Source organism: Taurulus bubalis, assembly GCF_910589615.1.
Source record: "Taurulus bubalis genome assembly, chromosome: 6".
In the NCBI taxonomy this organism is placed as follows: Eukaryota; Metazoa; Chordata; class Actinopteri; order Perciformes; family Cottidae; genus Taurulus; species Taurulus bubalis.
In genome coordinates, this window is record NC_136594.1 from 12,044,829 (window position 1) to 12,116,865 (window position 72,037).

At 39.2% G+C, this 72,037-nt stretch overlaps 3 protein-coding genes across 3 annotated transcripts; all 3 read left to right on the plus strand.

Annotated features, from left to right (window-relative positions):
• Window positions 1-11,321: 11,321 nt before the first annotated feature.
• On the plus strand, window positions 11,322-15,946 carry scpp5 (secretory calcium-binding phosphoprotein 5; the record flags this gene model as incomplete). Its single annotated transcript, XM_079219999.1, has 11 exons — window positions 11,322-11,362; window positions 12,791-12,905; window positions 13,012-13,085; window positions 13,198-13,257; window positions 13,436-13,507; window positions 13,633-13,683; window positions 13,798-13,857; window positions 14,012-14,041; window positions 14,128-14,175; window positions 14,391-14,474; window positions 15,839-15,946. Exons 2-11 carry the CDS (start codon window positions 12,833-12,835, stop codon window positions 15,944-15,946), a joined length of 660 nt encoding a protein of 219 aa, XP_079076125.1. The 5' UTR covers window positions 11,322-11,362; window positions 12,791-12,832.
• An 8,741-nt stretch (window positions 15,947-24,687) lies between these two features.
• Window positions 24,688-28,310, plus strand: cnga1a (cyclic nucleotide gated channel subunit alpha 1a; the record flags this gene model as incomplete). Its single annotated transcript, XM_079220000.1, has 6 exons — window positions 24,688-24,725; window positions 24,991-25,152; window positions 25,240-25,344; window positions 25,631-25,737; window positions 26,678-27,288; window positions 27,390-28,310. The coding sequence occupies exons 1-6, from the start codon at window positions 24,700-24,702 to the stop codon at window positions 28,308-28,310; spliced, it is 1,932 nt and encodes a 643-aa protein (XP_079076126.1). The 5' UTR covers window positions 24,688-24,699.
• An 8,024-nt stretch (window positions 28,311-36,334) lies between these two features.
• On the plus strand, window positions 36,335-58,173 carry tacr3a (tachykinin receptor 3a; the record flags this gene model as incomplete). The annotated part of the gene is made up of 5 exons (XM_079220400.1): window positions 36,335-36,702; window positions 43,146-43,334; window positions 43,929-44,079; window positions 56,947-57,143; window positions 57,852-58,173. The coding sequence occupies 5 exons, from the start codon at window positions 36,335-36,337 to the stop codon at window positions 58,171-58,173; spliced, it is 1,227 nt and encodes a 408-aa protein (XP_079076526.1).
• Window positions 58,174-72,037: the final 13,864 nt, after the last annotated feature.

Here is a 72,037-nt window from a genome sequence, read left to right on the forward strand (position 1 = left end):
TAACAAAGACTAGAATATCTTTACCAAATTATATTGTAACACTCAATAATATTTAATCACACCAAATGGAAAATTCACGATGTCTTGTGCACATATAATTTATACAAATTGCCCAGTTATTTAATGGGATTGAACATACCTTTGTAATCTTTGGGATTTCCACAAAAAAATATTTTAATTCTAGTTCAGTTAGTTTGTGCAAAGCATGGTTCCACATAATTACCTTAAAGGTAATAAAACTCCCAGATGTATCATCACATGCTCGCATGTGACTCCTGCATTGCTAATCATGTAGCGTTTCAGGAATCTACATCATAAAACTAATTGTACTTGATTCCTTTAGCTCTTGTCCCAGAGGGCAAATGTCTCTGTTTTACGATATTATGTATGTTACATTCTGAAGTCGATATCAGAGTATACATCTTAGTTGTGAATTTCCCAATAGAAAATAAATAAATAAATATATACATTATGTTATCTTGAATTTACAACATTGCTTTTTAGTTTCTTCGCTACCTTTCTGCTATCTACTGGTAACAATATTCAGTTTAAATTCTATAGGTCTTTGAAAAAGTTATTTCCCCATGTAGCCTAATAAGAACAGCTCAAAGAGTATATACAACCTATGCTAATTTTAGTGGTATGTGAAGCATGATATTTTAATAGCAGCGTTGGTCTTCACACTTTTTCCCCTAGTTGGGAAATAAAACTGTTTTTTAAATGTCTAGATAGTCAGAGATATAATCTCTGGATGACACTTGCAGCAAGTCATAACATTTCATGACTTTAATGAAAAGGTCCACCATGAGTAAACAAGATGATTACAGTATTTGGAAAAGGATTGAGCAAGTATTGGTTTGCAGGTGGAAATATAGCTCTAGGCAACAGATAGCACTGTTTCGCAAGTGCAGAACTTTTCAACAACATATCAATCTTCTTCGACTTCTTCGACTTTTCCAAATATAACAGGAATGTTTTAGAGCATGTTCATATCCTGCATTTTAGTTGGAATTTAAAGTTGTCTTTAAACAAAACAAGGTGAAGTGTGTGTGTGTGTGTGTGTGTGTGTGTGTGTGTGTGTGTGTGTGTGTGTGTGTGTGTGTGTGTGTGTGTGTGTGTGTGTGTGTAATCAGCTGTACAAATTGAGCTTTGTGGTTAATTTGGTTCAGCATGTGTCAGAAAATACTTTAAGTCTATGAGGATTAAAAACAGGACGTGGACCTTTAATGTTACAAAAACACAGTCTAGTTGGGTAATGAAATTGTGTTCACGCCTATTTTTGGTTTTGTCTCGGAAGGCTGCCATGAGACTGACCACATCTGACATGAAGTAACACCTTTAAAGTGCGAGAGCCTTGTGAACACATCGAGGCTGTTTAAAAGCTAATGGGGTTTCCTGAAGGAACCAGCTTGAAGGAAGCAAACAGAGGCTTAATATTGTATTCATTGTTTAGCTCTTTACCGTGGCGCACTGGCAGCTCCAACTACCAAGGGATTTGAATTACGGTTTGCGAGATGAAGTTTTTTCGCCTGATGATTTTCTCCTTGATCAATTGCACTGTCGCTGTAAGTACCAACACTTGATACATATTGTTTTCGTGCCACAGTCTTCATGGTTTTCAGCTAATACAGAAAACAAACCAGTTTTAAATGTAATGTTTTTTGCAGAATTGTCATCACAGCAGCAGTGATTCAGACAGTGATGAGGTCAGACATTCTCATGACAGCAGCAGTGAGTCTGACAGTGATGAGGTGAGAATCATATTAATCCTAACATGTATCAATTATAGTGAAATTATAACAAAACAACCATTTTAGATATTTTATTGTGATTATATTTTCTTGCTGCAGAGGGGTCTGCCGTTTCCTCACTGGCCTTTGTGGCCATTTCCCGGTCTGTGGCCGCCACCTCCTCCTCCACCCCCACCCCCAACTCCAGCACCAACACTTAAACCAACTACAACACCAAAACCAACCACAACTCTAAAACCAACCACAACCCAAGATCCGCAGACAACAGTTGTTACTACCACCGAGAAACCGCGAGGAGACAACGATTGAATTGTAGTGACCTGAGCGCAGGAATACCAGACTGAGTTACTCGGTTAAATGAAAATGTTTGCTGTGTGTGTTTATATTTTATATATGTTGGTTGTATTTGATCATGTTGCCATGTTGGAACCAGACTTTTAGAAACATGTAAACGTATTTGTCATTGTATTTCAGTATTGGTTCAGCAACTTTTCCACATTCTCATGTATTTTTCTGTTGACTACTTTCATGCACTTTTCATATAATTTCTGTCAGCATAATGTGCCACAGCCCATATAGCAACCTAAAGAATGTTTTGATATGTTGGGATTTAAAAGATGTAAACGTGAGACTTTTTTGTAACTATGAGTTTAGTTGGAGGTTGGTCTCATGACGGCTGTGGAGACACATGTGGGAGGTTGCTGACGACACACTGGTGTATCATCCAGTCAGTGGGCACACACATCACCATCCCTGGATCAACACAGCTTAAGAAAGGGATGAGAATTGAACCTTTAATACCTGACTCTTTGCTTCATCAGGGAAGTCTGTCGTACAGTACTTTTATCATGACTCAGCCCATTCATCGCACTGCACTGACAACTCTTTGATGCATTTATTCACAGTAACATTATTGTACAACTTCAATAACATTCTCACAAGTATACACCTGTTGTCCAATTTAATAACAGATCTATTATGTATTTTTACGTTTTGTGCCAAGACAGTGGGGGTTTTGCACAGCTACTCATTAAGAATGTAACCTTTTTTTCCAAGTTTGTTGTTTGTCAATGTCAATTTAACTTGCAATGTAAACCAGCTAAACAACAGGCAGGGGTTGGTGTGACTCACTACTTTTTTATCATGCACTGAATAATGACTTTTGAGTGTTTTATGATTTGTATTTGATGTGGAAAGGTTTTGAAAATTGTATAAATGTTTTGAATATTAAGGGTCGCATTTTTGTGGTAAAACTCTTAATCTAGTGTCTTCTGTCTGTCTGTCCCTTTTTTACATTGTCACTCAATATGACTAAAACATGGACATCCTTCCTGTGTTGAGCTCCTCACCATCAAAAGAACTATGATCTGGAGTAAAATATTGATGCTGTGTAGATGTTGCACTCAATAAACAAATAACTCTGGTAATCTTCCAATAAAGCCTTTGTTGTTTCACTAAGTGGTGTTTTATATGTTAACAGTCTGAAAAGGTAGGAAACCGATACAATTGAGTAAATTAAATGAAAAACACGTTATAGATCATGTGTGTGGCATGACTTGAGCATTGTGTAGGAAGCAAATGTGGATAAGTAAAGACTATTCATACTCTAATTATATACTGTACAATATCAAATAACAGTGCTTCAGATCTCCTCCATTTGCATGACAAAATTGTTGGGTTTTATACTAATTAAAGCCTCACAGCTATGAATAAGATGGAGAGTCCATCTGTAATATAATGGTTAGCTGTCCATGGTTTCCCCTCGCTTCACGGTACATGCTGGGATGGAATCCAGAAATAAGGTGTCCCATTCTGCCCACATCACTGAAAGCTCTAGTTGTCACAGCACATGTGCACAGCTATTATTGGATGAAATGTAGATCTTTGACTGACAGGAAAAGCTTTTAGCTGCTCCCCATGCACTTGTGAATACATGCAATGCCTGACTGTGTCCAGCTGAGAAAACATACAGTAAATGTTCAAACACTTCACTTAGTGACACGACCGACTTGGTCTACCAGTATACCATTATACCAGTTTGCATGAGTAAGAGTATACACCACAGAATTGGAGGAGAATGGAAAATCCTTTGATGATTATATGTAAACTCCAGGGCATGCTTGATTTCTTTGTGTGCTGCTGTCATGTCACTCTCTGCTATGTTTGGTTTGTTTCTTTTCATTCAATCGTGTTTATTGTTTACTGTTTTATCTTGTTACTTCCTGCCTTTGTGTGTTTCCCCACAAGTTTTGATTGTCTGCCCCGCCCCAATTAGTTTCACCTGTTCCTCGTTAGCTCTGCACTCACCAGACCTCCTGCTAGCCTGCTCTCCTCTCACTTCCCCGATCACTCTTCACTACACATACCAGCCTTTTTTCTCTGTCAGTTTGTCGTTGTTGCTTTGTTGCTGTGTGGAGTTTAGGTTTGCCTATCTCGTGAAAGCTGCTTTTGTCACTTTGAGCCTGTGAGATTGTTTTCATTAAAGTATCTTCAATGTATGAGCCTGTCTCTGAGTCTGCTTTGGGATCCCTCCTGTCTGTGCTGCTTCATTAGCCACAACAGCAGCATTTATATATTCACCCTTTTTTGCAGTGTTTGTATCTTAACCTCAAGGAAATTAGGCTTTAACCATAATAATAGCTTAATAATGTCTACCTTAAGTACTTTTTGAATTGCTAATTAAGGGCTTTAGCAATATTTCAAATGACAAAACTAAATAATAGTTGTCTCATTCCCATCTGGTAGATGTGCTTGAATAATTATGTGAAAATACATTTGAATTCCTTCACGGTGAGCATTAGAGTTTATTAGAGAAACAACATTTCGGTCTTGGCCCTTTCGTCAGGCATCAAATTCACGATATGAAACAACATCCTGATACTTCATACAGCCAATGACTTTCTTTTTTTTGATTGGTTGTTTCAACTTGTGGCTCTAGGATAAAGATGTTTCATATTCTACCTCCCTTTTTTTTGTGCACATTTCACATTTTGTTTGACCATAATTACATCAGCAAAACACTGACTCATCAGCCGCACCCACAGGTGCTCTGTAACAGGAAAAGCACAAGTCCTGGGTTCTTATGTGTTTGTTTATTCATTTCTTTAGACATTACTGCATCATAATAGAAGGAAAACAGGCAGTTTGGGACATTAAATGGATTTTCTTTAGCTTCCACTTCATTGCTTCATTCACACCCGAAGATGAGGTTTTTTTCTGTCATGTGATTGGTTCTTTCACTTTGTGAGCCGAGCATAAATCAATGCCTGCTCTCATCGTGCCTTGTTGAGTCTACTCTGATGTGCTGTTAGTGAACATTCCCTGAAGACTTTTATTGATCTTGTGGGCATAATTGTCTTTGTGGAAATGATTATTTTTATCCTGCCATGTTTTACCATTATGGTGTGTGTAGTACCAGTAAGTAGGCTCATTTATTGACTATATTAAAACGTTTTCTGAGTTTGGCTATTATGTGAAATCTGCTGTGACAGCGATTAAATAGACATTTTTCTTTCATATTTTTAGGTCCGTTCGCATGTCCTTCCTCCCCTGCTTTCACAAGGAGGAGCCACTCAAACCCAAAGAGTTGTTGAAGCCACAAACCAGCTACTTGACGCTCAGGCGCCAGCCCCTCTTTCTCCTATTGTGGAGCAACCACAGCCCGGGGTCCCCCAGCAGCCAGGTCCCATGGGTGGCCCCCAATTCCTGCCTCCCATGCACCACTACACATGGCCTTCACTAGGGGGCACTCCAATAATCCTCCCTCTGCAGCCGAGCATTTACGGATCCCAGCCTGCTAACCAGCCAATACTCCCACAGCAGCCTCTGGTAAGGCATATATATATATATATATATATGTGTGTGTGTGTGTATAGATCGATAGGCAACTAATTTAAAGGTTGTTTTTTTTCTTCCAGATTTTCCCTCCTTATAGATACATCCCACTTTTCTCATCTCCCTATAGGAATCAACTGGTAAGATACTACATTTGTATCATAGAAATGCGCAGTGTTTTCTTGGGCTGATCTTCCCATGAACTGCAAACAGTACTGCATGTACTGCTCTGGACTGAACTCTATAACTGCAGAGGCAAGCTTCAAATCACAAGCTTGAAAGATTTCACCTGGGGGGGTCTTTAACATGTTTCTACAGTTGAGTTTTGTGCTGTCAACATGTACAGAATATATAGGAAACCTGAAACTGGAAACTGAAAAGACATCTGTCACTTGATTTATGTCTGAGATGAAAACGTGGATGCTGTTTCTCATTTCAACATGTTTTTCTGCCACAAGTGATATTGCATTGTATCTAATTGTCCCATTTTGAGGATTTGTTGAGGGTTGGAATTGCAGTTTTGCATTGTCTTCGGGCAGAAACTGTTGACACATATCAAAATATAAATGTATTTTTGTTCTGTCTTGCAGTTCTCCCCAAATGGATTCCCAATGATTCTTGAATCGACTCTTCCACAAACACCAGCCAATCAACCACCGAACAGTCCGGTGTTACCTGCAGAAACACCTTCTGGAGCTGCTCCTTCTGGAGACGCACCTCAGCAAGTGCAGCAACAACAGGTGTCTCTACCTTTTTTGTAAATTGAGTCGGACAGTGTTCATATAAATAAATAAAACATATTCTACTTCAATATGTGGAAGAGTATAGCAAAGTAAAACTCTGCATTATATCAGACTAATTGTCCTCCACAGAATCCCCAAATTGTATACATGCTCCAGCAACCCAAGGTAAATGCAAAATACACTCTATAAACTTAAATATAATCATGATTTATGCTCAGACTGTTTTTGTAACATTCTTTCTGCCTATGTTTTATTTGACATCTGCTGTCGTTCTCCAGAGCGCTCCACTTGGTAGTCTTAGCTCAGAGGAGCTCCAGGTAACACAGCCAAGATTGTTATCTGTCTCTCAGCTTGTTCAAACAATCTGCTCTGTGAACCCAGTGATCCCACTGATGATTCCCCCACCCCCATGGCCTCTTACTCTCTCTACCTTTCCTCTCTTCTTTGTTTCAGATGGCAGCTAAACTGGGCCAGCTAGGTGTTTACCTGTCCACTGTGCTCACAAACTCGCCTGCAGGAGCAGTTCAGCCTGTGAGCCAGGGTGCTGGCCTCGTAAACCCAGAGCAGCAAAGTGTTGTGCCAACGTTGGGGACCTCCTTGGCTGGAGTGCAACAGACACAGGGGCCAGCAAGCTCTGGACCACAGCCGAACACTAACCCTACACTAACTATCCCTTCAGGTTTGGAGAGACAGGCGCAAGAGGTAGCGACTGTGAAAGCCCCTGTTCAAGAAAAGCGTGTCTGTGACTGCAGCAACAGGCAGAGATAACTTATAACACATTGAGAAAAAGCTTTTTTTTGTGGCCTTTTTAAGGATTATAATAAAGATTCATCCTGAATTGTTTCAACTTTTTCAAATGTGTTTTTCTTCACAATTTCAGTTTAAATGTATCATCTTAAACCTTTGCTTGTGACAACAGGCTGTGAACACAACATTGACATATTATCAGCTTTTAAGTTGATATGGTGAACATGTCACACGTCACGCAGACATAGTAATGATTACATTCATATGGAACACCTTTCCCTGATCAGTAAAATGACAATATTCACTCTCTCCTTATAGCCAGCTGTCTTGATTTCCTTCCACACTTGAGGGAAATATCTGTCTCATCTTTATGACCGACAAATATGAATTATAGCAGCTTTAATATATTCAGTTTCATGAACATTTAATTAAATTGCAACTGTGACTTTCTTTGTTATAACTGATTTTCTGAGCAACGTGATCATGTTCCTACAGTAATGCACATCACAAACTGCCCTGCAGCAGTTTTTGCTATAAAAATAAGACACGTTTGTCAAGAAAAAGCAGCACTGCATGTGTGAAACAGTATTAACTTCTATGTAAGAATTGCAATGAATCTTGAATGCCTTGAATGGTACTTCCAGGTTTCTGCATAGTAACACCATAATGAAAGAGGCCGTCTAATACCCATGCTGAAACCTTTTATTTAAAATTACTGGATTTGACCAAAGTGCAGCATTAAAGTATCCCCACAGGCTCACACACAGGTAACCGAGTATACCATTTAACGGAAGCCCCTTAATCAGTCTGTATTTAACAAACGGGAAATAAGTTTCAAAATAACAGTCAAAATAGCCCTCAAACATTTGATTGTGATGAAGGATTTGAGAAATGGTACAACTGCAATGTAATCATAATATTCATAATCAAATCAAATCACAATCAGCTATAAAACAGTATATTACCTATTATAGCAGGAATGGTCTATGATAAGATGGTTTAGAATAAACACCTAAATGAAAAAAATCTAATAAAGTTACATTATGTAATGTTAGTTTCAAAAGCTCCACTTTACAAACTCTGCATACATGTTTCTCTCACATGCAACTGATGGCCTTTTGTGCCGCAAGGATTCACCTGATACAACACATCAGTGGGGGATGACATGTGATTAATGTGCGTTTCAAGCCAGACATGTCTTACGAGGTTTCACACAAAGATATCGCTGCCAATTATGTGATCATGAAAATGAAAATCCTTGGCTTTTTACCAATAGCTGTCATAGGTTTGCTCGTCCTTTGTTTTGTCAGCAAATAAATAGGAGTAAATCTCTCTGCAGTGATCATACCCCTCCTCAACAATCCATCAGTACTTGTGTGTTGCCAGAAATAAAAGGTAATGTAGACAGTTAATATCATATAACATGACATTTTAACTTTGAACAATGTGTTTATCAATCATTATTTGACTAATAACCAAAAAAGAAAATCTCTTTTACAGCGTCATTCAAAATGAAATTCATCCTGCTTGCTGCCTGCACCATTTGGGTGGCTGTTTGTGCTCCTGTAAGGAAAACGCCTTGTGCATAATGGTTATTGACAATGTGGTCATTGAATAATACTGCATTTAAAGGTTTGTCTGAATTATTGATTTTACACTGATCTGCATTCCATTGATTCTATGGTATTTTCTTTACTCCTTCGCAGTCACAGATGTTCATGGAGTTTGACATCCGTCACGCTCCAGCTGAGGTACAGTAAATCATGACACACACACAAAAGCCCAGAGTAATAGACACAGTTTCAAACATCAGAAAATAAGCTCTGGACACAGAGCTGCTATAATGTGTTCACCACTGATGGTAATGTCTCGATAGCTGAGCCTGTTGCTGGCTCTGTTGCTAGCAGTTTGCTGCTTTTCTACACTCAAGGTTAACATGATATTCTTCTTCTTCTTCTTCTTCTTCTTCTTCTTCTTCTTCTTCTTCTTCTTCTTCTTCTTCTTCTTCTTCTTCAAAGGCAGCCCATGCTATTCCTGCTGGAGCCTCAATTGGAACTCTGGAAGTTGTAAGAGCTCATTTGTATTGTTTTAATACATTTTATCAAAAGCAAAAACTTTCTTGTGTGATAATCTGGACTGTTTTTATTTCCAGCTGCTCCCTGTTGATGCCCAGAGGCGGCTTGTTGGCGGACCTGTGAGTGACACAGTGTAGCTTTATCTATGTGTGTGCTTATGCTTAAGCCAATTAATTTAAGATGCATTAAAACCTACTTCCATTTGAATAAAAGTCAAACCCAGTCAAACCATGCATTGTTTTAACCTGTTTTAAATGTATATATTTTCCTTGTTATATATATTCATGTGTATGAGTCTGCCTGTGTGTGTTGTCATTGAAAGGTCCGTGGCTTCATCAAGCATGAGGTTCTTGAGCCAAACGGTATAGACACAACGGATGTGGTAAGTGACTGCAGATTGTTATTCCTCTGACAGAAGTTGTGTGCAATTTTATTGAGCTAATGATCTCTTGTCTTTCTCATCTACTGCAGTACTACTCCTTCGGTTTCGACCTGCATGCAGCTGCAGCTGCCCCTGCAACTCCTGCTGCCCATGCTGCCCCTGCAGCTCCTGCTGCTCCTGCTGCCCCTGCTGCCCCTGCAGCCCCTGCAGCTCCTGCAGCTCCTGCAGCTCTTGCTCCTGTTGTTCCTGTTGCTCCTGTTGTACCAATCATTGCTGCTAGTGCCCCTGTAAGAAAGATTACAGATTTTCCTTTAGAGACATGTACGTTTTTGACGCTTTGATTGATTTGACTGTAATAGCTGCAATGACCGCATCAGGTAGGAAACTGGATTGAATCGAAGTGGTGACGAGGGCAACAGGTTCATTTTGATGAATACGTTTTGCATCAGAGAGAAACAGTTTTCCAACTCTTCTGGCGGCATGTTGAGAAACATTGACTCATCAGCACATGATCCTCCCTCCTGATTGGCTCATCAGAGGCCTCTGTCATTTCAGGCTGCCAAACCCCGCAGAGATGATGATGATGAGGAGGAGGAGGAGGAGGAGGATTAAATAACCAGAGTCAGCAGGATAGGAGTGGGTGGAGCAGGACAGGTACATATGCATCCAAAATAAACATTTCCATATTTACAAGGCACATAGACTGTGCTGTGTTAATGCATAATTTCGATTTTTAGGTTTTAACGTTATAGCCCTTTAAGCCCTAACCCTAACCCTAACCCCTAATCCTATTTATTGTTTGAGTTGTGTTTAAAGGTTGTACATCGGTATTGATATAAAAGGGCTCAACAGGTTAAAGTTTGAAACACAATTTTACAATCATATATTCTCTTTGTGTGATTTGAATACATAAACAAAAAAATCATCACAAGAACAGTCAAGATGTGTTTGCTTCCCTTCTCACTTTAGTTGACCATTGCAATAAGTCTGCAGTCAAACCCCGGTGAAAGATGACAAGATGACAAGATGGTCAAAGATGACAAGCAACACTGCTGTTTAGTATGAAAAATATGATGCAATAATGTTGAAAAGAAAGCAGTGCTATATAGATGCTGCAAAACAAGTGTTATTTCTCATAATAAAACTTGGTGACATGAAAATAAATATGAGTGTGTTTTTTATCCCAGGTTTGAGCCACTGCATGTTGTTTCCTTAGTTAGGTTTAAAAACTACTGTTATACTACATATAAATTACTCATCTGTTCTACTGGTTATTGCTTTTATATATTTGTAGCACTTTATAATAACTACACACTATTTAGCATTAGTTAAGTATGAGTAAACGCTTAATTATTCATTTATAAAGCATTGTTCCAACATTAACACTCATTAGTATACAATACAATTCATAAGCACTGTTTTATTCTTGATGAAGTCGACCAAGTCGATCAATCTAGGTGATATCAAGATACTCAGAATAAATCATTTGTAGCAGCAAATTGAGAAATATGTCACCACTGGTGCCACTGACAGGTATTGCCTCACATCACCTGGCCGGCAGTATTTCTGGCGCGGGCCACGGTGGTGACATGTCATCAACGCGGGACACACGTTTACGCCAGGACCCGATGTGTCCCAGGGTGCCTGGTCAGAAAGCCTCAGTCCCATCACCTGGCCGGAGTTATTTCTGACCAGGCACTGTGGGACACACCGGGTCCTAGAGCGTAAACGTGTGTCCCACGGTGATGACCAATAACCACCGTGGTCCGGATCAGAAATAACACCGGCCAGATGATGTGACGCGATGCCCGTCAGTGGCACGAATGTTAAGTATGTTTTATAGTTTTTTGGCACATACATATTATTGATTATGAGTATCTAGCCATCACCTGGATTGGTCTACTTACAACTGAGGTGGCACATGCTGCCTCAGGACCTCTAGTTATTGACTGCTAGCTGACGAGGTTGCTAGCTGGCTAGCTAGCAAACAAGAGCTAGCAAACAAGTCACAGCTAGCTAGCTAAATACTCATAATCAATCATATGTATGTGCCAGCAAACTATGAAACACCCGTGCCACTGACGGGCATCGCCCCCCATCACCATCATATTAATGTTCTTTATCACTTTGTGTTGTGTCTATTTCCCTTCTCTGTTGAGACTTGTGTTAGCTTTGAGGCATTGCTGGCCTTTCAATGTCATTTATAAAAGGCATAGATAGTCCTCACTTTAGATGGGGTCACACAAAATACGTAACTAATACGTAACTAACAACTAGTAACTACCTGAATCATGAATTGCAGTAGTGAAACACATTTATAAAGCACATGTTAACCATTAGTGTATCATCTATAAGTCCTTCATAATTGGTTTGCAATATACATTATGTTATTTACAAATGGGGAATCCATCATTTATAAAGTATGAAAACCCAAGCTTATTAATCAAGAATAAAACATTTAAACTGTGTTTATGAATTGCATACAAATGAGTTACAAATGAGTGTTCATGATGGAACAATGCTTTATAAATGATGAATTAAGGGTTTACTCATGCTTTACTAAAGCTAAATAGTGTGTAGTTATTATAAAGTGCTATCAACATATGTGTTCATTACACAGAACTGACATTTTGTAATATGATAATTATAAAATGATTTAATGTTAGTTGGTAAATCAGCGTTTGAACTAATTGAATACATTTATAAACACAGGCACACACTAACATATGACGTTTATGCAAGCTAATTTAGGAGGGAACTTTTTTTAGCTTGTTGAAATACACTAAAGCAAAAGATTAATACATATACGTTCAGTAAATTCACCATCAGTTGCCCGGACTTGCGTCTCTGAAACTGCTCTTGTCATGATTTGGAAACACAATTAACATGCGAGCAGCTGGAAAACAAACAGAATACATTCATTATTATATTCAGTTATATTATTATTATATTATTATTATGTCAGTAGAATAGAATTGGATATATCTTTGTAAACCTTTATTGTCAAAGAAACATACATAATATTGCAGATTCTGATGTTTATGCCACAACGCTACAGTTGCGCAGAAGTAATGAAACTGTCATGACGGCAGAATGAGGCGCAAGGTGTGCACTGCTCCAGACAGTGTAATCAAACAGTCTGCTATTACACAGAAAGTGGATTTGACCACTGGTCATTTAGTAAAGCTGATGACTAGACACCTGCACTGCACCTACTCATTGGGTAACATCACGCCCACTACTGTGATTGGCTCTCAGGTGAGCTGGCACCCTATAAAAGACAAAGTAACTCTGGAGAGAATGCAATCAACTGGCATCATCTTCCACATCAACATTCATCATCCTCCCCAGTGGTGTTCTTTTATTGCAGAAGGTGAGTTGTGAAAATCTTCAACATGAGTTTGTTGCTTGTTTTCCTATTAAGATGCCAACCGTGCAGTAGGACTTTATGTTGATGTAATGATACATGTTGCCCGTAGGACTCGGACAATCAGCAAAAATGAAATTGATCTTCTTATGCCTCTGCCTGGCGAGCACGGCCTGTGCTGCACCTGTAAGTTTTAAAAACAAATAATGGTTGCTCTTGTGACTTCATTTTCTCAATCTAGGCAGAGTTCTGATGTTTCTTTTTATCTAACTATTTCTGTTTTTCTCTTCGTTCTCAGTCCATTTTTCATTACCTGCCTCATTACGCAGGTTCCAGGCAACAGGCACCACCCCCACAGGTAACCATGCATTGTTGTGTGTGTTGTTTAACTTCTTTGTTTTAATGTTGTTACTATGCCAACATGAACAATATACAGTATATTACTTTACGAAGGCTGCTTGTGATACATTTATAAAGCACAGCAGAAATATTGCTATGTGGAGTTCACTGTCTCACACAATTTCACATTCATTCAGGTGAGAAATCCCTTCACAGCTGGTCAGTCTCTGCCACAACCTGGATTACCTGGCGCTTACAGTGTGGAACTAGTATGTCACACTCTTTCTTATCTCATGTGTAGGATTTGACATCACTAAAATGTACTTTTATGATCTTGCTGTGATTATGACAAAAGCTTGCAGTACACTCATGTTTATTTATTTTTCCCCTGAAGATTTACCCCCACAGCATTGCTGGTGGTGCAGGTGGATCAAATGCTGCACAGGTAAGCATGCATGTTTTACAGAAGCAGCTCCACAAAATGTGATAAAAACATCACCTAATTGCTCTCTATTTTTCATTGATTTATATTTTTTTCTTCTTTTCTCTCTTTTTGCAGTCCTTTGGTTTCATCAAGTACTCCATTCCTCAGCCACCAGGCAGGCAGAGTGTGGAAGTCGTAAGTCTTTCCCCCTCTTTTCAGATTACCATATACTATTGGGACTGAAAAACACTTTAATTATTGCCTCTAGAAGCATATTTGATAAAGTAAACAACTCGTTTGGATAATACTTATTGATATGTTTGTGACTCTCCTGTTTTTACATTTTCAGTATTACCCCTATGATTTCACCCAGCAAAGGGTAAATATTTAAAACTTTGTGAAATGACTTCCTAATATTATTTAACATGGTGCAGTACTAAATGAGGACGTTTGCTTTTGTTCCAGATAATCACAAACATGCCTCCTATGACAAACGTCCCTCAGATGCCAAATGTGAGATATTATTAATTCTACAAATTGCATTTTACTGTTACTTTACTTCTGTCATATTTTACTCTTACTTTTATTATTTTTTTCACAGGTGTTTCCATTCGAATATCCCCCACAAAATATTCCCCAGCAAATCCCAAATGTAGGTGGAAAAAGTTCCTCTCAAGATGTGAATTTTCTCACTTTCTTTACTAATTTTACATTTCCTCTTTTTTCAGATTCCCTCATTCAATGCCAATGCTCTTCCATCCCAGGATCCCATGCAGACCCTCCAGCAGGATCAGCCCATACAGACAAGCCAGGTATGTATCACTCTATATATTAATGTAAAGAAGAGTTGTCCTGAAAATAAACACACATATTGAAAATGATAATCAATATTTGATTAGCATATGCCATCTGTGGGGAGAGTGTGTGAAATCAACAATATGTGCTTCAAATTGCGTATTTATCTTTGCAGATGCCAGCACAGGTGTGAAGTGGATGAGAAGCATGAAAAGGAGGCGACACTATACCTTCCTCCTTCAGACATCTGCAATAGAACAAATTAAGTTAAATGACTTTATCTGTTTCTGTACCATGCAAATGTGCTAATCAAAGTTAAGATGCAATGCTAAGATGATCATTTAATAGCCAATTTATATTAAGAATATGTTGCAATAGTAAATACTTCCAACAAAGTCATCTGTTAAAACATATTTCTGAAGAATCTTTTTGCTTTACTTTATAGTCCTCATAGATATTCGCTATTATTGTCTCACTCAAATACTTTGTGATGCTGCATGTCCACAGTATGTAACACATGTGCTGCATTAACTTGTTTTAACTTTTCCTTAAATGTAATTTTCCTTAAGAAATAAAGTCTAAGTTTCCAAGCAATTACATTGTTCTCTGTCTATTTAAAGAGTTTTATAATTTGATTGCTATTATTTGTATTTGGTAATGTGATGAAAACACAGCTGTAGAGTGCAAGTGCATATTGTTTTCATTATCAATCTGATCACAATTTTCCAGTACCCAACCAGGGGCTGTTTAAAAAAATGTAAAATGAGCGAGCAAATGACATGGTGGACCAAGAACTAGCCCTGGGGAGGCTTATAGGAAACCAGAAATAAATACAGCGTTGCCTTAACAAACATTGGTCACGTCTTTAGGCTTTTTTGCAAAGCCCTAATACAGGGGGTATTATGTTAAAAGTGGCTTTGCACACAACCTGGAATTTCCATCCGGTGCCACATATTTGGGCACACCCCTGCTAACACCAGTCTATAACCCAGCAAAGCAGCAAAGCATCTCACTTTAGAGCGTAAAACTATCAAATATGTTCACATTTTCCTTGTATACAAAACAAACAAGTGCTGTATTCATGAGCATTTTTTACATTAATCAGTAGTGCAGTCATTTCCGCACTACTTTTGAGAATAAAGAGGGATAAACGTATCAGATTTTTTGGGGCAAATTTAGTGCCACTGATTCAAATTAGCGGTTGTTTTATGATACACAAAAAAAGAAAGAACAGCAGTCTTTCTAATTATATTCCATAATGTATTTAATGTGCTAAGTCAAAGATGTATCAGACGAAATGGAGGCCGCATGAATCCTGGAATAAATACATTGTTTTGTTTCTTTACGTTTTTTTGATCCCAGTGTGCATCTGTCGGTGCAGGGGGTCAAAGAGGTATGCAGGGGCGAGGTTGTGGTGATGAGGAGAATCTTGAACTGGATTCTTTGCTGGGGAGCCAGTGGAGATTTTGAAAGACTCGGGGTGATGTGATCTCTGGTGCGGGAGTGGTAGAGGAGACGGGCTGCTGAATTCTGGATGTATTGTAGTTTTTTGATGATTTTGGTGGATGTGCCATAAGTAGTCCTGTCGAGAAGTCATGAAGGCGTGTATGAGTGTTTCAGCAGCTGAAGAAGAGAGGGAGGGGCGGAGACAGGCAATGTTTTTTAGATGAAAGAATGTGGTTTTTGTGCACATGTGATGTGCTTGAAGTGGCGTTCAAAGGAGAGGGTTGGATCAAAGATGACACCAAGGTTACAGATGTGGTGTGGAAGCAGGAACAGTGGGGCCAACCATGCAGAGGGAGAAGTTGTGGTGTGATTTGTTTAGTGATTTGGGGTCGATGACGAGGATTTAAGGTTTGTCGCTGTTGAGTTTGAGGAAGTTGGCTTGCATCCAGGTCTTTAAAGGCTGCACTGAGGTCCAGTAGAATGAGGATGTTGAGGGAGTGGTCATCAGAGGAGAGGAGGAGGTCATTGGTGACTGTGATTAGGGCGGTTTCTGTGCTGGGATGCGATTGAAATGGTTCATACAGTTGGTTTCAACTTAGTTTGACTTAGTTCAGAGTTTTGTGTGTCATTTATAAATGCTTCGTAAGGTATAGATAGTACTCACTTTAGATGGGGTCACACAAAATATTTAACTAACGACTAGTACCTACCTGAATTAATCATGAATTGCAGTATTACAACACGTTCATACGTTCATTTACTAATGCTTTATAAATGATGTAATTAATCATCTATACTTCCTTAATAATTGGTTTGTAATATATATTACTTAATTTACAAATGGAGAATATAAAATTTATAAAATATGAAAACCCCAACACGAAATGCATAATAGTCAAGCTTATTAATCAAGAATACAACATATATAACTGTGTTTATGAATTGTATACTAATGAGAGTCAATGTTGGAACAATGCTTTATAAATGATGAATTAAGTGTTTACTCATACTTAACTAATGCTAAATAGCGTGTAGTTATTATAAAGTGTTACCGGATAATGTACAAACAATGGGCACATAAATCAGGGGAGGGCCTATGATTGACCCCTGTGGAACACCACAGGACAAAGGGCAATTGAAGAAAGGCAGAATCCTGAACAGATTACAGAGAAATGTTTGTTTGTGTTGGAAACACAAGAGGTATAGAATAAAAGTGTCAATGTCCATGAACACCTCTGCTCTGTGATATGAGACTAAAGTAATTACCGAACCCAACGGTACAGGTATAGTATATGCATATTACATACAATATAGGCTACATTATAATTACAACACATGTGAGTGAACATCATTTGCCACATTGGTTGAACAAATTCCCCCACAGTGAAATGTAACTGTCCATGAAGGAAAAGACCTTCCTGAGCTTCTCTCCCCTCGGGACAAAAGCATGTCACAACATGATTTAACTTTTATCTCTTCAAAGACACTTGAATAACACAGGCGTCATCGATCCTCTCACGCTATGTGTGTCTCTTCCCCACAAGTTCCCTTTCCTGGAACATTTACCACATACATTTATAACTTCCACAGCAAAGGAGATGTTGACAACAGTTTTATTAACTTGAATTTGACTTGTTACAACTACAGAATGGATGGATGGATATATACTGTATTCATCCCCAAGGGGAAATGTGTCGTCAAAGTAGCTGGCCTTAACAACTATTTATATAAAAATAACAGGGATGAAAGATATATACAGCACAGAGAGCACTAATTTGGGAAAATAAATATAAAAAATAGAGAAAGTGCAAAAAATTGAATTGAAACAATAGAGAAAGTGCAAAAATGCAAAGTATGTGTAGTGTAGTGTATGAAATGTATATAAAAACATAAACATGTAGAGTGGGTCACAAACAAGAAAAGCGGTGCAAGGGCATGATTGCTTTTGTACAGTATTTCTGGGACGTTGTGCTAGAATCACTTACAAATACACAAACACAGAATCAGACAAGATGGATCAGATGGGTAAAGAAACAATGGTAACACAGTTGGGAACAACTGTACAGGAATGGTTTTGAACCTGAAATGTTTAATCTTTTATAAAGATAGAACACACAGCTATTCTAGTAGGAGTCTGTGACAGAACACATAAATCTAAAAAAGACACACTCATATACATATATTTTAACTTTTAAAGACATTTCAGCAAAGTGACATGCTTAAGGATTGTTTTTGTACATCATTTGTCTCATCTCAATTTTGAACACAATACATACACAACCTGCTTAGAAGGAGTTTGTATATATGGATTTGAGACCGTTTGGTCTTCTATAGGAGCTCTGTCAGGGTATGTGTTTTGAGTTAAACATGAGCATCAGCATGCTAACATGTGTTAATCCTGTGCTCCTGGTGTTTAAAATGTGTAATGTTTACCATGTTCACCATCTTAATTTATTGTGTTAACTTGCTAAGATTAGCTAATTACCACAACATAAAAAATAAAAAAAACAGCTTGAGCTGTCATTAGTTTTGCAAGTGTTTGGTCATAAATCAAATTATCAGACAAATAACAACTTTGGCCTGATCAGACGATCACCAAAATGATTACAATTGGGGCATGCATGTACAAATTTCATTGCAATACATCCAATAGTTAGAAATGTCACTCAAAATATTGAACTGAATAAATGAAAACAAAATGGATATCTGTACCAATAGTTGTTGAGATATTTCTGTCTGGACCAAAATGTTTGAGCAAATAATAACCAACAGGTCATCACTACTAGTGTGGCTTAAAAACAGCAACACAAAGACCAAGACACTTGTCACCAGTGTAAGCCTACCAAAAATAAACAAATTGGGTTTAGACCAACAAAGAAACCATTCAAACATTACGGAAACTGTCTGACTAGTCAAAGTTCCACAGAGGAGCCTTGTTCCATAAACTGTGGGTCCAAGTGACGTTTCGCCTCAACAGTAAAGAACCCAATGAAGGGTTAGGTCCCCACCACAGATCAACCTTTGTAACCCTTAGATTTGGATATTTTACCTCAAGATTAAAGCTTTATGTTGCTTTGCAAGGTTTCTGAATCCAAACTTAAAAGAAAAATACAATCACCTGCTTCAGAATTGATGAAGTTGAGAACAGATTGTTTTCTGATTTATCTAATTTGTAGCACTAAAAGAAGAAGTGAATATTGTAAAACCTCTTTTCTTCTTATATGAATGATATGTATATAAAATCTTAAGTGCAAAATAAATTAGATTAACTGATTTTGATCTGGTTTCTTCGTTGAAACATGGACACAATCTATTTAAGTTAGCGTACGTCAGTCATTCCTGTTGGTACAGGAAAACGTCAGTTTACAACCTCATTCCCTCTTCTCACTGCCCAGTTTTTTAAGCAAAGGAACACTCTCACTGTGGGCCCGGATAGCAACAGTACACGTTTTGAAGAACTAATGAAGGGATCGTATCAGTGTGAAACTTATCAACTCAGCAGTTTGAATGCAAGAATGTCAAAAATACAGTTTTGCAGATTACAGAGACCTTCATTATCTGATTTAAAACCACACAAATAAGCATAAGAAACCCAAACACAGTGATACGGCCACACCAGCTAAAACAAACACAGGGATCAGTGGAGACTCAGACACTACAAAAGTACTTCCCATTGACACACACACACACACACACACACACACACACACACACACACACACACACACACTGCTTTTTAAAAGGGGTCACAAGCAAATGCTAAACCACTGGTTTAATGTTTAATAATACATTATAATTGCAAAGCTTATTACATGATTTCAATGGCATCTCTCAGTCAGTATTATTATATATCATTATTCTGTAAGCTTCGTGCCGTCTTGTTTTTTGGTTTTAGAGCAATAAAGAGAAGGGCCTGTGTGCTCAGCATACTTGCATAGCATGTAATTAACTATAACTGGGGCCTTAACCTTACATGCCTCTTTTTTTCAAAGTGTAAGAATATTTCTTCAAACGCATAGCTCTGGGAGTTTTACTGGATGTGATTGGTTGTCACAGGACGTTCCAGTGTATAAATGGCATCCATGTTAGAGATGAAGAAGATTACTTTCCATCCTTGAGGAGACACATCTTTAGCTTCACTCTGTACCAGAAAAAAAGGTGAGATGGATTTTTCGTATGGAAACAGTTTTACACCGTGTTCCTGCGAACATTGGAGGCCTTGAAGCCAATAATCTTCACTTATTTTAATTTCAGAAACATTTTCTCTTATTTAGCAAAGAAAATGAAGAATGAAGATCAATGTTGTACGTAACATTATGTGTTTCTTTTTTGTAGGACCAATCATGATGAAGGTATTGGTGTTCATGGTGTGCCTGCTGGTCACTGCCTTGGCTGCCCCTGTAAGTCTTTCCTGAACATGATTTATGAAGTGTCATTTAGTACTGATTAATTTTCAAGCTTTTAAACACTGTTTTGCTTTAGAGAAAACCGCTTAAGGCCATTGTTTTTTGCTCTTTTCTCTTGCTTGGTTTGCAGGTTGCGGATAGTGACAGCAATGAGGAAAAAGTAAGAATTTTGCTTTTCTGTGAGGTGTGTGTGTGTCTGTGTGCCCTGGCATGTGATACCATGTTGTAGTCATGTCATCAGATGTATAGTATGGTGGACGTCTGACAGAGATGGGATAATTGGCTTCATTGCAGCACATGTCTAGAGATGTCTGGTATTTTCTCAGCATGTTGCAGCACACGCTAATGAGGCCCTGAGGTGGATGGAGATGTACAGGCTGTACCAGCAGCAGGTAGTGGGGGTCCATTGTAGTTAAAAAAAAGCAAAAAATTCAAATAGTTTGGCATCAATCATCAATTAAAATCATTAATCTGTATTTTTTCAGGAAGTAGTTGGAAACCCCTTCCTGCCTTCTGCTGATGCTCCTGTAAGTTAATATCTTGTTGGACTCCAACATGACTTTAGTTTTAGATTTTATTTAAAAACTTGGTAACACTTTATAATAACTGCACGGTATGAAGCATTAGTTTACAGTGAATTCCTTAATTTATAAAGCATTGTTGCACAGTTTATAAATGATGGATTCACCATTTGTAAAGGAAGTATTATGCTTCATAGCGTGCAGTTATTATAAAGTTTTTCCGAGCCAAAGGACCACAGAGAGACTTCTCTAGGGCACTGCTGCCTCTAACAAGACCAAATATAAGAGAGACAAACAAAAATAAACAGTAACACTTTATAATAACTGCACGCTATGAAGCATTATATAATACTTCATTTACAAATGGGGAATCCATAATTTATAAGTGCGGAACAATGCTTTATAAATAATGGATTGAGTGTTTACTCATACTTAACTAATGCTTCATAGCGTGCAGTAATTATAAAGTGTTACCAAAAACTTGAGCATAAACTAAAGTCTGGCATTTATTACTGAAGTTTGGTGTACCTTATTCATTAATTATTCATTTCTTTACGTTTATCCAGCTGCGGCTGCAGTGGCAATTAGATGTTACAACACTGCAACATCTAATCTGTCACAATGCAACATTTGAGTTAAACGTGTTACGTCTATGCAGGCGGCTGCTGCCCAGGTTGCTGATGTCCCAGCTCCTGCTGCCCAAGCTGTTGAAGACGCATCAGAGGAGGAGAACGAGGTGAGCAGACATACTAATACATGCCAAACCAAACCATAATGTGTTTTATTATGTATACCTGTGCTTTTTTCCTGTTGATTGCACGACCTGTCCTGTAAAAAGAGAGGTGTCAGATATGCTCTGTTGGTCAGTTGAAACAAAAAATGTGACTAAATAATCAAGACATGAGGTGAATCTTTTGCATTTGAGCCACTTGAGTGTTTAGCTTTTATGCTTGAGGAAATATAATACTGACAGTGGCATCTTTCTTCAGACCATCCCTGCTTGGTAAATGTCCACTTCCCAACTTGATACCGGACAGTTTGTACACAATCTTTCTGTAAAAGCTGTGTAAAGTGAATGCGTTTCAACTCTAAAGTCAGTTTCTGGCTATCTCCTTGTGACAGGATGGCAACCCTGCCCCCAGAGATGCAGCACCTGGTGCTCCTGTCGCCCCCCTGAACTCTGATGAGGTAGAAGAGGCAGAAGAGGCAGAGGAGGTGGAGGCAGCTGAGGCTGAACCAGCTGTGGTGGATGTCGAGCCAGCCGTCGAACCGGCCGTCGAGTCAGCCGTCGAGCCAGCAGTTGAGCCAGCAGTCGAGTCAGCCGTCGAGCCAGCAGTCGAGTCAGCCGTCGAGCCAGCAGTCGAGTCAGCCGTCGAGCCAGCAGTCGAGTCAGCCGTCGAGCCAGCAGTCGAGTCAGCCGTCGAGCCAGCAGTCGAGCCAGCCGTCCCAGTAGATGCTGCACCAGCTGAAGCTGATGCTGTGTACGTGCCGCCTGTTGATGTGGTTCCTGTTGACATTGTCCCTGCAGCCCCCGAGGTGGCTGTCGATGCAGCTGATGTCCCTGCTGCTGATGCCGGTGCTGCTGATGCCCCACTGGCAGCTGAAGTTGACCCAACTGAAGTGGCAGCAGATCCTGCTGCAGTGTAGTTATCTCCCTCTTATCATCCTTCGTTAGCAGTTACAGCAAAAGCTGGAAACAGCAACTGGGAGTGTGTGTATGCAGCGCAAAAGTATGAGACAGCTGTGGCATATTGATTACAGAATGAGGAAGAACAAGTGAAGTGTGTTTTTAGTTCATAATTGGACAACTAAAACATTTTGTTGTGTTCTTTTTTTTGTCTTTAATTAAATTACTTTTTACATTTCTGTACTTGAAATTCAGCTGTGATCGACTAGTCACACATATAAACGTATGTATCTTTCAGAACTAAATGCCTTTTTTACAGCAAAACTTTTGACTGAACAGGCATTACTAATGCAAATGAACTGTCCCAAAAAGCCTTGAAAGAGTTCCAGCACAATACCAGGACCCTGAATCTGAAGCAGCTAAATGGAATTCAGGCATGAATTGTATTATTTACACCTGTGCTTTTCCTTGCATCAAAATGTCTTCTGTGACCTATCAAATAAAAGCAAAGATGCCATAAAAACATGGTATCTAAAACATACAGTAGCTTGTGACAAGTCCATTTTTTTAACTTTCCTTTCACTCAGCTGCCACCATCAACACAAATTTACATTGTCATCTTAATGTATAATTATCTATAGTCCAGATGTGCTCCTCAGTTAATAAAAGAGCAGAGTGGCGTTGTGATAAAACTGCAAACATCAGCGAACAGGGAGTGCTACTGAACCATAGGAAGGATAGGATTGGAGGATTTGTTGTTAGGAGGCACCACTTAACAGGGATAGAGGTTCAGATTTAATTTCACTCTCATGATTCTTATTCATGTAAAGGGAACCAGAGCCACCTGATCTGAAATCTGTAATGCCCGGCACGATCTAATAGGATCAGTGCAGGATATATGGCTGAGGGTGCTGACTGAGCAGAAGATGCTGGTGTGTGTGTGTGTGTGTGTGTGTGTGTGTGTGTGTGTGTGTGTGTGTGTGTGTGTGTGTGTGTGTGTGTGTGTGTGTGTGTGTGTGTGCAAGCAGACTAAATCCTCTGGCGTGCCACAAATTATCAGGAAAGTAACCTGTCACAGATAAGAAAATTAAAGTCAACAGAAAATGTTTTTTACTGTTTTGGATCTTTGCTAGCAATTTAACTGAAGGTTTTCCAGACTGCACTTCAACAAATCTCATCTCCCACTGGAGTGGACTAATAAGGAGGGCGAGTGACTCTCTCCTCTCAGCCAACTCTAATCCACAAATCCTTATCAGGGTCACTGAGACTCTATGATATATTCGTTAGACTCAATGCTTATAGGTGACACTTGTCAAGCTGCATTTTGTATTATTTGAATAATAAACTAATGATTATTCCAATACATCTGCTGTGAGTGGCCAGTTGCAAGTACTTAAAAAAACTACAAGAGGATAAAAGGAAAATGGACTTTACATTACATTAACAAGGGGACAAGGTAAGTTCAATAAGAGTCATTGCTACGTTTTGGGAAATATTTCTGTTGCTGTTTGTACGACCACATTATATGTTACAGCGTTTTTTCCCTTTCACTTGATGCAATTCTGCGAACTGGTTTTGGACTGCAAACACATTTTTTGATTAATTGTCTGGTCAATAAAATGCCATATAAATAGTCAAAATGTATCAGAGACCAAGGGGACTTCCTAAAATGTTTTGTTCTGTCCAAGCAACAGTATGAAACTTTACTGTCAGTTCAGTTTACTGTCAACAATAAAAACACACCAAATATTCACAATTGAGATGCCGATAGCAGTTCCCCTTTTGAAATTTGTGCTTTTTAATAAATTACCAAAGTTGTTGCTGACAATTCTTTTGTCCATTGAATAATCAAATAATGAACTCGTAGTTTCCGCTCTAGGTAATTTGAGGGTCTATTATGCTTATGTTGGCAGAGACGAATTTAGCATGTACGAGAATTTAATCTCGTCAACCGTTCACAAAATCTCCCCTCTGGATTTATTTTTCCAGGCTGAACAGATCGGCAGCCATGGCAACTTCCACCCCCCTCCCTAACCTCACTGTGCCGCCACACACTGAATCACACCTCTCCACAGACAAGGAAGAGTCCAGCGAGGATGACCTGTAAGCAAAGACACATTATTCAGACAAAGAGCTTTTATTCAAATAATAAAGAAGTGAGACAGTTAATTAACTTCATGTGTAACGTGCTGTGTTTTTTTCCAGAAGTGAGTCTGAATCAAATCCTCATCGCCTGCTCAACATGAATAACAGCAATAACAATGAAGAGTGAGTGTGATTATGGAGTCCCCAAGCGATGAGTGAATCCCTTGTTAAACTGTTTCCCTTTTATGTTTTCCCCATTTCAGAAAGGCCAATTAAATGTGTTAATTAATCATTTTAACAAGAAAAAAAAGGAGAAAGGAGAAAAAAGAGAAGAAAGAGAAGAAAGTGTAATTGTGTTATTGACAAACCTTTATGCAAATGTTTCTTTAAAAAAGAAAAAACTTTATAGTATGAACAGTATGCTCTAAGGTATTGATGTGTGTTATAGAAAGAAGGAGATGGAGAAGAAGGAAAAGGAAGAAAAGGAGGCAAAGGAAAAAGAAGAGAGGGAAAAGGAAAAGGAAAAAGAAAAAGAAAAAGAAAAGGAAAAGGAGAAAGAGAAAGAAAAGGAAAAGGAAAAAGAGAAAGAAAAGGAAAAGGACAAAGACAAGTAAGTGCATCATTCAGAGTGACTTCCTCAGGGCAACTTGTTTTCTTTCATATATTTATTGCACACTTTCTATCTCTCTTTCTATAGGCCCAAGGAGTTATTTGTCATCAATCCTGCTGGGAATTTGTATTACAACTGGTTGTTCATCATCACACTACCAGTCATGTACAACTGGACCATGATCATAGCCAGGTGCTTTCTATGAACCAGTGATTCTTTTTTTTAACGCTACAATTACCCTGCAGGTCAAAGAGTCACACAATTGTATTCAATTCCAATGTGTTATGTGTGTCATATAGTGTCATATATTCCAGCTGTTACAAATCATTGCTATTGTAGCACTGACTTTCTGCAGAGAAATATCCTTGTTCTTTCAAAAGCTGGAGGAAAGTTATTTTATTCAATGTGAATACACTGGTGCTAAACATTTCAAATTTGCATAACACATTTTCTGCTTACTTTCTTCTCCTGAAATCAGGGCTTGCTTTGAGGAGCTGCAGCATGACTACATCATGTACTGGGTTCTTCTGGACTACACCTCAGACATCATCTATCTGGCTGATATGTTCTTCAGGACCAGAACAGGTGAACAGCTGACCCAAGCCTCCCAATCAAAATCTGTTAAACGATCAATTCCCAACATTTTTCTAAAATACCCAAATGTGCAATGATGAAATTACTGTCTGTTCCTGATCCTGATAATGCATGTAAAGTTCATGTTCAAGTTTATTGTCAGATAGGTTGAAAAGTCCAGTTGTAGATTCAAAGCAATGACGTGCACCTGCTCTGGCTCTTTTATCCCTGAGAAACACAATTAAGAACATAAGAGACAGTCTAAAGCTCAGCTATCAATAAGACGAAGTTTCAGTAGTCTTGGACAAATCAAGAGGGTATACAAAATAGAAGACCTTTTAACTACAAATGTATTCAATTTAAATTGACTGCTGAAGTCTCATATTAGTCTCATCTCATATTAGCTTCTGCTGAAAATGCATTTTTGCACATACAGCAACAACAACAATTTGTTCAGCCCCATTGCTTCCACTGTAATTGTGTTAGAGTCAGTACGAACAGGAACATTGATTACAGTGACCAAGAACGTGTGTTGGATGAATTAAGATAGTGTGAAGTAACCCTTTAATTTAAACACATCAGATATACACTATTTATCCTTTTTGGACATAATCTGCCATTGTTTCACAAATCTGATTCACAATAGATTTGATTCTTTTGGGACACTGATCAACATAAAAAATAATTATAATGTGAGAAACATTCTTTACAAATGGATCTAAATTAAGTGCACATTAAGAACAATAAATTGCATGAATAGTTATGTTCTTTAGATTAGATTGAGGCCTAGATAATCACAGATGCAGCCAACTGTTTTTTTTGCCTGATAATATTAATTTCCATCACGATCATCTGTATATAATTAAGTGGAGATTTGGGAATACTTTTCTCTCTGACTTGAAAAAAACTTGAACATATTTTGTCTTTAAACCTTCTATCTCTTTGAATGCAGGTTACCTTGAGCAAGGCCTGATGGTGAAAGATAAGAAAATGCTACGTGATCGCTACATCAGCACCTTCCAGTTTCGTCTCGATTTTATCTCCATGCTGCCCACTGACTTCCTCTATTTATTCCTCGGCCTCGACTACCCAGAGATCCGCATCAACAAGCTGCTGAGAATCGGCCGCATGCTGGAGTTCTTCACAAGGACAGAAACTAAAACCAACTACCCCAACATCTTCCGCATCGGAAACTTGATCATGTACATCCTCATTATCATCCACTGGAATGCTTGCTTTTTCTTCTCTTTCTCCAAATACATTGGTTTTGGTGCTGACGACTGGGTTTACCCGGCTCTGGATGATCCTGATAATCCTGCGTTTGGGGAGTTTGGTAGGAAGTATTCGTTCAGCCTCTACTGGTCCACACTCACCCTGACTACCATCGGGGAAACGCCACCACCAGCACTTGATTCAGAATTTATCTTCCATGTGATTGACTTTTTAGTGGGGGTCTTGATCTTTGCCACCATTGTAGGAAACATTGCCACCATGATCTCCAATATGAATGCTGCCCAAGCTCAGTTTCAGTCCCGAATTGACAATATCAAGCAGTACATGCAGGTAGACCTCATTTTTACACTCAAATAATTGGAACAAAACATATTAAATAATCTGTCCTTTGATTATACGTTTATACGTTTGTGCTTTCCTTTTGTTCACAGGTCCGGAAGGTTGACCAGGTTCTTGAGTTGCGAGTTATCAAGTGGTTTGATTATCTGTGGAATAACGGCAAAGCACAGGACGAAAGAGAGGTCCTGCGGTATCTTCCAGACAAGCTCAAGGCTGAGATCGCCATCCAAGTCCACATGGACACGCTCAGGAAGGTTCGTATTTTTGCAGACTGTGAGGCAGGCCTACTGATCGAGCTAGTACTCAAGCTGCAGCCACAGGTGTTCAGCCCTGGAGACTACATCTGCAAAAAGGGCGATATCGGCCGTGAGATGTACATCATCAAAGATGGAAAACTTGCAGTCGTTGCTGATGATGGCGTCACACAGTTTGTTGTGTTGGGAAGTGGCAGCTATTTTGGTGAGATCAGTATTCTTAATATTAAAGGCAGCAAAGCAGGCAACCGGCGAACAGCAAACATCCGCAGCATCGGATACTCAGACCTCTTCTGCCTGTCCAAGGATGACCTGATGGAGTCATTGCTAGAGTATCCGGATGCCAAAGGCATGCTGGAGGACAAGGGCCGGGAGATCCTGATGAAAGATAATCTGATAGATTTGGACCCCGCTAACATCATGCCTGAGGCCAAGGAGCTGGAGGAGAACGTCAACAAAGTGTACAACGCGATGGAGCTGATGCAATTCAAGCTGAAGAAGATACTGAGAAAATACAAGACCACTGACAAGGCTCTGAGACTTCGCATCGCAGATCTGGAGCACCTAACAGGAGAGGAGGTGGAAGACGAGGATGAAGAGGAAGAAGAGATGAAAAAGGAAGAGAAAGAGGTGGAAGCGGAAGTGGAAGGGGAGGAAAAAGAAGAAGAGGAAAAGGGTGAGGAGAAAGAGGAAAAGAAGGAAGAGGAAAAAGACGAAGAAGGAAAGGGTGAAGAGGCGGAAGAAGAGGAGAAAAAATAAACCATATAGTTTCTGTAAAACACCAAGTACTTTTCTATTTAGCCACACTCAAATAATTTTCACAATGAAATCTTACTGGAATTTTTCCTAAATGACCCACAGAAACAGTGTAAAGGGCAAAACAAATGACACCAGACTGGCTGAAATACCGACTGGAACTTGTCTTTAGAAGATATTGCCATTGTATATAATAAAGTGAACAACAGTAATTCAATGGACACATTTTGCCAACGACAAAATTGATATTCAATTGTAATAAAAAATTGGCTTCAGTAGTCCTATTCATTGTGATTTCCATAGGTCGAGACCTCTGTTCTGATCGCTAACAGCCCTCGAAAACACCGCCAGCCTATTTCTTGTACACTTTGTTGTAACTCTTGAAAACTTGATCCTCATGAAGCCAAAGCCCATAACAAGCTCTAGCATTTGCAAGTAAGCCCTCCTGTGACTCTGGGCAAGTCTTATTTATCCTGCATGTTTTATATGTAGAAATTACTTTGGGTTGATGCAAATATGTTTAATCAATTAAAATGTGGTTTTGACAGAAACCTGGCTCGAACAGAGTAATTATAAGGTGTCATGCAATTATAATAACAGACACAGTTGGAGGAGGAGGTGGTGTGGCTGTAAATTGGAAGTAGTCTTTATCTGTTTCTGGTTTAATTGCTTCCACTGTACCTCAGTCGTTTTAAATGTTTGCCCCTCTCAAAGATCTCAGGGTTAAAAGATAGATCAAGCTGCTGGTCCTCCACAGAACTATCAATTATGTCCAAGGCCAGGGACAAAGCGTGGCATACTGCTGAAGTCCATTTCCATTTGCTGACTTTTAGGCCAAAATAAATGTGCATCCTCCTTGAGAAAACACAAAAGCAATTCATCACATTTAATTAATCTCCAGCTCTTGTACAAGCCTGTCAACATTTGTCCTTTAGAGGCATAGCATCTTGTTTCCAAAAGGAACAGATTAACTTTACACCGTATGTGCATCTAAAGTGGGAGAGAGCGTTAAATTCAGTCGTTGTCATTTTACCTGGAAGTCTCTTTTTTTTTTTACTACGAGATAAGAGCTGGAGGATTACGTGACGGTGAGCCTAGCCCATTTAGACTGTAGACAGTTGTGGACGCCATGTGGTGGACTGAAGGATCTGCACACAGAGGACGCCTGTCGAGCTTGATTTGTTCCTTGAGACACCAGATATGAACACTTACACACTTTTAGCTCCACTAGGGTAGATATAGTAATCATAGTAATAAACCCAATATATGGACAAGGAATTGAACTCTTGGATCTCAAACTCCTTAATTTTAAGGACATTTGCTGAAGGTTTCCACACGCAGGGGACTTTGTTTGACCTATTTCGTTTGATGAGCCCTGTTTTCAATTTCAGTTTCAAATTCCAGATTCAGAGCTGTATATGGTTTTGTTATTGCTGTAAGGCAATACAACTGTCAGCTGTTTAAATCAATATCAACTCTTCACTCCCGGGACCTAGGTAGATGTGAGTGGCTCTGTTAGGGGTGTCACAATTCTCCAAATCCATGATTCTATTTTAATTACTATTTTAAGGTCACTCAGCATTGATGGCTCTGCTATTAATAGACTATGGAGTCTTGATTCCTAGAGATCAACAGATCATTGGCTTTATATATCGTGTAGCTTATCTCGTCTTTGAAAAGATAAGCTACATGGTATCAAGTGTGATAAGATAAAGTCACAAATCTTCCTCACTTGTCAGAGCTTTGTATGTAAACACACATCCCCGCCACACTGAACTAAACAGTTTCCATGCAAAGCCTAATGTCTAATGGAATAAAAGTAAAAACCACTTACTCTCTAGTGTGAAAGCCGCTAAGCATGTGACTCATGCTGAGTTGCAGAGCCACATTCACAACCTCAAGTTCATTAATCAAATCGTTGACAAAGCCAAACTTAGTAAAGCAACCAATTTGTGATATCTCGCACAGTTGAATGCATGAGACAGATGTTGATTTTGTGTTGCAAATAATGGAGGAGCTGCGTGCATCCCCTAACATGCTGCTGTCCTTTTCTTTGAATGTACAATTCTCAGTGTGGTGCATTGGTGGAGTAGACCAGGTTAATCAATGAAGAGACAGTGACAGCAGGTGGTTTGTTATACTGTTTTGCAGATAGCGATTCACTGTGATATTCTCTGCTTTTCTTATCCTCAATGTCTATTGCTACTTGTTCCTGCAAGTTTTGCTTGTACATGTTTTAGTTACATTCATCAAAACACTCTGAACTGATTAAACTTGATGAATGCCATCTGTTTATGATTAATGTTAATTTGCTTACTAGGACATCCTGTTCTGCTTCATTTGTGGTCGGTTTCATTCACAAAAATGTTGAAGAGGAAAAAGAAGACTTTTATACTTGTTTCATACAGTGCTCTATAAGGCCAGCTTTTGGGATATCAGCAATCCAATGTATCAGCTTTTGTAGTGGTAAGAGAGGACCCACAACTACAAGAAGATATTACTAGTATGTAGTAAATCTCAGCAGAGCAGTGCTGCACTGGGACAAACATCAAGAATGAAAGCCTGACATTAAGTTAGTTGCTAAAATGTCTTTCTATGATGGGTGAGAAGAATTAGGCTAGAGTGATAACAATGTTAGTATGAAAAAAAAGGATACTGGAGAGAGACCTATATAAAGAACCTGAGGCAAGACTTTGACTTCAGAGACCAATTGGTTTGCATCCTGAGTCTGTTTTGTGGAAGATAGTGGTTCCATGTTGTCATGAACTTAATTGTAATAGCCAATGAACACGTGTTAACAGACCGGGCACGGTAAATTTATGGAGCACATGTCCTTATTTCTGCTGATTTCCCAGTGGAGATATTTCTCTGCTGGATTTAAAGCCTGAGGGTCTTTGCTGTATTGACCATCAGCAGCAGAGCAAAAAGAAAAAAAGAAGTGTAAGAAGGTCATTTTTTACACTTGCAGCGGTTAAAGACTTGTAGTAATACAATTGTGTAGTTTATAGTTAATGCTGCTCAACTCAGTTCATTCTGACTTTATCCACCATTCTAGCAAAGAGTGCCCTCTCAATGAAACTCAACAAATGAATTGCGCAAGACAAAACAATCTAAATATCTGATTACTAGTGAGTTAATTGGGAGAATTATTTCAGTTGTGGCTCTGTATATTATGGAAGCCCATTTTCAACATATTTTGCAGTGTAAGCAAATAGAAGGAATCTATACATCTCCTTGAGCTTACTCCACTTTGAACTTCTACTACTCTTGCATATGTTCAGCTATAATTTAAGCATAAAAAGATCACAGGTCTTTGAGCTATTAAACTTACACTCTTTCTTCAAACAATCAGGGCCGCTCAGTAGCTCAGTGCATGCCAGTTGCTATTTTAACCAGATTTCTTCTTCGGAAGTCTTGTTCTGCTTGCTTCTGTAGAACACCTTAACACTGCTCATTTTAGGAGAGAACAAACGGTCTTGACTCTGAATTTGTGTCAGCGTGTTTCTGTAGCACAACTATGCCCTTGAATAGCCTTTAATTGATCTGTTGGTGGTCAATAGTCACTCTGGCTTTGCACACAAAGACTACATTACAATGAGCTACAAAGTAAAGCTTTCACATGGTATTCGTCTAAGGAATTTGAAGCTCTGAGGTAAGGACTAATAATGAAATATTTGAAGAGCAATGCTCTTTCATTAGCAAATAAATTGATGTCCCTGGATACATGTTAAATTGATCAAAGCAAATAGCCCCGAGCCCTGACACGAGTTCTGACACACCATAGAGGCAGCTGTGAAAAGAGTGGACGACGATGCTGCAGCTGAACCTACGCACCCGTTGCCCTGATATTTTCACAAGAAATATGCAGTGGGAGACGTGCAAAAATGTACTTAAAACAAAATTGTAATTAGCAAAAGACAATCAACTTTCTACACGCACATAACAATGCCACAGCCAGATAATGACCCCACTTCATGAAGCAGACAGGAGTCAAACGGGTGGGAATATACATCACATGCCAGTGTTTCAACCTTGTCTTTTGTCTTAGTTACTGTTTGTTTTGACAGCTAGCTTATTCTGTCTTAAAAACATATACACAATATTCCTAATGGGGTCCTGATGGTATTTTTAGGTGCATTTGAAGACTGAACCTTACATTTTTCTATTTTGGCATGGACGGCACAGTACAACTCCAACCCTGTCTCCTAAAAATTACGTTCCCCTAGAACTAATACGCATTCCCAATTACGTTTGATCAGAAACGTATCTCCTCCCTGATTATGTTTGTGTTTGATGTATTACACACACGTTGATTATACACATATAAGTAGATTAAACACATATGTTGATTATACACGTATTTTTGTTTTATTGTTTTTATGTTTATGTTTGACGTATTACAAATACGTTTATAATTGTGTGTTTGTGTTATTGCTTTCTTGCTTTATTTAAGCATATTTTAATTTTTAAATTCTGCGGAGAAAAAAGAAAAGAGGCACGGGGTGAGGCCAGTGAGAGCCGGCCAGTGAGAGCCGGCCGGCCCGGGCCGGGCACCGGCCGCACCGGGAGGCTCGGGGCTCGGTCTTCAGACGCTTGGCGTCGCCGTCAGGCCGTCGGTAACAGCCTCCTTCGCGCCGGCTCCGGTCTTCTTTGAGTCGGGTTGTTTGTGAATGCAGCCCAAAGTGTGTGATAAACTCCATCTAGTGCAGTAAACCACTGCGATCATCAGCAGACACTCGGATCTCTGTGGTCACATCAAGGTCAGAATCCTCCATGAAAAATATTCAAACGGGCGGAAGGAGTCACGGGACCCAACATCTGGTTTTCAAAATACTAACTGATATGAATGTGTTCAGAACATTTCTGACCACTTTAAAACATCTTAACTGTACTGGTCTTACAGAAATATTGTAATAAGTCAAACACAACGTACTGTTACAGTTAAGATGTTTGGATGTGGTCAGAAATGTTCTGAACAAATTCATATCAGTTAGTATTTTGAAAACCGGATGTTGGGTCCCATGACTCCTTCCGCCCGTTTGCTGATGATCGCAGTGGTTTACTGCACTAGATGGAGTTTATCACACACTTTGGGCTGCATTCACAAACAACCCGACTCAAAGAAGACCAGAGCCGGCGCGAAGGAGGCTGTTACCGACGGCCTGACGGCGACGCCAAGCGTCTGAAGACCGAGCCCCGAGCCTCCCGGTGCGGCCGGTGCTCCCGGTGCGGCCGGTCCTCCCGGTGCTCGCCTCCCGGTGCGGCCGGCGCCCGGCCCGGGCCGGCCGGCTCTCACTGGCCGGCTGTCACTGGCCTCACCCCGCCCCTCTTTTATTTTTTCTCCGCAGAGTATAAAAATTAAAATATGCTTAGATAAAGCAAGAAAACAATAACACAAACACACAATTATAAACGTATTTGTAATACGTCAAACACAAACATAAAAACAGTAAAACAAAAATACGTGTATAATCAACATACGTGTTTAATCAACCTATACGTGTATAATCAACATATGTGTAATACGTAAAACACAAACATAATCAGGGAGGAGATACGTTTCAGATCAAACGTAATTGGGAATGCGTATTAGTTCTGGGGGAACGTAATTTTTAGGAGACAGGGTTGACAACTCCCGTCTAATCCAAACATGGGCAACGGGGCTGTAAACATTTTCATTTCTGCTGTAAAGTTGGCCATTTTTACACTGAGGTCTTTGGGGATTTGACTCACTTTTGGAGCCAGCCTCAAGTGGCCATTTAAAGAACCGCAGTTATTGGTACTTCCATGTTGGTTTCATTTTTGAGCAAAGGAGGTTGCTGCTTGGTTTTCACATGCATTGCTGAGGACGAGCAGTTGGCTGCTTGAGGAAGGCAGATTACTAATGCTCCTCCATGCCATGCAAATTAATACAGACGGCTGGAATTGACAAAAATATATATATCCAGAGACGTTGAAGAACCAATTATCATTATCATTTATGGCAACAGGTGGATACAGCGAAGCGATTTGTTTTCCCTTTTTCGGCTTTTTTTGGCATTAAATAGACAAATCCCTTGTAGCACTATGAGCTCATGCACCATTAGTGTGTTCTTTCTGTGTTCACATTCAGTTGCTTGGTATTGGAATTGTGTTTTGTTTCACACAAAAAAATAAAATTGCAGAGAAAAAAGCTTTTAGCCACGCTTCTTCCCAGTGTGTATGATGAGTATGTTGCTCTGTTTCAAAAGTGCTTACAGTTCATGCAAGAAAAATGCCACAGAAAAATTCAAACTGAAGTCAAAAAATGATTCAAAATGATTAATACACACTATTTGTATTCATTTGAATATCCATGAATTCATATGAACTAAATCAATGAATATGTATTCACAATTTTCACACTGTATTATTAAAGTGCCCCCATCATACTTTTGGCAGTATTTACATATCCTCAGGGACAAAACTTCAAAATTGTCAGTGTCTCATATGAATTTCAATCAGCACTAACAGGGTTGCACAGCAGAGCGAAAACACTCATTTGATGCACGTCGGCTGATCCTCACACTTTAATCTCTTGTTTGAAATCACTACAGCATTATTCATTTTAATATCTTATAATGATGTCTTAATTAGGATACAGTTTTTTTTCCTCCGCCACACAACAATCTTGTCTACTCAAACATACTTTTACTGTCAGACACATTTGAAAACATCACGTAAATAGAGTATATGAGACTTTTTTCTACTTTTTATGTATCTGTTTATGAACACGATAGACAACTTTAGATGAGTTTCAGGAAGTGTGAAAGGTAATAATTATGTTTCCTCTGCTGTGAAAACTGTGGGAGTATAATGCATCCACAGGACACACAAGAGACCTACAATAGACTAAAATTCCTGCATTCTTCTGCAGTCTGGCGCAGTGAACTGAAACTGTCTTGTGACCGCACTTAAATCAAAATGAATCATCACAAACTTAATTTCTTTCAACTCCTTTTTGTATTTTGGAGTGCTGATATAACACTATGAGGCTACAAATTAACACAAATTAAGTTTAGAGAGGAATCCACTTGACTGTGAACCGCAATCTCAGATTGTATTAAATGAGTCTGGACACCATACTGTATCGTGGTGAAAAGCTTTACTGGATTGATTGGATTTGATCCGCCGTGGAAGACATGTAAATGTACCCGTGCAGAGGTTACCATTGCACCAAAGGCTATGTCAGGAGATGAAGGAGGTTTATCTGATGTGAACACTTGGATGTCTGGGGGGAACTTCAGCCTGTTAAATGTGAATATTGATGTGACAAGAAGAAGGAGAGTCGGCCATTTGGAGACAGAATTGAATACTTATATTCTCTGTGGTGCACTGTGAGGTGGATTTAAGCACGAAGACACTCACACAATGGAACAGTGGGGGAAAACTCAACAGGCGGTGAACTGTGGGCTGAAAAGAGTGTCTTATTGGACACATGCTTCCCTGCAATACTCCAATATCCTGTTCTTTCTTTGAAATGCTGCTGACAAAAATATCATGGAGGGTCATAGAAGATAAAGGTACACAACGTGCGCTGACTGATTACTGCATGTGGGCCATTGCAAAGAGAGACGGCGGGGTTCATCTGTTATTCATGAAGTTTAACACTGCCACGAGAATCAATCAATCTCTTTCACCATGTGTGCCATTGGTGCGTCACTGAGTGCGCACGGCGCCCTGCCTGTTGCTGCTGCCGGTGCTGGAGGAGAGAGGCTGTGCGCTCACACCCACATTGAACAGGCACTGAAGGATACTAGCGTTTCACCACGTTTTTTTTAATTATCTGTAGACCTATTACTGTATGCTGACACTTGCGGGACTGTTGGAGACGTTCATTGTGGTGATGCAGAGATGTGTCACGTTTAAGGGATGGCGATGTGCTTAAGTTGCGCGCCATGGTGCATATACGCAATCCTCTCTCACTACTCTAGCTTTTGCGCCTCGGTGAGTAGATCCGACTCGTGAAACCATCGCATTCACTATAATCGGGGGGAAAGGAGAAGAGGATGGCGGCTCCCCATAATGGATCCAACGTAACGGCAAACTACACCAACCAGTTTGTGCAGCCGCCGTGGCGCGTCGCTCTCTGGTCCGTCGCCTACAGTTCCGTGCTGGCGGTGGCGGTGTTTGGAAACCTCATCGTGATATGGATCATTCTTGCCCACAAGCGCATGAGGACGGTGACGAACTACTTTCTTTTAAACTTGGCGTTTTCGGACGCGTCGATGGCCGCGTTTAACACTTTGATAAACTTTATCTACGCGACCCACGGGGAGTGGTACTTCGGGGAGGCGTACTGCAAATTCCACAACTTCTTCCCGGTCACATCCGTGTTTGCGAGCATCTACTCCATGACTGCGATAGCTGTTGACAGGTGGGCTTATGACATGCTGCAAGAACCATATTTAGGGAATGACTGATGAAGCTAAATCGTCCTCTCTCTCTCTCTCTCTCTCTCTCTCTCTCTCTCTCTCTGTTGGTAAACAGTACATGTTTCACTTTTTGTTAATCAAGGCAGCAATAGTTTTATATCTATAATCATTTTTAGATCATTCATATGTGCATATGTATTGCACAAAAAAGGGGGGAAGCAATGAAGCCATTGAGGTAAACATATATATTGTAATGCAGACTACATTCAACACACCTTATGAAACATGGATGTCAAGCTGGAGAAAAAGTCCTCAACATAAACACTTTTGTGTATCTGTATTGTTTAGAAGACAAACTGCACTCCATTAGGTAATACTTGTGCAGATCATTTGATGTTCTAGTTTATGCCCTCGCACTCATAAGAACTGACTTACAGAGTCCCATCAGTTTAATTTATATTCCACTGATGGCATCCTGTTTAGGCATTGTCCCCACATTATTTCAACAGAGTTTATGCCCCCTGCTGATTTAAGTATACGTTAATTTCAGCTCCCAGTGGAGGCTGATAATTACTTATTTGTGATTCGCATTCTGGATAGGCGTTATCCCAGCGGGATGCCATTTCATACACCATGAGCCTGCTCCACACATTTATGAATACGTTGCACTGTCAATGAATCATAAAGTGAAGCTGTTTTTCAAAAGAGTCTGCAATGCAGTGAATGGCTCTTTGTGTTCCAACACCCTAGAAAAGATTACCCTTTCCCTCCCGTGTTATTACGCTCTCTGACTCTCTTATTTTCTGTCACATGCATTTATATTATTTATCTTCTTTGCGCTTTCACACTTCTTTCCTTTTTTTGTTCGTCCGTCTCTCTCTCTCTCTCTCTCTCTCTGCCCCTGTTGTTTCCAGTAATATGGCGATGCAGTCGAGATATCAGCCCCGGTTTGATACTGATAAGTGGACTGTCATGCGTCATAATGTTTGAATAAAGGGATTAGACTGATGAAGGAAGCGGCCACAGGCCGAACATAATGAAAACTAAATGCGTGGAGAAGCTGCAGAGTGTGTCTACAGCTAGTGCACGAGTGTCACAGTGTGTGATGTTGTGTGAGGTGTTTTCCTCCTCCTTATCCTTGTCACACTTAGGGAGCAAAACATTTCCTGAGGCCGCGCTCATTTTGGCTCCTCTACATGCAACTTCCATGGGTTTGTATTTTTGGTCTGCAGTGTCCGTTTGATTCTGTCAACGGTGTACTGAGAAAGAGAACATCGGCATGACCCACATGATGTAGATGTGACCTCAGGTCATGCTTTTCGTAACCCCGGTATTGCTGTCTCCGCTCTGATGTCTTGAAATGGCATGAGGCCACAGTTCGTGATCACCAGTGAATTTGTCCTTCCTGTTGACTCTGTACTGCCTAGTGTGTTTCCTGAGGCACTGGAGCCAAACAAACACAGATTGCTGTGTGAAAGGCAACTGGCGAATCCTGGAAGCTTTTTTTGATGACATGGCTCGTGCCTTTTTTCCATTTTTCACACCCTTTTAGAATACAGTCTTATCATTGGGTGTATATATATATATGTACAGATCACTAAGAATATCAAGTGCTAATTCAGTTCACTGTAAACTTTTTCCGATGTCGGTTGCATTTGACCAGTTTCTGTCTGTGAGATTTCTGCAATGGGCCTCATTTGTTCTTGGCTTGTTTGAGGGATTCAGAACTTCCCGCATTCACCAACTTTCTGGTATTTTGAATTTTGTCTTAGGTTTGTCTTGAACTCAAAACTGTCCTTCGTTCAAATGAAACCAAAGCTATCTGCATGGAAATAAACCACCAGTGGTGTCTTCTGAACTGCCCAATTAAGTATTTTCTCAGAAGCTGTGAAGTGAAGGTCGCTGAAACATTAAACAAAACTCCTCTCCTCTGAGCCAACACTTGACATTTAGCTGTGTGCATAATGTTGGGCTACTTCTTGCTGTAAACCTCATCCAGGTAATCTCTGCACGTTAGACAATGACAAAGTGAGTGTTTAGTTGGTGTTGTCACACCCTTGTGACATGGCTTCCAAACAATACGTTGCATGAAAGCTTTCACGCAGCTTGAGGCAGAGCAGACTACCAGGTTGAACAAAAAAAAAGTAAAATGATTTATTAATTTTCTGCTGTAATGTCTTTGTGATGGTGCCCAGTTGATGCTGACGGCTCTGTAAATGTGCTTTGATGTGTGTACTTGGCGACCAAAGAGGAGTGTGTGTGTAATCATGTTATTCAAGTGTTGCTGGCTTTGCATGGTGGTTATTGTTCAATGGTTACAAGTCTATTATTTCAGCCACCATTGGTGCCAAATAACACAGAGTGCTGTGGCACATACTTGATTGGACATCTGACAATCTATTCACACAGTGCCAACCACAAGGATCAGCAAGTCACGGAATAAAGGCCAAGCAATTACTGGTAAATAGATGGGGTGTCTTTGCCGTTGTCCCTCAATAAGTTCCTTTCACTGAGGTGACAGGACAAGACCCGTTCTTTACCATCTGATGAAGATTGAATTAGCGCATCTAAGCCTGCGTTAATCATGAAGCATCCTGAGTTGGGTTCATTTTGAGCTACTAATCTCCTGCCAGAGTGCTTCACTGTGTGGTTCAAACAAAACCTCATCATCACAGTTTTTTGGAATAAATCACAAATTTCCCTGAAAATCATTCTTGAAAATCTAACACCACAGTGCAGGCTAATTCGACTTTTACAGGCTGCCAGGCAGAAAATAATCAAATGTCAAAACAAAAACAAAAGTGAATGCTTGACTGCTTGCTTTCAGGCCAGAAAATTCTATTCAAACCTAATCACATACAGTGCTTCCCAGTATATATTTATGTTGCACCCATTGGTTTTTGGACTGCTGTTTTTAAGCCTTGAGTTTAGTTTTTAGCAACCAGTGAACGAAAGAGACAATATTTAGACTGCAGAGGAGTGCATATGGATTTGGTTACGATAGCAACCTGTCAATCACAAGGTAGCCACGTCCTAAAGTATATCCTGCTGTAGCGTCTATAATACTCTTAATAGGACCATCAATTATAAAATGAACATCATGATGTATTGAAGAAGACTGGAAACTTGCATAAACTCATGTTTACAATGTTTACTGAGGTAGTAAATCAGTGAGAAGTAGGGTCATTTTCTCATAGACTTCCATACAATTAGACTTATTTTTGTAACCAGAGGAGTTGCGCCCTTCTGGATATTAGAAAGCTTACAAGTTTAGGAATTTCCTCATTTGTTTCACTTTACAGAATCGGAGGTTGCCGCTTGTTCCTATACTGAGTGAAATGACTCGTAAGTGTCTAAGTGGCAGCCATGCTGGTCAATTTCTCAAAATCACGGGTATTCAATAAAACATCCTCACGGTCCAGTAAGAGGGAATTTCCTCAAGCAAAAGGCCGGAACATCACAGTAGTGTTTAACTTGCACTGTGATTTAGTGCCATATATATTGATGTAGCCTAGACGTATGTATGCAGTCAACAACTGTCTGTCAAATCAAATAAAGAAAGTTCAATTGAACAATATCTCAACAATATTTATCATCAGTTTTCAAATGAAACTGGATGAATTATACTGTAATTAACATGCTTTCAATAGTAAATAAATGTTCATTATTTATATTTTTCCAAGTAAAATAAGGGCAGGATTTTAAAATATAATACATAACAGTAAAATAAAATACTTAATTTTGTGCAGGGACTTTATCTGCGGTTATTAAAACCACTTGTTTCAGCTCTATTCCCCTCTCTGTTAACATCATTGTTGGGCAGTTCATTTATGTGTAAGCATTCTGATCATATTGGGCTCTAGTTTGTTTTATTTGTTGTGCCTTCATTTTGGATGTGTGTCAGTACGCTTGCATAATTTTAAAGCGACGTCAATTACATATGAGGTAAGGCACCGCTGATCAGCTGTCCATTGTTTAATTATAGTTCTGGATTTTATAATCTCTGCCAGATGAGCATCATTGTGTTCATGAATTTACTATTAATTCAATCGCAACGAGGCATGATGTGACAAGAACGATCAGATGTCAAGCATTTTTATTTAACACACATACACACACACACACATAGGCTAAGACTTAATGTATTCTATTGTGTGAAGCACTACAAATGTTTCTACGAAAAGTATGATACAAATTTAGAGGGACATGATTATATATGACATATATGCGTACAGATGTATATTATATGCACAGAAGCACAATCCTTTCTATCTATATGACAAGATGAAATATAGTAAATTAGTGCTGAATTCAAGAGAATTTCATGAAGAAATGTGGTTGGAACAAAACCTTGAGGAGCTACACAAACTGAACGACAGAAAGTCTGATCACGCATCTGGTCATCTTAAATAAATAAAATGTTTGAATACAAACAGGAGATGTAAAATCTTTAGAGTCCAGCCGTGGTTTGGTATCATTACAGCTATGTGTTGCTTCTCTTTTATTTGTTTACGTGTGCCAAAAACACTTTTGCAAAGGATACACTTGTGTTTCCTCGGCCATAGCTCCTCCGGCAAGCCTCCTCGCTCCTTGCTCCTCGAGATGCATTTTAGGAATTGGGATGTCCTTCAAAATGGAGCGCTGAGTTCAATTTCCAGGTCCCCAAGCTGGAGGGTCAAAGAGCGAGGAATCGAGGTGGCAAAAAATCGGGAAATGAGAAAGACTCTGAGTACATCCTAAGTCTCTTACTTGTCATTTCCGCACTTCTCGAGCTTTGCTTGAATCGGACCAATGTTCTGCTGCACCATCTTGACGGCTGTCCCAAAGCTCTTATTTCTGCTCTGAGGAGCAAGGAGGGAGGAGGATCCTTGAGCAAGGATACAAGAAAGGAGCCTTCACAGAAGTGTTTTACCGGCCTTTTAAGGACCTTTCTTCATTTATTTGAAAGATGTGTCTTGTCATTATCTGATATGTCTCCCATTTACTTTTTTACTATGGAAATATTTAAAGTCAGGGAGAGAGGGAAAGTCTGTCTGTTTGTCAGCAAGAAACACGGTTTATATAATGTATCGTCATTTCCATTCAGTCGCATGAGGCTGATCCTTTCTGAGTGTTGGGTTTGATTTGTAACATAATTAAAATTTCCCCCGAAACATTTGGCCTGATAAATACTCTGGGTTCAAAAGAAACCATAATTATGTTCTGGGTTTTTTAATAATGACTTCACGATCATATTGTCAAGAAATACAGATACAAACAAGGAATATATAAGACAAACGCAACGTGCCACTAGAAGTCAATCCTGTATGTATACACAAAATACAGAATGTGGTTTGTTAAACAGGTAACAGACTAGAGAGAAAACACTGCTACTCTGGCAGTTATGATAACTGTTTGTCTTTATTAGTATTAGTAAAGTGATTATATGTGCAAACACAAAATCCATCAAAAGTCTCTCTGTTAGACTGAAAGCTGATCCAGCTGTGATCGGTGGCCGCTGTCATCAGAAACACACGTACCTTCATGTAACGCTTCAGAGGAAAGGACGCGTCTCTCCCCTCTGCTCTTCCCTGGACACCAACAGCTGCACCTCCTGTCACCAGTCCACCAAGCTCCTGAAGTTCACCCCCTTCACTGGACTCATCTCTGGTTGGGATGAGTCCGCCTACAGGTGGGAGTCTGACCACCTGATGACCTGGTGCAGTCAAAACAACCTGCAGCTCAACGCTCTAAAGACAGTGGATTTTCGGAAAAATGCAGGATGTTCTTCCTGAGGCAGCTGAAGAAGTTCAACCTGCCAAAGACCATGATGGTGCACTTCTACTCTGTCATCACTGACTCCATCATTGGACCCCCACTGACTCGGACTCTCACATCCCCAGGACAATTTCAAACACCCTTGCACATCTTTTCTTCTCTTAATAAAATACACTTGCCACTTTTATTTTACAATATATACTTGTTTTAGAATACTGTTATTTGTTTGTTATTTGCCATATTTATTTATTATTGCACTATGTTTATTTTTTTATTATAGTTATATTGTTTTATTATATGTCTATGTTTATTGTTATGCACTTTTCACTTTTTTTGAGTCAAATTCGTCGTATGTTCAACATCTGGCAATAAACACTTCTGATTCTGAAATCATATTTTTCCCCATGTTTTAAGTTGATGACATCGTAACATATAATGACAGACAAAGCTTCCTTTACATTAGAAGAAGCATCAAATGTAAAAAATAAATCAAATAAAGGCATTCTGTCATTATGGCAAGTATATGTTACTTTATTTTAATGAGTCAGATGCTGAAAAGTGTGAGGGCAAGCTGCCATAAAGAATGCATGAATACGTAAATATGTAAACTATCAATCAATGATTGAATTAGATGTTGAGGCTTTAAACACAAGTCTGTCTTTATAACCTCCTGACCTCTGACCTGTAGGTACATGGCCATCATCCATCCGCTGAAGCCTCGTCTGTCGGCGAAAGCCACCACAGGAGTTATCATCTGTATCTGGAGTCTGGCCGTGGTTCTGGCCTTCCCTCTCTGCTACTTCTCCACCACCCGAACTCTGCCCCGCAGGACCCTCTGCTACGTGGCCTGGCCCCGCATGGCCGACGACCCCTTCATGTGAGAAATACTTTGTGACTTGCTTTTACACAAACTGTAACTTGTTTTGATACCAGACGTAGCCCAGTCCTTTCCACTTAAGCTAACTGTTGCAGCTGCTTTTAATGTGGATGTTTTTTAACAGGTTCTGCCATACAAGTTAATTATAATCTCATTAAGATATAACTTAAAATGCACACACATGTGTAACCTTTAAGTCATTCCTTGTTAACTTTCATAGACAACTGTTTGAAACTAATGTTATAAATTGACCTAAGAGCACATTGCCTGTGATGGACCACATCCCTTCTCATGCATGTTGACAGTTACATACGCACTCAGCATTGTGCTGTATTGATACCGTTATTTGGAATAGATGGGGACATGAGTGGCTTTTACTGTGATAGAAAATTATTTTCACCAAGATGGTGACCATTTCTGACCATGTATGATAAAGCCAAATTCCCCAATAAAAACAACAACATTTTAATTAATATGTATTTATATATATGCTCAGCATGGGCAAGATATAAAAGCTACTGGGTAAGAAATTATATTGTTTAATTATTAAATAAATGTGAACAGTCCTCTACCTTTTCCTCTTTTTGATTTTAGGTATCATATCATAGTCACAGTTCTGGTCTACGTGCTGCCCCTCGTGGTGATGGGCATCACTTACACCATCGTGGGCGTCACGCTGTGGGGAGGGGAGATCCCAGGAGACTCATCTGATAACTATCATGGACAGCTCAGGGCTAAAAGGAAGGTAAGCAGACTTGAGTGGAATTGGTGGGCCATTCCATCAATGATTCAGATATGACCTGGGGTAGCCCAATTAGTAACTGTGAACATGATCTTTGAATCAAAGTCAAAAAAAAGAAAAGCATTCAAACAGCAACTCCCAGGGCAGAGCAATTATCCATCTTGCTATTACTGTAATATCTTTAGGATTTTAGCTTCTGTCTCTGTTAATTTAGTTTCTGAGGCAAAGACATTTATTGTCTGATGGGGAAATTCCAGACGCCCCCCCAAATGTAATTAATTGTAGTCAATTAATTAATGAAGTGATTCCTGCTGATAAACAATCTGGTATAAATATAACATCACTTGCAAGGTCATTACAGCAAATTATTTCGTACAATTTAATATAAATAGGTTACACCTTTAACCCTCCTGTTATGTTCCAGGTCAAATTGACCTGTTTCAAAGTTTGAATAGTACCTTTTTTGTATGAAACTTCTTCTGCTTGCCTTAATTGGTGTAATCAACGTAAAAATCATGTATTTGTAACCCCCCGCCCCTTGCAGATTTATATTACAGAGATGATGTTTGGGTCAATTTGACCTGGCAGTGAAAGTGGAGGCTATAGGGGGTCAGGAGGGTCAAGTTTAGACCATTTCTTTCAGTCTTTCTTACTCCCTCCTACCAGGTTTCATCACATTTCTCTCACACACACACACACACAGCAGGTGTTTGTTATGGGAACCATCTCTATCCTGCTTCATGTGCCCATCCCCCAACGTGAACCACACCTTCCAGACTAAACAATGCTTTTCTTCTCACTTTCCCCCTAAATACACCGGGAACATCAAAGTAAGGGTTTCTTTCATGTCTCTACTAATAAATAAGATACTATAAGATTTCTAATAGACTGACTGAGACACTGACTGAGAGTGACACACACATTTCATCCCAATCTCAGTCGCACGCACACTCTCTTTCTAACTACCCCACCTGTGCGAGAAATACAGATACTGTACAGATTATACAGACAACTTTAGAGTCTGCAGATACATACAACTCAGCAGCTTACTGTAGGACAACATGAGCAACAGAAACAAAAGGATGACGCTGGAGGATCTGGATCACATCCTTGATCATGACAATGAAATAGAGGAGTACGTGTCTGAAGATGAAGACCATCTTGAGGTCAATTTAGATTTCTTAACACTATAAATAAACATAAAAAAAGTTCACTTTCAATATGAATCCATATGGCTTGATTTTGAGTGAGCGGGTCAATATGACCCTGAACAGCAGAGGTGTCTCATCTCAATTCAAAATGCAAATACAATTTAGGGAAAAAATACATGTTATGGTAAACTAATGCAATTTCTATCTTGGTTTTTCCAATGCACCTAAAAAATAGTTTGAACATGTATTTTTCATTAAAACGAGTGAATGGGCCTAATTGAACTATGATCTATGGAGGGGTGAATAACTCCATTCCACTAAAAACTGATTGAATTGTTAGTAATGGTGTTGGTAATGAGGCACAAACTATATTTATTAGGATTATTTGGTTTCTGACAACTTTTGGATGATTCAACACGCACCGGGTCAAATTGACCCGGGAACATAATTTCTGTACCTAAGAAACAAACATAACAGGAGGGTTAAATAAACCAATATAACCCCAGTAAGCTTTCTGTGGTGTTGTTCAAACTGGAACTACTGTGTCTGCTTTGAATATGACTGGAATTAGTTTTTGATATTGCACAAGAAGCAGGATTATTTAGAAAGCATAGATATTGTTTTCTTTGATTAAAGCAAGAACACGTAGCTCTATATTGCATTCAATTCCCACTGGTGAGATTGAAAAGAAAACTGCTGATGAAGCTCCACGTTGTGTAGATTTGCTTTCAGTTTGAATAAAAAAGATTTGATAAATCTTACACTCAAAAGTGAGAACAGCAATGTTCAAGAATAATGACTTTTGCCTTCTGTATGCGTGTGTAGCAGGTGAACATGCTGCACTGTGAACATTTCAGGGAGGAAAACCTTAATTCCACAGAACACAACCTTTGTGGTTGTCACTTGTCCTCAATCAACTCTTTGTTCATGAACACGGACAAGCTCTGAAAACCAACGGTGTCTCAAGGCATTCTGACTTTGTCCGCACTTTGGTAGACATCAAGGCCTTTTCATCTCATGGGCTCATTCGAGACTTGTTTTAACAATAATCATGTTTACCGCTGCAATGAACTATGAGAAAACACATGTTGCAGCAGACAGCAGGGTCATAAAAAGACGATGAAGGCAAATTAATCACTAATGCAGCACCGCTGGCAAATACAATGATGTAACTCTTGGCACGGGCAGGGTACGTTAATTCCAATAGATGTTATGATTGGATGTCCATAGTTTCTTCGTGATTGCCCGAGCACCAACAGAATCGTTGCCTAAGAATGCAGCGCCTGTGTTTACCTGAGAGTCGGTACTGTCTTCACCAAGGTGATCATTATTTTGGACTCTTCCAGCCAGATAATGGGTCTGTGGGGAGTCCCTCCTGAGAGTAACTGTGAAGATCAAATGAAGAGGAGTCTTTGTTGTGTGTGTGTGTGCGTGTGTGTGTGCGTGTGCGTGTGTGCAGGCCCGGCGCCAGGCACTGATTTGCGGGGGGGGCCTTACGTTGCTTTGGGGGGGGCACTTTTTTTTTTACAGCCTATGGAAGCATAGTAGTTCAACTTTTCACCTATAATCGAACTCCGGCACAAAAAGGTGACAGATGGTATTATTTAGAATCTCACAAGCTAATAAATAGGCCAGGGCACTATTTCTCGTACCTGGCTTACTGAGTTAGCGGGCTAATTGTCAGGATAAGATGACGTTGGTCTGGCTTTCTCGGTTTCTCGAAGCAAGCTTAGATTAATCACCATAGCAACACAGCCAAAAATTTAAACCTGCTCTCGGGCAGGCTTACTGAAATTCACTGGATAAGCTGGACACTCCCACGGACAAAAAAAGCAGCTCACTTCCTCATTGATGAAGGAGCGATATTAGTTATATTAGTTTTATAGGGAGAGAGTTCTTTCAGATCGCCAGGATCCATCCTTTACATAATCATGACTTCCTGTACGCGGCGATATAGATTTTGCCGGCAAGAAATAATTTATTTACGAAAGCTTCTCGAGCCAAGGACATTGATCACCAGGCGCAGCTGATCGCCCGTCTCACAGACATAGACTATCACCCGCTGCATACCGCGCTGTTCTTAAGTTTATTAAGCTCTTAAGAAACTTATGGATGTGTTGAAAGCACTCATAATTATATGACAGTGTTATTAGTACACCATACATATCATTATTGTAGAACATGATTAAGGTGATCGTGATGAGAATACAGAGAATCACACATCATTTATTTTCACTGCTTCAATTGATTGGATTTCTGATTATGAATAATACATACATACTGATCCGCCCATACACATATTCAAACTCCTAGTTATATGGTAATCTACACGTACATGTATATACACATATATAGTACATGATTCATACGCGCATACAGTACATATATCCTCATAAGTATATATTTATTCGTAAATATAATCTGATTGATTTGGGTGATGAAACACTTAAAATTAGCCGATACATTTTCCCAACACTGACGCATTTAACTTGTCTGATATATTTGCGACGCTTGTGTCTCGCAGCGGGCGCTGTTAAAGTTGCGTTCACGGCAACAATGTTGCAAAGACTTTGGAATATTCGCAATGCGTTTGCTGTGAATGACTACGGTATTGACTTCCTCATATGGCTTGATGATCATCTCCTGCTTCTCAGTAGAGCGATAAAAAGAGGTTGCGCGCGCATTTATCCATATGACTGACATCTGGCTAGAATTAACGAGACCGTTTCAGCGCGGATCAGCCGTGAAGAAACCCAGATAGCCTGATGTCAATCATCTCGCTAATTTAAGATGGAGATTAGGACATTTGCTTGACTTTGTTTAGCCAGGTACGAGAAACAGGGCCCAGCTGAGCAGGTAGCCTACCCAATAGAATTAGACATGAACCGTAGTCCTATGGCAATCAATCAACACAGCAATCAAGCAACACATAAGTCCCACAATATATTGTATTGAAAGATCAGTAGATAGCAGATTCAGCCACAACAAGACATTTAAAAAAAATAGGCCTAAAAAGGTCTAAAATGATTAGGCTAACACATCCAGCAACAACATTAACAACAACAATAACGATAACAACACACTCAACAACAACACACTGTCCGGTGTTTGTCCGAAACAGAGCGGAGCGCAGCAACGACGTAAAGGGCCTACCAACAGCTAACCTACAACAGAAATTAAGAAGACATTGTTTTGCATTACATGTTTGTTTGTTTGTTTTTCCAAGAAAGAACAAACACATAGGCCTATCATTTAGCCTAGTCCATAGGGCCAGCAGGCTGGATGAAACCAGATAACTCACCATTAGTAGAGCGGGAGACGACGGTTGGCCGCCAAGTGAAATCTGCGTAGGACAGTGTCCCTCCATTCACTCCTGAAATTTTTGTTAAGTCCTTCTCCAAAACATAATCAGGTTGGCCTTTCATTTGTGGAGCATCGACTGTCTACGATCAAAATGATTTTGCTCCTTTTTTCAGGAGAAATGTAAAAATCTGGCAAGTATTTGTCATTATTATATGTTATAAAGGCTTAAAACACTGTAAAAGGTTAAGAAATGTATTTGAATTTGTATCATATTTCTCTACTAAACAATTGAAAATGAACATGACCAAAGCTTTTGAGATTACAGAAATGAAATGTAACCTATTTTACATCTTCTCAAGCTGTTTTGTTTGCATAGAGCATTCAATGTCCATGTTATAGGCTTTTATGTGTCCGTGTCCAGGCGTTTCAGAGATTTGTTTATCTCCCTGAAGCAGTTCCGGTCCAGCTGAAGACAGAACCCATTATTGCCCTCCTCAAACATCCAGACAGGCTTTTAGAGGCAGCTAGTCCAGTGTTTCCTCCCCAAAATTACTTTCTGCCTCTCCTTTTCCGACTGTCATTCTTTGTGTTTGTGTAGACAGGAAAGTGGCCTTTAGTGGGGAGTTTAGGTGGGCCAGCAAGTGGCAGAACTCTCAGAAACTATACTAATACTATTATTTACAACCACAACATTATTTCCAAAGAAAACACCACTCAAAAGGCAGTGAAAAGCCAGTCAAACTCTCTTCCCTGCTCTCTGCTGCTGCTCTGCCCTGCTCTCTTCCACCCCTCCCCCACAGACAAGCTCGTCGCCATTTTTCTATACTATTACCGTAATGTACCGCATGGCATTTGAACGCTACGCTTCTTAGCGTTCAGAATCCGTTGGAATTACGTCGATGGCGTAAATATTCGAGGAGTTACGGTAATCTTAGTTTTGCATCATGTTTGCATCTTACCTCCTGTGACAGCTCCTGTCGCCGGCGACAGAGTTGTGATAGGTGAATGACAGGCTTGTCCCAGCCGAGTCCGAGGACGGGCCCGGCCCCCCAAGGCCCGCCCATAGCGCCGGGTCTACGTGTGTGTGTGTGTGTGTATGCACAGATAATTATTCAAATTGTATCCATCTGTTTCACTGTGATATTTCAAACAGCCTTAATGTTGTTCTTCAAAATGCAGTTAGCATTTTTTTGTGTACGTAAAGTCGGAATTATAAATAGAGCTGAACGCTCTATTAGCTGTAAAGATATACTGAAGTATTGTCTACCTGAGCACAGACGTTCTTCTTGTGTGTGTGTGTGTGTGTGTGTGTGTGTGTGTGTGTGTGTGTGTGTGTGTGTGTGTGTGTGTGTGTGTGTGTGTGTTGTAATCCTTGCTTCTCTGTGCTTTTTTACATCGCTATGCCAGTCACACTTGTCTTTTGTTGTATCGGCTCACAACCGCCACTCTACACTGGACTCATACCAGTAACTGCAGATAATGCTTTCCCAATCTATGCCAATCTATGTGTTGGCAGCAGAATGTTATGGTGAACTGACCCTTTTATGAAGCATTAATGCTTCATCCATGATAACCAGGGCACTATTTCTCGTACGTGGTTCAACAAAGTCGATCAAATGTCCTATTATCCAGCTGAAATTAACAAGATGATTGACATCAGGCTACATTACATTTCATTTAGCTCACGCTTTTTATCAAAGCAACTTACATTTTTGCTCTATACACCGCAGACACAGCAACAGGGAGCAATTAGGGGTTAAGGGTCTTGCTCAAGGACACAAGGACATGGACTAGCGGGACCGAGGCTCAAACCTCCAAACCTCTGATTGACAGAAGGGCATGCTAACCACTTAACCACAGTAGCCCCAGGCTAACTCGGTTTCTCAACAGCAGATCCGTGGTGAAACGGTCTTGTTAATTCTAACCAGATGTCAGTCATCTGGATAAATGCACGTGCCCGTTTTTTTTTTCTCCGCTGAGAAGCAGGAGATGATCATGAACACATAAAAGGAGTTCATGGCAAAATCTAATGCATTCACAGCAAACGATTCGCAAACGATTTGCAACGTTTTTGGTGTGAACGCAGCTTAACACAGCCCCCGCTGCGAGACATAAGCGTCACAAATATATCAGACAAGTTAAATGCGTCAGTGTTGGGAGAATGTATCGGCTAACTTTAAGTGCTTCATCACCTAAATCAATCAGATTATATGTAATGTAAATGTATCTGCTGGCAGTAGTATGTAGATATATGTACTGTATGCGCGTATGTATCATCTACTATATATATGTATATACATGTATGCGTAGATTACCATATAACTACGAGTTTGAATATGTGCATAGGTGGATCACTATGTATGTATTATTCATAATCAGAAATCCAATCAATTGAAGCAATGAAAATAAATTGTGTATGATTCTCTGTATTCTTATCACAAGTCCACCGTAATAATTTTCTACAATAATGATATGTATGGTGTACTAATAACACTGTCATAATTATGAATACTTTCAACACATCCATAAGTTTCTTAAGCGCTAAATGAACTTAAGAACTCTCTCCCTATAAAACTAATATAACTAATATCGCTCCTTCATCAATGAGGAAGGGAGCTGCCTTTTTTGTCCGGTGGGAGTGGCTAGCTTATCCAGTGAATTTCAGTTAGCTTGCACTGGAGCAGGTTCAAATCTTTGGATGTGTTGCTATGGTGATTTTTCTAAACTTGCTTCGAGGAACCGAAAAGCCTGACCTACGTCATCTTATCCTGAAAATTATCCGGCTAACTCAGTAAGCCAGGTACGAAGAATAGGGCCCACTACTTTCCATGGTGGAGTGGAGTGAACAATGATGGTGGAACCCACTCAAGGTATTGACAGAGTAATTTATTTTGTGTTGATGGTATGGCAAAGGTCACTAATAAAATCAATAAATTGAGGTAAAGAAGGAACAAGTGGTCATTTCATACACAAACAACCCATGAAGAGTGTTATTATTTCTCAAGATTGTCTAGTGTGTCCCCTTTTGTGTGCAGCCATCACAGGTCTGTGAGGTGATAGGAAGCAATACATAGCCCCATCGTTATTGTTTTTAACACATTTATTGAGATACATGTTGACTAGACTATTGTTTTGAGTTAATCAACTCTCCACAATGATCATGCTACAGGTGGTGTGTTCTAAACTCAGGCCTCGGGCTATGCGTTCGAAGTCTGAAGTGCAGCACTAGTGATGTCATAAATCGGCTCTTTACGGCAATCTGTGTTCATCTTGTGTTGTAAGCACCATTGATCGTCCATCTTCCTTTCTGCTGTGTGTGTGTGTGTGTGTGAGAGAGAGAGAGAGAGAGAGAGAGAGAGAGAGAGAGAGAGAGAGAGAGAGAGAGAGAGAGAGAGAGAGAGAGAGTTTTGTAAGGCTTGGGATGGATTACCTCTACAAATCTTAAATTCTTGTATAAAGGCCTTTTACTTTATTCAGACCCCAAACTACTTTTCTATTTTTTTATTTTTTTAATGGATTTTAATGACTGAATAAAAAATACATTATATCATATTTGCAAATGAGTTATGTATCTTTTTTTTTAAAAACATTTTTCCCTAATACTTTGTTTCTGAAGAGAAGACTCTCTTCTTTAGAATTTTTTCTTTCTTTCCTCTTCACCTTTTGTTTTCACTTAATCAGTTGTTCTTGTTTAAGTACTGTTGCATTCAGGCACACAACTTGGCTGAGGTTTGTTCTTATCATATCACAAATTTCAAATTGCAACCTAACTAATGAGTCGGCATTTCATGGAGTAATGAAGAAAAATGCTGGGGCAAGCACTGTTACAATCAGACTCAATATCCATTTTATTTTAAAAGCTCATTAGCATGTGAGTTTCATTGTTCATTTTTTTCCAGAGCAAATCAGCATCAGCAAAGTAATATGCTTCCCTCATCTACTCACATTTTTTCCCCACTGCTCATTTTAATTTATATTTGAAGTACTGTGTTAATGAGTATTTACTTCAGCTTTTTCTTTCTCTTTGTAATGTCATTAGCAACCTAAAAAACTAATTGAAACCTACCCATATATGACTAATGCTTTAACTTTTAACACATGTAAATACTAATATCTGCAGTCCTAATGGTTTATAACCTCCACTGATATACATGAGGATTGCACACAAACTTAGTTTTACATAAAGGCCCCTCATATATATATATATATATATATATATATATATATATATATATATATATATATATATATATATATATATATAGATAGTAAAGCTACAAGATTTTGATTACACCTCTTCTTGTGTACTGATATCTCCCTTTCTCTATTTTTAGCTTTAACACAATTGACACCTTTAGCATAATATTAGTTAAGTCAGGGGATCTTACGTAATGTCAGTATCGGCAATAAATAAGATAGCAATGAATATATTATCAACTGACGGAGCTCACAGTTTTTGCTCGTGACAGTGTTAACAGGTGTAACCTCCATATGAGCGCAGTGTGAGCAGCGGCCGTGAGAGCTTGGAACATTTGTAGCCCTTTAAGAGCTTTCGCTATTAAAATCATCCCTCCGGCACATGCATGGCTCTTTTTTTTTTGCATCCTCTCTTACATCTGCACTTTGTGCGACCATAGCTCTGCTCATTTAAACCAACATTTCTTCATCTGGCATAGGTGGCATCAAAGGGGGCCCAGCGCTTACAGGGCTGCTCCGAAACACATTGAATCTGGAGTTACAATATGTAACTAACATTGTGCGCTGGACAATTACTAGGCTGGGCCATAGACTTCTGTTGGTACTCAAATTGCATTTCATTTAGCCTTAGCCCTCTAATAGCTGTGGCTATTGAGTTATTGGTGAAGCTGAGGTATTCTATATCCCGATGTGAAACCGAGCTCCACAGGCAAACAAACACCGGTGTACAGCTGTGGGTGACACGAGTAAAAAACATTGAGGTACTGACTTTGCATTTAACACTCTCTTCACACATCATTGCAAATGCAGAAGAGTGGGGAAGTCAATTATGTTCCTAATGTTCCTTATGTAGCCCTGCCGTGATAATTAGATTAGAGGTGCACCATTTTATATTTGCGTAAAAACGCCAAATACGGTTGTATTTAACATTGAATGAGTCGGGGGATTCAGATACATCAAGCACATAGAAACAAATGAAAGGTCAGAGAGAAGCATAGGATGCCGCAGCACGGATGTCTACCCCTGGTATCCCTCTGAGAAGGACCATGGATGAAGATAAAGCTGTCGTGGAGTTTGCCCAGACACCCTGCGGACTCTACTTCCACTGCACTGCAGGCTTGTGTGATGGTACGCTTGCACGTACCATCTGATACGCTGATTCGACTTTAAAATTTCTGCACTTTCGTCCTCTCTAATAGAAAGCCAGGATGGCGAGACCACATAGATCACTCACTTGCAAAGACAGCGCTAGGAGCAGCGCTGTCTTTGCGGTCGTGGTCGTGGTGCTAAAAAGACACACTCTGTGGCCAAATCCTGAGTCTGACACCGTTAGTGTGTGTTAGGATGTGTTTCGTGAAAATGTAAGGAAGTGACTGGGCTGTGCCTGCTGCATTCTGACTTCTGTGTGCAGTGGATTGATTTGTGTGGCGAGCGTGTGCCTGTATGGGGGAGACTGGACAATGCCAAGTGGGAGCATAAGCAGACTGGGTGAGAGGAAACTGCTCTTTATGGGAAAGTGATGGGGCTGACCTGTTGACTTTAACCAGGCCGCAGCCGCCTGAGTATGATATCAAGGCGGGGGAGGGGGAGGCACTGGAGCCGTAGCATGCTGAGGTGCAGCAAATGGAGGGCTTTGTTCCATCCATGGCCACAGCAGAGAACGTCTGGCTGACGGCTCCTGCTGGTCCAGGAGGCCTTGAGCAGGTGCAGGTTGTTCTTCCGGCACCACAATGTCTCTCATTATCTGCCACTGTTTTTTTTCATGCCTGGAAAAGTGCCTTTACAGCAGGCAAATGCGAAGAAGGACAAAGCCGATGCAGGTCTCCTGGCCTTGGTGGTGACAGAAAGTCGCAAATGCCAAAAAGTATCCATGGTTATATTACATGTTCTGTCACAGCCTGTATCTCAGCACAATAGCACCAGTAATCCTGCTCCGGGGGATTTTGGCTACAGTCGATTGACATTATTATTCTTATTATATGACATTTTTTCTCTTTGTGCATTTTTGTCCCACTGGTCTTTGTAGTTCAGCAATCATGAAACATCAAAGTGGTAAAACGTGAGAAGACATCCTCCCTTTGAGGTCTGCTCTACTGTATGTAAATTTCATATATTTGTTCTTCACTCATCTCTTATTCTCTCTGCTCTGTCTGAGCCCATTTGTGTTGGATTTTCAAGTTTAATCCAGAAATGAAAACCATCAAAGGGTCTCTTGCATGTGCATTAATTCACTCAAAAATGTACTTGCACATTGTCACCTTCCTAAAATAAAAAGCCATTTTTTGACAAAAATTATTTTCTTGCCTAAATCATCTCCTCATGATACTGGCCATCTGGTAAAATCGTCTACATCCTCAGTTGAACTGATCATGTGATTCTACCCCTATAGTATAATGGCAAGAGTGTCCATTTATTTTGCCTAAATCAAAAGACAATCTGATTTAGGCAATTTTACAAGCTTTTTAACAATGCATTTTGAAGCTAGCATTTAAGCTAACAATTTAGTTTGCATTTTTGTCAATGAAAATCTCACTCGAACATAATATTAGTAATCATAACATAATTTGATCGTTATTACAGTATGCCTGTTGTGCAGTGTCTAGAGCGGACCTTTCGTGTCGTAAGAGGACAGAGAGAATCAAGAGAGGAAGACAGAGTAGAGAGGAGTATGTCTGTGGCAGAGTTGGGATGCATGAGTGACAAAGTTTCTTAATTAATAACAAGACTGAGGGGGCATTACATTTCACCTTCATTTTTACTACGTACTAATGGAAAAATGTCCTCGTACTTACTTTTAGTAATTTAAAGTAAATAAGTAAAGTCTTTAATCTCTCACTGGCATGTAATCTAGAAAATAATGGATTGTGCGATTGCGATCAATGCAATCCTGTCTTCCAGCATACCTAGAAAGTAACCTCTGCCAAAAATCCTACTTTTAACCCTAATACACATATAAATGTAACCTTGAAACTCAGTAGTTCTCAGAAAATGTTAAAAATGCAAAAGAATCTCAGTTTGGGACGGGTGAGACAAAAATTCAAAGAGCAGCATTCTGAGTAAATTACAGAAATATTGTGTGCAATGATCCATCTTTTCTTCCCCTTTCTGTCTCTCAAACACAAATGCACAAATAAGTCCACTTGTCTCTCTCCAGATTGGCTGGTAATAAAAAACCCTCACCCACATCACTAAAAGCCAGTTGACAACGATAACTTAATGGCATCCTGTTGTCATCCAAAATATTATATAATATGAACACAAGACATTGTTGTAAATATGTACTCTGACCTTCACATTATCCCCATGATGAAAATGGGCTGCAGGAAGACAGAACTTTGCTACATCTCATGTACCTTAAGACAGTCCAATAGTGTCAAAAACAAACATAATCCGGGAGATCATATGTTTCCCTCGATACATAATGGACATTGCAGTTTGGTTGTATGGGAACACAATTTTTAAGAAGGTGTTCTTTGCGAACAGAGCATTTCACATGCGACTGAAACATTAACGCACCCATAACAACTACTTTGACCCTCACATCTTTAAGTTATAGTCTTCTGACATCATTTTCACGCTCGACTTGTATCCTCTTGAGAAAATACAAGCCTATATCTTCCAGGCAAAGTACTGACTGACTGCTTTGCCACTGTTTAGAAGCCACCTAGCATAGTTTACAACATGGCTTGTGTTAGGTCATAAACTTTTTTCAAACATGCGTTTAAAGTAAGGGGTGCCAGGACTTCTGTTTGGACTTCAGAAGGAACCCAATGATGTCTGTTTTGTCTCTGGTAGCGTGCCTCAGCCTTTCTCTGAAGAGCCACCTTGTATTATGGATTCATTTCATTTCACCTCTAAGTAGAGAGATTGAAAGATAGATACATTGATAAATTGTAAAAATGTTTATAAGATAAAAAAAACTAGAAATGACTGTCTTGATTATCTATTTAAATCTTGCTGCGCTCGTTCTGCAGTACCAGGTGCTACCAAAAGGTTGTAGTTCAGAAATGGACTGAAACAACAACATTTCCCCCCCAAATATGCTTCAGTTTCAGAGACAGTGACTGGTTGGCAGTGGTACTTTTCTGTCTCCTGTGTCATGTCCTCCGGCTTACACACTCTGTCTCTCTTAATGCTTCCAGGAATCCTAAACACAGCCAACAATGAGAGCTTGTGAATGTTTGTTTCCTCTCTCTCTCTCTCTCTCTCTCTCTTTTAGGTGGTGAAGATGATGATCATCGTAGTGGTGACCTTTGCCCTCTGCTGGCTGCCCTACCACGTCTACTTCATTGTGACGGGTCTCAACAAGCGCCTGAGCAAGTGGAAGTACATCCAGCAGGTCTACCTGTCAGTGCTGTGGCTGGCAATGAGCTCCACCATGTACAACCCCATCATCTACTGCTGCCTTAATAGCAGGTGGGTTACAAAGGGGGGTTATGACAACCTAAAAAACTAAATGTTACAACTGAATGTACATTTGCAGGGCTACTAAATGATTTAATTTAGTCATAGCACATCACTGAGTGTTATTACGTTTCATTAAATGTTTTACTAGAAGATCAAAGTTAGGCATGGATTTATAATTGTATGACAGTTTATCAAGTATAGTTGCATGTTTTGTTTTATAGCATTCTTTCCATGCATCCCTTTGAGTCTCATTTAGTACTTTTTAAACGTTGTCCATCTCTGGTTGGTCTTGTCGATAAAAGTTAAAATGTGTTCTTTTGTAAATTGAATTTGTAGTGAATCTAGAACATCACTCGGCTACTCATGAAATTGCTTCTTTCAAGCATCTTTAAAATACTGCACTTCAACACCAATTGATTTATTTTTCATCACTGCACAAACATTTAGACGCGTCCCTCTCCATCTATTTAAAAGCTTTTGGGGCACCTCGATACCACCCCTTCTCTGCTGAAGAGACAACCTTTGGTGCAGAACTGTATTCAGTATATGCTGCTTCTTGTCTTATTAAAAGGAAAACTGACAACAAAAATACCCATCAGACATGTTTACTTGTAATTATTTTCCATGTTGTTCTCCCATTATTTTCCAAACAATCACCTGTCCTGTGTTTTGCAATCCTCCTCCCCCCTCCTCCTCTCCCTCGTCATGCGGCACCAGGTTTCGAGCCGGCTTCAAGCGTGTGTTCCGTTGGTGCCCGTTCATCAAGGTATCCAGCTACGACGAGTTGGAACTACGCTCCACGCGTCTGCATCCGACACGCCAGAGCAGCATGTACACGCTGTCACGAATGGATACCACCACGGTGTTGGCTTACGACCCCAGCGAGGTTGATGACGGCACTGGAAGGAAGCAGCCCCTGCCGGCCAGGAAGAGAAGCTACATCACGTCTCGCCACACGGAGATCGCTGGATGCAACGGTGACGGTGCGAAAGCGCCTAATGGAGAGGCTCCGGGCCCTCAACCCGAGGAGTTCTCTTGAAGGGTGTTTTCAGAGACGTATGTGTGCAAGAAATACACACCGATGCATATTGCACTGTATACAAATGGTGCACAGATGTTTGGCTTATTTAAACATGATTTATTTTATATTTTGAATCAGCTAATATACAATGATCTGAATTCATTTTTATTTAATGCTTGTTTATTTTTCCCTACATAATAACATTAAAGCTTTGAGTATCAAAGCAGCTGTAGTAAATTTACATCAAGACAAGTATTGCAGTTTAAATATGTTTCACAGCAGAATAGCTCTGCTTTATTAAAATACTGCATGCATCATAGTTTTTTCCCAGTGGTTTCCCAAACACGTGTAGTGTCATGTATTGTTTTGTAAATGATCAAAGGTGATGAGTCTCTGTGTGGAACCAGAGCCTCTTTCACAAAAGCTTCCATTCTCATGTGTGGGTCTTGAGTATAGTGTTTGTTTTTAAATGGTGAGAAAACTCGAAATCGACGATAGAGGAAATGATCCCGTTGCAAATTGCAGCTTGGTTAAACGGGCCTCTCCTCTCAGGGCACTTTGGGAAAGATTTATACAGCTTCTCATCACTGAACTTTAGGGTTTGTTATCAACAAAGAGCACAGCTGTAGAATCATGGCTAACCTGCGAAATTGCCCAGAACAAAATGTGACTGATAGCAACTGTGGCTGTGGTGGGTAAGGCTTTACATTTCATGTTCGGGAGCAGCCTTGATAACATATAAAGTGAAGAATTCTTAGTTTGTACAGTTTGATCATCTACATTCAAGGTTTTGCGTATGAGCGATACGTTAAAGTCATCTTCCTATCCAATAAAAATCCCTTTGCATTAATTAAATACTGCAAACAGCTGCTTCATTACAGAACTTTCATATCTGATTGGGATTAGCATTTCAACCAATGCACTGCGGTTTAATTAAGATCTCGGTCCCACAATTGAAATGATTGATAATTAAATTAATCAGTTTTGCTCAGAGATTCACTGCGAGCAGTGTGAGACTATCTCACAATAGAGATGGACTGAAAAAAACACCCTGATGGTTGTAATTATGTAAGTATTTCATACATTTCATTTCCATCTGTAAATTCTCAATGTTAACTTTATGTGATGCGTCTATTTCCCCTCTGAAGCCAAAAATGCGGCTGCAGAAAGTCGCCAATGGATTTGCTGTTGATCAAACACCATTTGGCTCGACGTGTGGCTTTGAGTTTGGCTCTGAAAGTATTGAAATTGAGTTTGGCTTTCAGTTATGTAACGGTTGTAAGGAACATGCTTTCTGTAACTGGCAATAAGCCAGAGGCGAAATCCTGTATTTGCGGCACACTAATAAACAAGTTGCTGGAGAATGAGCAGATTGAAAGCGAACTAACCAACCAGGGTATTCACTTTGCAACCAAGTGAAGGAAAGAAGTGCAACCTTTGTTTTACTGTTCTATAATGTTCTTTTAAATGCCTTCATACAGTGTGTGTGGAGAAAGCAAGACAGTGTTTGCCTTCTGCAGTTGTTGGTGTTTCGGTAGTTTCTTCCAGCATGCGGTTTTCCTGTGTTAAATCTTTATTTAAATCCCTGCTTGTGTGCACCTCAAGTGTTGAAACTGCCCCGAGCAATATGATAGCTTATGCCGTGTTGTTTTTTCAATATGATAAGTGGAACCACACTGTGACAGGATTATATAAACCATATGACCAGTGTATCCCTTCTGACTGATAATAAGTTTTGTTTGACTTCTCTTATCATAAGTGTTTTGGTTTGTTGACCTTCTTTAAAGAATTATAAAAATAAAAAAAAATGTGTGCAGTGTTCGACTGGTTGCTCTTTGTGGTGGCAGACACATGTTGTTCAACAAATGTCAAAAGATTCTCAGATATTCATTTTGTCACCGGAAATTACAACCATCAAAACACATTATAGATGTCCTTAATTAATCTTACCAACAGTTCTGAATGTTTGAAGACTTCATGAAAGTATTTACTCAAGAATGTGAAGAAAAACAAGTTGTGCATTTCAGCTGTCTAAAATTCTTATATTGAAGTTGGATAAATATTTGTATGTGGTGATCAATCTGTTTTCATGTTTCTCTGAATAAATGTTTGTGCTTTGTATGAATGTACAGTACGATATGTGCCTCGATCTCTGTCAAGTGGTGACCATATTATTTCTTGTATCTTTAAAGGATAATTTGTTCATTTTGACCTGAGCCTCATTTCTTTGTTCTTTCAATCAATCAATCAACAATCAATGCGGACGCTATTACTTCACTACATGTTGTGCTTTTAACTTGTACTGCTCTTATTAAAAAACAGGACTCAGGTTGAAATAAGCTATTATATGTTCCTTTTAAACTAATTAAAATGTTATTATTGCTGGCAAATGAGAATTATTTTGGTAATTTCAGATGAGGAATTGAAGGAACATATTGTTATTGATGATACTAAGTGACTTTCCAATTCAATATAATATTTCTTAGGGGTTTTAATTGCTCTGCTTTGGTGGTGATGTATTTGCTCGATAGCTTCATTGCAAACGTCTTCTTGCAGTATAGTGTTTACAAGTGACACAGCATGCTAATGATGATGAAACTTGTTAAAAATGCAGTCAAATTGTGATGAGGAAACAAATCTACAACTGAGCAATATTTTTTTGTTTTATTTGAATCGTCAAAAACAATGCAGACTGTTTATTAATTAAATTAAATGTTGTAACTTTGTAAATATCTCAATTGTTTATATTTCTCAAATCAATTACCTCCACCACATCTCATAATTACCTGTAAATCTAAAATTAGATTAGATTAAATTATATATTCCTTTATTAGTCCCACAGTGGGGACATGGATTACAACAGCAAACAGGGTAAAGTGCAAACAAGAGACATAGTTAAAAATCATAAAGAAGTATTGATTTTGCTACTAATCCATGAGTATTTGGGTATGAGCGCCAACAGGCTTGTTGCTGAAGAGACAAAGAAACACACAACTTCTAAAGACAAACAACATTATATTGAATATCATCTTAAACATTAATCTCTCTGGAGACATGGCCACTATACGTACAGCAGAGACTTCATTATTTTCAGTTCCTTCAGCCACAGAACAACCACTCTTGCTGCTGTCAGTCCAGTGACAGCTCATCACCAAATAACATCATTGTCAATCTGTCAGGAAACCACAGCCATAACAATATCTTTTTTTGACCTCCGAATCCACAGCTAATGGCAGCGGATATCTAGATGAACAACCCTGTTGCAAGCATTTTTTTTTCAAAACACGTTAAAACTACAGATCCCACAAGTCAGTAGTTGATACAAGGGGTGGACACATTAAGCCTGACCAAATGGGGGAAGAAAATATCAGCAACAGGAAGCAGCTTGCCTTGACTTGCAGTACAAAAGGTCAAGATAACATATTGAGCGAGGATCCAAAGTTTCACAGTGAGCCATCCTTTTGTTGCTGTTTGGTGAAGAACTAAACTAAATCTTGGCTCATCTGAGCAGGCAAAAAGGCCACAGTCTCATTTACATTCTTCCTCGGCCACACCGTTATAATGTTTCATCTCACTTCTTCCTCAAACACTTACAGCATGTGGCAAGTGTTGCTTTGAGAATTGAGCACTTAGCTTGCAGATGAACTTTCAGATGTATGCACCTCGTCCTCAGAGTTATTAAAGAACGCTTCAGCTGACAGTTGAGCATAAAACCAGGCAACAGTCATCCAATAAACACCTTTGAGATAACTTGATTACTTCTTCTTTTTCCCTTATGAGTATTTTTGCAATGGTCCCAAACTCGTCAAAGAAGATTGTTACCGGAAAAGGCTAATCTATAAAACATAAAAATTAAAGTTGATAATGAAATGCACAGGTGGCAGCTAATTACAATGATGTTGTTTCTGTGAGCAAATCTGTTATAGCTGACATTAAACCTTTTGTTTCTTTCTTGTTATCGGAGGATTGCAGCGTAATTGTTACATTCAAATGGTAAAAAAAAGAGTAAAGTATTAGAAAAGAGGGGATGCTCAGACTTAATCCTTTCAGACATGCTCAACTAAAACGACGGTGGGAATGTTAATTTCTGAAGCACATGAAACCAGGGGTTGTTCAATTATTCATCATGGTTGTATTAAACTATTATTTTACTCTCGAGGTGAGCGCTGCTAAATAAGGCAATAGGTATGCAGCAGCTTGTCTCTGCTGTTTTATAGTGCAGTGGGATCTGTGGCGTTGCACTTGTCAGGATTGTTTTATATATTCTATTTGAATATATAATTATATGAATGCATAAGGGGGAAAAATTAAACAAAGCATTGAATATATTAAAATAAGCATCACCAGAACAGTTTTAAATCAGTAAATACTGAATCTGAGTTAAACAATGTGTTGGACACCAGGCCCTGTTTCTAAAGAAGAAGAGCTATTTTACTCCAAGAACAAGCATGAAACTGCATCACTAAATAAGGCAATTGCTGCACAGCGATCCATGTCTAGAGCATTTGTCTTAGAAGCGCCGGTCTGCTGGTCTTTGTCAGACCACTTGGCAGCTCAGACTCTTTTAGAACAGCCTCTTACCCACCACAGCGGCGGAGAAGGGAAGTAGCATGAAGCTGTCAATTGTCCTGAGGACTGTTGCAAGCAAAACCCACCTGTTTACTTCTGGTGGTTGATACTCATTTACTGCTCCGAGCACTCTCGAACAAAAACACTTATTTTATTATATTTGCCACTGATTTGTATGTCAACAGAACACTGAATGGATACATTTCAGTGATTAAAAAAAAGTAATGTTTGGAAATCACTCGCATGGCAGCAATGAATGTTTTGCTCCATTCTAGAGAAAAACCACTAATTGAAACTGTAATTCTTCTATTTTCCTAAAAAACAATTGTAACCATTTACATCTCGGAAATCATTGCAATCAATTTGAAAGCAATTTGTTGCTTTGTCAGAAAACCTTTGTAAATCACATTCCTCTCCAATTGATCGGGGCTTATCACTCTGCTATCGTTCATATGCTAAATATACGTTGTAGACCAAAGTAATTTACAGCTGGTTTCAAAATAATTATTTCTGCTACTTTTTTTTATTTATTTGCATAATGATCAGCGACACATTTAATTAGGGAAGGTGGAGGTGGAGGTTAGTTTTCTTTCCGTTGCTTCAGACCTTTTGGTTCTCATACTAATACGCACTTTTGTGAGTGAGGTTCATTTTAAACTACAACTTGTCATTTCGGAAAAGTTAATTAGATCCTGTCTGAGTGTGTGCAGACAGAGCCAACCTGTCAGCTGGTGTATAGTATATGGTTTTTGATGATTGAACTGAATCTGATATTTTTTCCCTTCAGACGTGAACCTATTTGAGAAGCTATGTGTTCTGAAATTTGACATGTAATTGGTTTATGGCAATGGAGTGTCGCTCTGAACAGTGACAGGTGCTTAGTTGTGAAAGCCATGACTTTCTTTTTCTTTCCCTCCACTTCATTATTATGTTTTGTCAATTTACAGCTCAGTTCACTCCGCACTAAAATACAGGGTAAATTATATTTTGCATGATGGCTTGATTCCCACTAGCCTCCAGTGCATTTGTCAACTTCTGCAAATGCATGTGTGAAAGCTTTGTTGCTGCTCTTTTGAACACAGTTCATATTGAATAAATAGCTGCTATCAAACGACCCACAGAATGCATTTGTGAAGGTATAGTATCCAGGAAATGACCACCCCGGGGAGGCAATGTGGTAAAACTGCTATCAATGCTTGGGAATAGTGCAGTGGAGTATCATGAAGAGGAGTAAACACACATCACACATGCCTTTCATTCTCTGAAACAATACAATTCATAATGTGATAATGTAGCATTTTCCAGATGTGATACTTAAATTGGATACAAGCATTATTATGATGTTTGTATTACAATAAATGCTTGAGCATGATTACACACAAGCTCAATAGCATTTTCATAATAACAACTTAAATCATGCAGTTAAAAATCCCTTAGCTGACTTGAAGTATACAATAAATACAATTACAAAGTAAACCAAAGAATACAGACTCACACATGGGAGAAATATTATTGTATTTTTTCCTCACACAGTAAAGTAAAACTAGACTTTAAATATGACCAGAGTTGCCTGGTTAAATTCATAAAAGAAGACCCCCATATTATGAAACCATGGGACAAGAGCTGGCTGTCAAGTGAAGACAACATTTGCCTAAAAACCTAACCTAATATTTGCCTATTAACCCAGTGAGCATCAGTTGAAACCTGACTATGACGGATCATTTTCCTTTTTAAATAAACTTTCATGTGTATTGGATCTCAATAAACACCAGCACCACGAGTATACATTAACTTAACATGTTGTTACACAGTGTGACAGACATGTTTACAGAGCAATGTTAAGTTTATTTATACTTCAAAGTGATTTGTGGTTTTTAAAAAGGGAGATACAAACTCAGTCATAATCAGCTGAGAGTCAACAATGAGGCTAATCAAGGCAGTCCTAATTAGCTTGATGGGAGACACCTGGGGGTTTGGCCATTTTGGTCTTACTGAGGGTTTCATGAAAGACATCTGACATGTCACAAGGAAAGAAATGGAGTTTAAACTATAAAATGAATGATCATTTTTAGCGGCTTCAGTCTAGAATACAATAGAGCCATCATTAAAGTTATTAGTAACAACTGTGCTCATCCTGCTAGGAAAAGACGCAAGTGAGGGAAACGAGGATGCAATTTAGGGACTTGGGATGTACCCACTGTGCTTGGAGGCGGCTTGCGTCTTTAACATAGTTAAGCACTGATGGCACTGTGTTGGTGAGAAATATGCTTACTATGTAGAAACTTCTAGCCTCCCTAATAATAAGATAGCGTTCCATCCACAATGGCCAGCATACCATGAATTCACCTCTCCCTCCGCCCTTACACACTCACTGTCTATGCATGTTCGTGTGCTACTCAACCCTTTGGAAGAAAGAGTATATAACTGAGCCCAAAACCAATGTGCATTTGAGCTTCTGCTCATTCATACTACATTCATCGTCCAGCAGACTTGTTCCTTCTTGCAAGGAATAAACAGACAAAGACAACTTTGATTCAGAGACTTTATTCCTCCTTCCCTGATTGCCAGAGAAAATCTTCCATCACAAAATGCTTGAGAGACCATGGACCCTGAACTAAAGACAAAGACTGAGCTGGTCCAGTGAAGACCATGAAGCTGCACCAGAGGGATACCTAGCCAGCCTGCCAGTAAAAAGCCATGACCTGAAACCTCGGTGAGTCAACCTAACCTTACACTCTGTCATATTTATTTATGACCAAGTAGATCTATCAGTGTCTGCCTGCAACAAGTGAAACGTTGACTTGATACACTTGTGTGTATTCTCCTGTGGTTTTGCTTGGGACGTTTACAGTTTCTGGACGAGAGACTAGCAATAGAGTGACAGATGTGAGTGTTGTGTGTGTGTCTGGACATAATGGAGCTTTCTCAGCAGCACAAACAACATTTGAACTTGTCAAACACAGATGTAATTAATAGCATAAATAATGGCTTAAATCCATTTAAGTATTCCAGTTCCAAGGCCATAGTGATGCTCCTAATATGAACAGAGTCATCATTCATGTTACTAGTCACACCTGTGCTTCTCCTGCTATGACAAGACACAGTGTGCTGCAAGAAAGGCGATGGACAGGGAATTTTAAGAGCTTCTATGTCTGACAAAAGAGATATGACGAACTGAAGTTGCCTGCAAAACACTGTTTGGAAAGAAGTGCGTAAGAAGCTGCATCCTCTCGAGGAGCCCCATGCACACTTGATTTGAGTGAAGGAATGTAAGATGAAGAGTTCAGTGTGAGTTAAGTCTTGCACGACATACCAGGAGTATCAAACTGTGGTGTTTCCACAGAGTTTGAGGTACTCAAAAGAGCTGCAATTTAGTGAGAGAGGCCAAAAAGGGCTGAGATTTTACACTGACAGAAGTGGTGAATAACTTATTTGGACTGACTGTTTATTAATATGTAACAAAGTGTATTTGTATGGTGGCCCCCAAGAGAAAATCCATACTAAATATAGTCTTGAATATAGTTGCAACATACAACATTTTTAGATGTAGGGCACTTCTACATTTGCTATAATATTAAGCAATGTTTTAATAAGTATTTGAGAATTACAAAATATTCAAAAATGTAAATAAGGTTACATTATAATTGTTAGCACCAAAAGCATCAACCAATAATATAACTGCAAACATATCAAACTTAGAGGATTTTTGGCTGTCTCACAGTTTATATTAATCCTCTTCCTAATCCTCTGTCGATTTTCCGCTGTCAGTTCCATGCAGGACAACATTAATTATCCACTGAAAGGAAAATTACAACAGTACACACTCCTGTGTATTCTTGAACAGCATTCAGTCCATCATTTATTCTCCAGTTTACTCTAGTGTGTATGTGCAGGGGCTTGACACAAGCACGTTTAACTAATATTTATTCTAATCAAATGATAAGAGATATTTTAAGCAAAATACTTTATATACAAGAGTTCCACTAAATAGTCACCAGTTGTGCTAAATGGTAAGACGGGCTGAATCCAAATGTCCACACTTTGCTGCAATGTCCTTGTTGCTGCAAGTTTATAAGTACAGACGCCTGTTGAAAAAGATTCAACATATTTACCAAAGCTCATAGTAAAATAGACTTACTATAAGGTTATAGTTGTATACTTTTACGTGTATCATATATATATCTTTATGACAGGGAGTTATTTTTTAAAACAACCACAATAACCGAAGAGGGTCTATCTTATTAATAAATATATTATGTTCATATTTATGTCAAAGTAGCAGTCCATAAAAGTTGAATAACATATTAGCGGCATGCGTGGGAGAACAGTTATGGGAAATATGTAATTTCTCTGAATATGTTACTCATAATGTCAAAGCAATCAACCACATTCTTGTCCACCTTTTTAGCCCATTGCCCCGCGGCGGCCATTTTCGGACAGGATAAGAGAAAAATAAGTCGAGTGACGTTTCCTAAAGGATCTCCGGAACCACAACGTTGATTACCTTCATTTAAATTGCTGAAATACAATAAAGCCTTGTGGGAAGAGTTCTATCCGCTCAGAAAAAAATTAACTTACCATTAAGTTTATGTAATTACATAAACCTCGTAACCTCGCCGTCATTTCCGGCGGCCGTAACGTTTCACTAGATCTCAATAAGTGCTTTACAAAGTCGGATTTCAATAAAAGACACTTCTACGTAACCCTACGAGTTTGTAGGAGTCTAATAAAGCATGATAGATTCTTGTGTGTAGTATATTAGTCCCTGAAAAATCCAAATGCGGCCGGAAAAGGTTAAGCTCTCAATGCACCTGCTCATTTCTATTAAAACATATGTACAGGGCCAGCAGGCTCATCTCAATGAGGAGAGTGAGCATTGAATTATACAAATGTGGTCTGTCTTCCATGTGTGATGCTCACTGACAAGATCTGAAATCATCTGCATGGTTGGTTTTGCTGTTGTTGCTGTAACTGTCAAAGTGTTATATATTTAATCATTCATATAATATGGTAATGACTGCAAATTAACTAGTTGGGTCATAATGATATTAATAAACAAATTAATATTTTTGATAACTTGTTTGATAACAATCTCTTATGTTGGTTTTTTTTTAAGTAGAAATTTGTTATTTTTGTTTAATTTATGCTAGGAAATTGCCGTATGGTATACTGGCATTGTGCACAGATACTATGGCGTTAGCTTTTTAGACTAGAGTTGTAAAAACATCAGTGGATACTCCCGGAATGTGTAGGGGTAATTTCAATTGATATTTATTAAAAAATATAATGTTATACTATTACCAGTTACAGGGGGAAGCTGGCTGTAAGGGGATTCATAGAGCTTGAGGTGCTCAACACAAAGTGTGTGGTTGCAGACTTTTGACATTAACACATTTGATCCAAATAACTAACAATTTAACTCATGTGACACTATCTTGTGTCTTCTTAGCAATGTGGTCATATTTTAAATAGTTTCTGTAATTGTCTAGTCTACTCAATATACGTGTTTTATCAAAAGTATTAAGGGCATGTTATTTTGGGAAATACCACAGAGTACCTCTGAGTTCCAAAAATGATTAGACATGTTGTTTTCTTAATTAATAAATATTGCGGATTAATTCATATGGCAGTGTGATTGATTGAGTATATGACTTAATCCAAACCAGATATGTATGGGCCTACTCAGTAACATTCACAAATGTTGCCCCTGACAAATGTTTTATCATTCGAGAGGAAGATGTCAGTTTTCCAAACAACAACAGCTGCCCCTGTGTATATATACAAAAAGTGCCTAATGACAGAGTACAAGCACTATATGAAAAGGAGACATCGAGGGCAGCAGTTGGGTTGAACTACAGGAGGTAAGGAGGATCAGAGGGTTAAAGAAGAGGCCCAGTCGGCTGTAGATACAGAGGACCAGCAGGACATAAGCACACTTGTTTATCTGTTCATCCTTAAACCAGCAGCAACCTGAACCATGAAGACTGATCCTTTACCTGCAGCAGGGGATCTTTAAGACACACATAGACTGATAATTTTTGTTGGATGCCGGTGTTTACGGCAGCACAAAGTCTTGACTGTCCACATCATATTGAAAATCATAAACACATTTGTTGATTTGCTTTATGCTGGCCGAAACAAATACAAACTACTTATATTTCATGTGGACAGGATTTATCGAATGTTTCAAAAACAGAACTGAAAACGCCTGTATTTAAGAGATAATTAATCATGAAACATCACAGCATCTCCTAATGAGTCCAAATTAGTCATCTGATATGAAACATTTTCAGAGGCATAAAGGTTTAAGGATACAATAACATGTTGATACACTATTTATTAACTTTTTGACATTATTATGCACATGGACAGTAGTTGCTGATAAATGTCTTCCCACACAAGGTACACAAGGTACTCGTCTGACATTTATGTGAAGCATTCACCTAGATTGTTTATGTAGACAAAGACTCGCTACTCTTGGTCTTTTTTAAATAGTAAAAACACACAACTCAGTCCTTATTTTTTCTAACTTCCAAATTATACAGTAATGTTTCTCTTTACAATAAACCATTTTGGGCCAAGCGTTAGTAGGACTACTACGAGAGAGTATATTAAGTTAACCAGACTACAGACCTAAGAGACATCCTGTCATGATGTTGGTTTGTCTTGTTTCCTGTTTTATTGTGAAGTCCTTGTCTTGGGTGTCCTCTGTGTTCCCTGCACTTCCTGCCCAGGCGATTGTCCATGATTGTCTGTCTATCTTGTCCCTGATTGTGTATTCTCTTCACCTGTGCTGCCCTCATTGTTTCCACCTGTGCCTCATTACCTTCCCCTTGTATTTAAACCCTGTTTGTCTCCTGCCCCCTTGTCGGATTGTACCGTTTTTTCCCATCTGTTAACCCTTGTTAGGTGCCCCGTAAGTTGTCCCGTTATATGCCTGTTCTTGCTCCCCTGTTCTTGCTCCCTATTTTGGGATTCCTGTTTTTGTTTGTTTGTTCCTCGGCCTGTGTGAAGCCTGACCTGACTTTGTTTACTGATTAAATCTACTTTTGAACTGTTGCTTTGGCATTTGGGTCCACCTTCTTACCCCACCCCTGACACATCCGTTATTATTTGTTTTTGCTTGGTGACAGAATAACAATAATTATACTTTGTAAAACAGTGATTAGTAATCATTTGAAGCATGCTTTACTGTCACAAAGCACAACAACTAACGATACCCACTGCATTCCCTTTTCATGCTGAAAGGTGACAATGACGAGAACAGCAAGCTGTATTTCTGAAGCTTCCTATTGCAAAGATTTGCTCCCTAGTGCTGAAATTCAAATGAATTTCCTAAAAATGTTTTTCCTTAAAGTTCAGAGAAGTTCCTGGTAAAGATACAAATTATTTACAAGCAACTAACCCATAAGCCTCTTAAAAATCCAGTGTTTCGCCTTAGTAGCTCCCTTAAGAGTTTCATAAGCAGAGGAGAAAATGGTGCAAAGACAAAGAGGTGAGAGAAGTTTTCTCCAAATGCTTTGACATCGAGTTAATGAAACACTTCAGATTAGATGGTGCATGGAAGATGTTTGTGTTCAATCTCATTAGACATGTGCTCACATCTCCCACCAAATGTGAATAAGGCTTTAAAGACAGAAATGAAAGTGATCACAACACTATGATATTTGTCAACTAGAAAAATGCAACGGTGTTCCCTGATTTATAGATTTACCTGCCGACCAACAATGCTTTTATAGACTTGCCAGCAAACACAGCAACGGATGAAAGCTGAGCTATTTACCCCCTATTAATATAAAAACGATATAGATAAATACTCTATTTACCAGCGTGGTAAATAAACCGTAAGCAAATACATGTCAATCAGGTTAGACTTCATTAGAATGAACAACAATGTATTACACATGCATAAGAAATAAATGGTTAAAAAACTTTGCTGATTAGACTGCATTGTGACGTATAATAGAGGGGTAGTGATGCTGCCGTCGGATAAGACATAATTCCCATGGAGTCTAGAAACCGGTGTTGGTGGTGATCAATGAGTAGCATGACTGATGCCGACTGGAGGTGCATGGGGTGGAGGAGGGTTGCTTCTGATTGACAACTGATGGCCGCAGAGAGGAGAACCTTTTTAAAAGTTTGATAGCAATAATGGGATTGGCTTTAGGAAACCGTGCAGAATCTGGTTGCTTAATTTAAAGGCAACGCCCTCGATCAGCTGATAGTCGTCACAGGGAGAGAGACTGAGAGATTATGAATGACGAGGAGTGTAAAGAGTCTTCCTAACTGAACTTCTGCTAAGCTTCATATAACTATCAAAAGAATGGCTCACAATCTATTCAACAGATATGTCCAATACATGAAATAGTATTCATAATTAATCTATGTATGAATTGAGACTATATCCTATGATTAGGCCTATCGATTTCCCTGTCCTTGATAAACCCATACATTTTTCTTTTCGGATGAACCAATCACGTTTTTAAAAGAATGTGTCATACGTAGCAGCGTGGTCAACCACTCCTCCTCACTGAGGCAAAAGTTGCTTTCCTTTCCTTGCTCTGAGAAGTTTCCTTAATCACTTCTGTGCAAGGACTCCTTGCTAGAAATATGTAGGCTAAATTAGGAGCTCTCTTAGAGAGTCTTTGTAAATACGGACCCTGGCATTTTGCATTAGCATCAACAATCCATCCGTTTTCCCACCTGACGTAAAATTAACTACAAAGTTGGGTGATGATGTACCATCCTCAACAGTCAATTAATTTATGTTAAAGCAGCAAAAACTTCATAGGCTTAATCATATGTGGCATTTAATATATTATATATAGTTATATAACACGTCCTTATGCAAATAGGTGGGAGCACATTTGACTGAATGTAAGCAGCGCCATGTTGGGATTAATCTCAATGACATTTACCAACTAAGCAATCAAAAGGAGTTCAACCATGAACATAATTTCAGAAACTTCTTTGCGTGGAGTGCTGATGATGTGGTGGTGGTGTGATGATTTTACAATGTTGGAAACATCACAGACCTGGACCTGATCCATAGGAACCCTTACAACCTTATTAGCCGACCCTCTTTTTTCTAAACTCACGGAAATGAGAAGTGTGGTTTTTTTATTACTAAAACTGTGCTATCTCCTCATCCACAGTTCCGATCTAATTCATTTAAATTGCTATAGTACTGTAACCCTTGTGAGAAGATACGTGTCAGTTTATATACAACAAAAAAAAGATTGTTACATTTAAATAATTCCGTAAGCTCCTCAACATGACTAAGCGATTATAACGTTTCACAAAAACACTCATA